This window comes from Cryptomeria japonica, chromosome 3 (assembly GCF_030272615.1).
Source record: "Cryptomeria japonica chromosome 3, Sugi_1.0, whole genome shotgun sequence".
Classification (NCBI taxonomy): domain Eukaryota; kingdom Viridiplantae; phylum Streptophyta; class Pinopsida; order Cupressales; family Cupressaceae; genus Cryptomeria; species Cryptomeria japonica.
This window is the reverse complement of record NC_081407.1, coordinates 348505388-348577476: the sequence shown is the minus strand read 5'-3', so window position 1 is coordinate 348577476 and position 72089 is coordinate 348505388. Positions and strand designations below refer to the sequence as shown.

Genomic DNA, 72089 nt, shown 5'->3' with positions numbered 1-72089 from the left:
CTAGGATGGAAATCTGTGCAATAGTGTTTCCGAGGTGATCTAGGAGGTCATATTGATGCGTGGATGAAGTGGGGGGGAGGATTGGGTGGGGGAGGATCTCCTTGGATAGTTACTCTTCCACGACGAGTGGTTACATTACAGTCATTCTGAGAATGGTAAGTGGAAGAGGCGGCGCCTTGAATGACTATTTTGGCAAGGTTAGGCCTGCTTTCCGGTTGTGAAAGGGGAGGACCACCTTGAATAGTGATCCTAGGTCCGTTTTGCGAAGGGGGAGGGTTAGCTCCCTGGATAGTGATGACATTGACGTAATTATCTAGAGGCTCTATACAACCCATCGAGGAGTCAAATATATGATTAGTATAATCATAATTGATAGCGTTTGATGATGAGGCCTTGCCTTTATCGTGCTTCGGGAAGGGTTCCTGGAACATCTTGAGTTTGTCATTATTATTACCAGGTTTTACCGTTGCTACCTCAATGTCACCCTTATCAATGAGATCTTGGATATAGTTCTTTAGTTTCATATACTTTCGTGTATCATGCCCATTGATGCGGTGATAGTCACAATACTCATTTTCATTATACCACCTAGGTTTGGGTTGATTAGGATCAAACAGGCGGGTTATCGAGAAGACAACTGCACCGGCTTGGAATTTTTTTTGAAACACAACCTCGATGGGCTCAGCAAGAGGAGTATATGTGGGCATTTGCATGGAGATTGTATTAATGAAATGTTATGTTGTCATTGATGTCAATTAACCGATAATGATATTGTTGTAATATTGTTTTGGAACTAGTAGGAAGAGCTAGTGAAACGAACTGCAATCGGTAGGTAAGTTTGTGGAGTGAACCGGTATTGCTAAGTGTTGGAGAGTTGAATCGATAAACCCTACCTGTTTGATAAACCCTAACCAATTAAGTTAAGTGAATTGGTTATATTGGTTTATGATCTGATGATGAGCGGTAATGATTATGACACGTATGCATATTGTATGAAGAGAGTTTACAAGTGTTTTTGGCGCGTTGAGATAACAGTTTTTGTCTAGGGAATGAGTAAGTATATTGCATGTAATGCAAAGCGCGTGATGAGTTACTAAGTGTGATAAAGTGGTGATCAAGGAACAGTCGAGGCTTTCTTGAATGATGTGTAGAGATTGTTATGTAGTCCAATGGTCATACTTGACCTAACTTGTTTGTAATCTCTATGAGAGAATTAGGTTTTTGTTGTGTTACCAACCTATTAATTTGTTTATAAGGTCGATGAGTAGTTTTGTTTTAAGAGTTGACAAAGTTTAAGCTGAGCGTGTAGTTGCTAAATCAGATGATGTATCTACAGTTTGAGTAAAGGAAATAGGAGCATTAAAAGGATCTGAACAAGCAAGTGTGGTGTTATTCAAACAGATCAACAAACTCCTATTGTTTTCTAACAATTACAACAGTTAAAATCCCCTAACCGGGTAAGCTCTAACAAGCTTGGTGTTATTCAAATCCTCTAACCAGGTGGTCCATTAGCTTGGATTTGAAATCCTCTACCGAGGCTACTCCTCACAAGTATTGCATCTAACAAGGCATTATAGTCAATCTCTTAACCGAGTGGGCCCTAACATGATCTATTCTTAATAAGACTTTTTGTAAAGCTTTAACAGGCTTATCTCCTAACAAGGCGAACTTCAGAAGAGTTCAAAATTCTTGTGAGTTCCATCTCACCATGGTTTTTCCCATTTGTGTTTCCACGTCAAAATATTGTGTCAAGTGGTGAATGTTTTTGTGGTTATATTTTATTATCGTTGATTTGCTTAACTACTTAATCCACTTTGATAAGTCATGATAACCGACAACAATATGAAATGAAGTTTTACTTATGTCAGTAAAAGTATTTGGATGTTTATTAGTTTCAAGTTGTTTACTATTAATTTGTTGTAACAGACAACCGATTTAGTTTGACAGTTTAATCTTGACAGTGATATTGCATTGATAGTTCTAAGTTTACTTTGAGAAGTTGATTTTGAGATTGGCAAAGTTAATATCAGTTTTTCTATCTACTAATTCACCTCTCCCCCTCTCAGTAGTTGATTGGATCCTTATTTTTTCATCATACCATCAATTGGTATCAGAGCTTCTCAGGTCCTCTAAGGTCTAAGCCTAACAGCTTGAGGTAAAGATCTTGCAAAACATGATGAATAAGGAAGGTTTGAAGTTTAATAGAGAGAACTACAAAACATGGAGTGATAAAATAAAAATTTATATCAAGAGTCTTGGAAATCAATACTGGGAATATGTTGGTACTCAATATGTTGCACCTAGTGGGATTATGACTGTTGATCAGAAGAAAGAGCAACAAGAAAACAATCAAGCATTGGAGGCTATTATCAGTTCTTTGTCTGATGCAAAATATGTAGATGTTCATGGTCTGGAGACTGCATATGAGGTATGGAAAAAAATTGAAGAGATTTATAACAGTGATGAACATGTGAAGATTGCCAAGGAAGAGAGTCTAAGAGGAAAGTTTGATGACATGCAGATGGCTGAAGGTGAGAATATCCAATAGTATGGTCAGAGGATAAAAGAGATAGTTGGTGAGATCAAGAGTGTCAGTGGTAAAGTGGAAGATGCCACAGTGGTTAGTCAGGTGTTGAGAACCCTACTACCGGTCTACGCTATCCGAGTTGCAACCATTCAAGAGCTAAAATCTATTGACAAAACTAAGGTAACCCTTGACTCCATCATTGGTAAGCTTACTGTTTTTGAATTAAATGGTTATGATGGTAGTTTTTAGAAAGCTAAGTCTGCGTTTAGAGCTTCAGTTTCTAACCCATCTATGAGAAAAAGTAGAGATGTCAGTCACAGTTATGAATCTAGATCCAACAGAAAAGTTGATGATGAAGACAGTTTAGTTGAGCTTGAAGCATTGTTGGCCAAGTGGTTGCCTAGAGGTACCGATAAATATAGAGGTAAATTACCTTTGAAATGTTTTGCATGCAACAAGATTGGACACATTGCAACTAACTGTCCTAATGGTGATAATAAGCAAAAGCAAGACAAATTAAAGAAGTACAAGGGAAAAGGCAAGAGAGATTGTCTTATTGTAGTTGATGGTGGTATCACTGATGAGGAATCTGATGGTGATGCTAATGAAGATATTGTGTTTGTAGCCATTAAAGAGGAAACATCTAATTAGAAAGCTTTAGTTTCACGCATGGATAATTTTGATGATTGGATCATTGATAGTGGTTGTTCACATCACATGACCAGTGACCAGAGCAAATTTCTTTCTTTGAAGGAATTTGATGGCGGAGTTGTAAGATTTGGTAATGACTCACCCTGCATGGTTAAAGGTAAAGGAACTATTTCTCTTAATGGAAAGAGCAGTGCAAATGATGTCTATTGGGTTGAAGGTCTAAAGCACAATCTTTTAAGTGTTGCACAACTCAATGATAGAGGATATCCATTGGATTTTAAGAATGGTATGTGCAAAATCTATGGGAGAAAAGGTGAACTGATTGCAACCAGAAAGCAAACTAAAGGTAACCTGTTTCACCTAAATCCTAAAGTCAACAATTGTTTAATTATTAAAGTAGATGATAGTTGGTTTTGGCATAGGAGATTTTGTCATATAAATTTTGATAACATTGTTAAAGTGAGTAAGCCCAAGACAGTGAGAGGTTTGCCTCAGTTGGACAAACCGATTAATGCTCTATGTAAGGAATTTCAATTGGGAAAGATGAAATCCTCAACTTTCAAGAGCAAATCTTTTTCAGTGGAACATTTGTTAGATTTGGTTCATGCAGACCTTTGTGGACCAATAAGGACTAAAAGTATTCAAGGTGATAGATATTTCATGATCTTCACTAATGATTGCTCAAGAATGATGTGGGTCACATTCTCGAAGGATAAAACAAAAGCTTTTAGTAAGTTCAAGGTATTTAGGGCCTTAACTAAAAATGAGAGTGGTAAGAAGATAAAGTGTCTGAGGACTGATCAAGGCGGTGAATTTACTTCTGAGGAATTCACTAGATATTGTGAAGAAAATGGTATCAAACAACAACTTTCTGCACCAAGGACACCATAGCAGAATGGTATTGCAGAGAGGAACAATCAGTCAGTTGTTGAAGCTGCTAGGACGATGTTGATACAAGGAGGTGTAGCGAAGACTTTCTAGAGAGAAGCTGTCAGCACAACTATCTACACTATGAACCAGATTTTGGTAAAAAGAGGTGAGGACAAGACTCCTTATGAATACTAGTATGGTAGATCACCTAATGTTAGTTATTTTAAGATATTTGACAACAAATATTTTATTAAGAGAGGTTACTATGTTAGCAAGTTTGAGGCTAAAAGTGATGAAGGTATATTTCTTGGTTATTCCACCAAGAGTAAGGCCTACACGTGTTATAATGACATAGAGAATCATTGAGATCATTGATGTTCGAGTGGATGAGTATCCTGAAGTCTCAGGGGAAACCAGTGTGGAGAAAAAGGATGAAGATCCTTGCATTTTGTTTTTGGAACCAGAACCCATGAAACCTGAAACCGGTAAAGAGAATGTTGTTGTACTAGTTCAATCAGAACAGGTAGATTCAGAAGAAGATGATGATAATGAAGAATATGAACCTGAAGATAATGATCATGTTATTCTGAGGTATGTGAGACTCAATCACAATCTTGAACAGATTATTGGAGATAAGGATGCTGGAGTGTTAACCAGAAGAAGAATTAGAGAGAATTCTTGCATGATCTCCACTATTGAGCCTAGAACTGCTAAGGAAGCATTTGGAGATGATCAGTGGGTCAAATCTATGGAGGAGGAGCTTGAACAAATTGAGAAGAACAATACATGGACCCTAACACCCCGACCGGTAAATAAAAATGCGATTGGTACTAAGTGGGTATTCAGGAACAAGTTGAATGAAGATGGTGGTGTAGTTCTCAACAAAGCTAGATTGGTTTGCAAAGGTTATGCACAAGAAGGAGAAGATTACGGTGAGACTTTTGCACCAATGGCCAGATTGGAAGGTGTCAGAACTTTACTTGCATTTGCAACACATAAGGGATTCAAAGTATATCAGATGGATGTGAAGTCAACATTTTTGAATGAAATACTAGAAGTAGTATACATTGAGCAGTCAAATGGTTATGCTCTGACTGATGAGAAAGACATGGTATGTAAGTTGTAGAAAGCATTATATGGATTAAAGCAAGCACTAAGAACATGGTATGAAAGACTTCATTCACACCTGATGAAGATAGTTTTTCAGAGAACCAGTGAAGATAGCAACATATATCTCAAATCTGAAGAATATAAGATACTGGTTAGTGAAGTGTTTGTAGATGATATCATATTTGGAGGTAATGATGACATGAGCAATGACTTCACAAATGAAATGAAAAGTGAGTTTGAAATGTCTCTAGCGGGAGAGATAAAAAAATTCACAGGCTTGCAAATTCAGCAAATGAAGAGTGGTATTTTCATCACACAGTCTAAGTATATGAAAGAGGTATTAAAGACATTTGGTATGAGTGATTGTAAACCAGTTGGGACACCAATGGTTACATGTCGTAAGTTGTCTAAGGAAGATGAGGCCACATCTATTGATGAGAAGGAGTATAGGTCAATGATTGGAAAATTGCAATATGTTGTTCACAGTAGACCGGATATAGCTCATGCAGTTGGTCTAGTTGCTAGATTTCAAAAGAATCCAAAGGAAACACATTTGATAGAAACCAAGAGGATTTTCAGATATTTGGAAGTTACTGTTGAGTATGGATTATGGTATCCATATGAAGGAAACTTTGACTTGAAGGTGTACACATATGTAGATTGGGGAGGTAATGTTGATGATAGGAAAAGCACAACTGATGGAGCATTCTTTCTTGGAGGAAGACTTGTTTCATGGAGTAGCAAGAAGTAGAGTTGTATATCACAATCTACTGCTGAAGCTGAGTATTTTCCAGCTTATATGAATTGTACCCAGGCTATCTGGATGAGGTAGAGCATGTTTCTACCAAGAAGCATCTTGCAGATATCTTTACTAAACCTCTACCTAAGACTACTTTTGAGTATCTTAGAAGTCATCTAGGGGTTGTACCCCTTCATGAGGTGAATTGAGCATGATGTAGAGTACATCAGTCCCGAAGCTACTTGCAAAATTTTATAGCAGGATTGGTGTAGAAGTGGAGTTATTCCATAGGGGGAGCATCAAGTTGCAGGTTGTTGATGTTGAACAATGAAGTTTTATATTGCATGTTTTACTTTCACTTTGGCATTGTTGTCAAAGGGGGAGAAGAACTATGTGATTTTGGGGAGAAGAATTGTATGATTGACAGAGAGAAGATCTATAGCCAGCTGGTAATTGAAGACAAGCTGAAGACAAGGAGAGAACATGGTAAAATGTAAACCAAGATTCCTATTCACAATCACAACAATCAATGGTATTGATATTTGTATTGCCATCAATTCCAAAGGGGGAGATTGTTGGCATTTGCATGAAGATTGCATTAATGAAATGTTATATTGTCATTGATGTCAATTAACTGGTAATGATATTGTTGTAATGTTGTTTTGGAACCGGTAGGAAGAGCTAGTGAAAGGAACTGCAACCGATAGGTAAGTTTGTGGAGTGAACTGGTATTGCTAAGTGAACTGATTGAGTTTGGTGAATTGGTTATATTGGTTTATGATCTAATGATGAGCGGTAATGATTATGACACATATGCATATTGTATGAAGAGAGTTTCAAAGTGTTTTTGGCGCATTGAGATAACGATTTTTGTCTACGGAATGAGCAAGTATATTGCATGTAATGCAAAGCGCGTGATGAGTTTCTAAGTTCGATGAAGCGGCGATCAAGGAGCGGTCGAGGCTTTCTTGAATGATGTGTAGAGATTGTTATGTAATCCGATGGTCATACTTGACCTGAATTGTTTGTAATCTCTATGAGAGAATTACATTTTTGTTGTGTTATCGACCTATTGATTTGTTTATAAGGTCGATGATTTGTTTTGTTTTAAAAGTTGGCAAAGTTTTAGTTGAGTGTGTGGTTGCCGAACCAGATGATGTATCTATAGTTTGAGTAAAGGCAGATAGGAGCATGAAAAGGATCTGAACAAGCAAGTGTAGTGCTATTCAAACAGATCATCAAACTCTTGCTGTTTTCTAACAATTACAGCAGTTAAAATCCCCTAACCGGGTAAGCTCTAACAAGATTGGTGTTATTCAAATCCTCTAACCAGGTGGTCCATTATCTTGGATTTCAAATCCTCTGCCGAGGTTACTCCTCACAGGGTATTGCTTCTAACAAGGCATTATAGTCAATCCCTTAACCAAGTGGTCCCTAATTGGACCTGTTCTTAACAAGACTTTTTGTAAAGCTTTAACAGGCTTGGCTCCTAACAGGGCTAACTTCAGAAAAGTTCAGAATTCTTGTGAGTTCCATCTCGTCGTGGTTTTTCCCATTTGGGTTTCCACGTCAAAATATTGTATCAAGTGGTGAATGTTTTATTATGGTTGATTTGCTTAACTACTTAATCCACTTTGATAATTCATGATAACCGACAACAATATGAAATGAAGTTTTAATTATGTCAGTAAAAGTATTTGGATGTTTACGAGTTTCAAGTTGTTTACTATTAATCTGTTGTAACAGATAACTGGCTTAGCTTGATAGTTTAATCTTGACAGTGATATTGTATTGATAGTTCTAAGTTTACTTTGAGAAGTTGATTTTGAGATTGGTGAAGTTAATATCATTTTTTCTATCTATTGATTCACCCCCCCCTCTCAGTAGTTGACCAGATCCTTGTTCTTTCATCATACCAACAGTATACTCCCTTGGAGTCTGACTATTAGATCGAGGCAATCGCCCCTGGATTGAGACGTTGTTGGGGGGTCTTTGAGATTAACTTTGATTATTTTTTCGATTGTTGAATTGATTTCTAGTAGTGGTGGGTTTAGGAGGAGCAACCACAGTTTGAACCCGCTTTGCGTTAGTGCCACCATTGTCTATTACGTTCTTGTTTTTAGACCAAAATTTTGGTTTATCATTGTTATAAGAGGAAGTGTTCTGATTTGATTTCTGATAATGTTTTAGAGTGCCTTCCTCTAACAAGACACGTTCAAGGGCCAAGCCCTTGTCAGTCAACTTTTGGAAAGACTTTATACACTGAGCCGTAAGGGGTTTTGATAGTTCGGGCACCAGGTTCTTTTGGAATAATTCAATCTAGTGTGCCTCTGGCATATCACACTGAAACTTTTTGATGAGATGTCACCACCTTTGCAAGAAGTTGGCGAAGGTTTCTTCGGGCCTCTATTTTGTGTTACATAGGTCCATCATGAAAACATCATTAACGATATTGTAAGCATAGTGGGCCACAAAAATTTATGCTAAGTCTGGGAAGGAAGTAATAGAACCTCGAGGGAGGGACGAGAACACACGAGGACGTCTCCTATAAGAATTTTAGGGAAAAGTCTTTGAAGGTACAAATCACTATAAGATGCCTCTTGACATAAGATGTGAAACTCATGGGCGTGGTCTCGGGAGTCACCCTTACCTTCGTATTTCGTGAACTTAGGCATTTCAAACCTTGGCGAGTAAGGTGCGACTAACATTGATGGATCGTAAGAGCGGGGACAAAATTCCTCGAATGAATAAGGTTTTCTCTTGTTAGTCCCTTCCTCCATATTTTTAATGATATCCTTAATGTCTTGAATTTCCTTGATTAAATCGTGTTGTGGATCTTGGACATGAGGAATGTAGTGAACTATGTTTGCCCCGAGAATCTAGTGTGTCATGGATGACATACCACCACCACTAATATATTGGTAAGATGAAGAAACGAGGATTTGAGATGTGATGATTGATGTGACATGGACTTGAGAGGTGATGATTGGACGTGACCCACAGATTGTTGTGGAGTGAGAAAGAGAAGCGTTGATGAAGTTAGAAGTATCGTTGAAGGGGACAAATGATTGTAGGATAGAGACGTTTGGACGGGTAGAAGATGATGACATAGAAGCATGTTGAAGAATAAATGTGATTGGGTTAGATAACAACATAGATGCTATAAAAGAAGATGAAGGTTGTACATAAATTGTGGGTATGGATACCACGGGTGCTACAGATTGAGGATGAAGGATGGGGTCGATGATGAGATTATAAGAAAATTCTCCCTGTGGTTGTTGATCAAGAATGGATTTATCAAAATCAAGGGGAAGGAGAGCCTCATTTTCAATGAGGGACCTCAAAAGACCACTAGGATTATGTTGAATGAATTTATCCATCATTTCTTGATTGTATGAATCCTCTAGGAATGTTCGCATTTATGGGGGAGGTCGTCTTGATCAACCATGTTAGGGTCCACTTGTGGTTGTGGATTTTGAATGTCTGGTTGTGAATTTTGACCTTGTGTAGGATCTTGATATAGGATACTAGTATCTGACATACCGTATTGTTATTCAACCATCTTCTTCTTTTGAGATCAAGTTGTGACCACACAAGAATAACCTTAGAAAAGATTTTGGAGGAAAAGCTTGATGAAAGGACTTAGCAAAAAATTTTGGATTTTGATTTGATTTGGATTTCATGAAGATCGCTCCTTAGTCCTTGGATGAGGATTTTAGGTGGAGGAGATTGATGATGAAAACCAGAAGCGAGGTGATAACCAAGTTGGGCGAAATTTAGACCTTAAAATGATGATCACAAAGTCTTTTTCTACTAAGGATTGACTAATGATCCTAAGAAAAATAAAGACGTAGGATTGGGGTCTTGATCGACACAAAAGATGAGGCAAAAGCACTTCGGAGAGATTCTTTCCCAAGCACAAAAGCCAAATGATTAATTGATTGAAAAGGAGGTCTAAATAAAACTTCACAAGGTACAAACCTTAGAGTGAGGTTGATTTGATTTGGATGATTGATTGAGGGATTGGATGATTGATTAAAGATTGATTTGATTGTTGGATTGATTGATGTGCTAATTCGTTAAAAAAGGTTGATGATGAAAGATCAAACAAGGGTGGTAGTGATGATTAGAATAAAGTGGTGACTAGATTATTCTTGACAAGGAAATGACTTAATAAGTGATAGGTTCAGATGGAAAATTGTATGGAGGGATGTGACCACCCTGATTTTGACGATAGTTGGTATTAAAAGACAAGCCTGATACTTGGTGTAGGGCACAAACTCTTAGTTCATCACTAGCATCGAAATCATTTCTATAACCATGGATGTAATCATGGTAATGGTGCAAAAAGGTCCTATGTTTGAGCAAGAGTTTGCGATTGGTGTACCAAAACTTTTGGCGTCTAATGAGTTGTGCTTGGGTGAGTTTCTTTTTCTTGATTCGACGATGAATAGACTTCTTGGGATGCTTATACAACTTAGGCTTATGGAACATGAGTTGGAAATGAGGTGGACTAGATTTGGACTTTGTTTGTGCAAGTGTGAAAATTTGGAATGTTTGTCAAATGTGGAAGATGAGGAAGTTGTTTGTCAATCTACTCTCGGCAAGAAAATACCAAGCACAGTAAACACATTGGCCGAGTGTACCATTCAACAATGAGTGTGCAAGTGATGGGGGGGGACTACATTAGCCCAAACAAATTTTATGGATCCAACACAATTGAAGACACTTGAAGACAACACAACTTAGGCTGGAAAGTGGAAACCACTGGATAGGCCCCTCACATAAGCAATACCTCACTCAGGCAGACAAATAGAGATTCTGGTAGCACTGGCTCCACTCTACGACACTCAATTCTCGAGCATACCAGATTCTCTTACCCCAAAGATCCAAGGATCTATTACATGGGGAATTTGTGTCTCGTGTTGAGAGGATACATGAGGAGTAACTTCGGGGTACGATTTGCATCCCTTGCACTATCAAATGTAGGATTTTGGCTACTAAAACTGGTGTCTAGTATAATTTTTGAGGGATCACCAATCCAACGATGGATTCTTGAAGCAAGCCACTTAAGGCTCTAACTGAACTTATCGGTGCAGGCCCCCCCACATACGTCAAATTCACTCAGCACTCTTGCCACCTGACCAACTTATTTATTTAGCGGCTCGAAAAACCCGCTCGAGATTGCACTGGGAGAATAGATATCCCTGACGTGTCTCAATTTGAGATACTCTTGTGGGCTGATGAATCCCCAATCAAGAAATACCCCTCAACTACTAAAATGAAAAAGAGGGTTTTGTTGATGACTTGTTCTCTTACACCCAAGATCCATGAAGGCGAGGGGAGAGGATACTGGAGTGCAATGGTGGGTCCACCCAACACTAAGCGTGCAAACACACCATGGACAAAAAACACTTGTTCATTTTAATCCCACATGAATAAGGTTATCTATCTAGGATGCAAAAACAAAACTAAACTAGTGGAAAAAATGTGTCTTGGACAAGTGTGCTACAGGAAAACAGTTAGTAGTTCAGAATTATGCCTTGGAAAACCGAGATAATCCTGCAAAACTCAAAATTTGATCAGTAACCCAAAAATTCTAAGGATATAACGTAGGCGTTGATCCACAGGCACGAACGCTCCAGTGTTTGTGCAGACGTTGAAGGAGCTTGCGCCCAACTACCAGACATAAAAAGTGAGAAATGTAGATTTTTAAATTTTCAAAAACATTAAATTTGAATTTACCTACTGCACAAACGTTGATGCCTGACACAGACGTTGATGCATATGCGCAAGCGCCAAAATACATAATTAAATTCTAACAGAGTTAGTTGAAAATTTGAAATTTGGGTCGGATGTTTGGCTCAGCGCAAGTGCCGAACGAGAGCGCAGACATTGATACATCTGTGCAGGCGTTGATCTGCTTAAAACCCCAAAAACTAGCCTATATTGCCTAAAAATGACTAAAAGACATGAATAAATGCTAAACTAACTTTGTTTTTGTTCTTTTTAAGACCTTTTGAATGTTTTTGTGATTTTTAACGTTTAAAATCAAAATAAATGCTAAACTAAAGTTGTAAATTAAAGCATCTAAAGACACTACACAAGCGTCGAATGACAACGAAAACATTGAAGGACATAATCTGTTAAAAAAAAAGGCAGGCAAAAATTTGGAATTCAAAACGCAGATGTTGTTCCTTGGCGGAGACGTCGAAATAGCCAGGCGAAAATGTTGAAGTACAAGCAAAGACGTTAAAGCATCAACCTGTGAGCTAAAATCACAAAAAATCAAGAAAGTGATTAGTTTCAAGGGATGTGGGTTCCACCGGGCATGCCAAAATGAACCGAGGGAAAATCTTTGCAAGGTTAGGAGGTTAGTTCAAATCCAAATAAACAACATGAAAACAATATTTTATACCTTTGCAAGAGAGCTCTCTTGTTCCTTCGATTGGACCTTTGGTGAAGCCAAGGATGTGCCCCTCAACTTGATTGGATTGGTCCTAGATGGATATGTGGGTTGCTCTCCAAATTGCACAACAAATGATAGTGGAGATGGATGGAGGATGAATGCTCAAATGGAGGATATGGATGCCATGGATGCTAAGTGATAATTTGCCCATAGTGGAGATGCTTGGAGTATGATTTCTAAAGCTAAAAGGCCAACATGAGATTGCACAAATTGGAGATGACCAAATGAAGGGGAGAAGACCCCAATTTAAAGATATGAAGGGGGATGAATGGACGAGCAAGATTGAATATAGATCAAGGGTGGAGATTGAGGGAGAGGGAGCACATGGATTGAGAGGACATGAGAGGACAAGATGTGGAGACCAAGAGATTTGCCATAAAGACATTTCTTGTCTCCACACTCCACAATGTACCTGGGGAAGATATCCCAAGTACACTAGGAAGACAAGAAGGAATTAAAAATTCCTTGGGGGATGAACAAGAGAAGTAAAAATTCTCAAATAATGAAGTGCATGGGAAAAGGAGATGGAAAAGGGAATTTAAAATTCCTTGGGAAGGTGAGAAGCATGGGAGAGTGTGAGATTTTGAATTCCTTGAAATGACTCAATTAGGTGCATTTATGGTTGGAAGGTGAGGAGGGGACAAGTGGACTTAGCCATTTATGGCTATTGGTTGACTTGGTGGCTAATCATGGGGATTAGCCATTAGCAAATGATTAAGTAGGTGATTAGGTAGGATTAATGAGGGATTAGGAGACAAGTGAGATTTGTAGGAGGATTTGACAAGAGGAGAGAGAATGAGTGGAGGTATTAAAAATTAAGAAATAATGTTAATTGAGCCTCTAGAAGAATTAATTAGGCTAATGAAGAGTTAGGGAAAGTGATTTGTAGGATTCACATGACTTAGTTAATTAATTGTCATTAGTTAACTAAAAGGAGATTTATAAGAATTAATTAATTTGAGAACTTTTAGAAGAATAAAGAATAATTAATTTATTGAATAAATTAATTTAATGGACTATAGTGACAAGATTAATTTAATTTAAATTAATTAATTCTGAGAAGAATAAGGGGTAACATAATTAAATCAATTAATTACGTAGAAAGGATAAAAAATTAATTAAAACTTTGATATAATTAGTTTTGGACATCTACAACAGTCTAAGGGATTAAGAATCACATCTCTAAGTGATCTTCAAACTTTTTTTAAAATTAGATCTCTTACTATGGATCTTGATCAAGAAGTTGATCGTCTTGTTGACCTTTGCTTCCTCAAATAGCTCGTGAAGGGTGCCAACTTTCAAGTTGTTTTTGTACTAGGTACAAATATCCTAGAATGTGCAACTTGTGAGGATATTTATAGCAAGCTTTCTTTCATTTAATCTACTTTGTCCACATGACAATCCTGGATTTTTTTGCCACAATTTTTTCATTTCTTCATTGGTGTTATAACGCTCATACAAATTGATGTCCCACTTACTCAACCATCTATTGTTCTACTTCATCCATGTTTTTTTTCTTCCTTTGGCCTAATTCCTCCTCCACAACTTTTTTGGACCAACAATGATTATTCATATTTTCAACCTTCTTTAGATAGTTTAGAAACTGGGTTATCACTGTCCTTCTTCAACCAAAAGAATCTCATAAGGTACCGTGGTTTTTGTTACAAGTGTTGTTGCCATTGCACCAAAAGATCGACCTGTTAATGCCCAATACAACCATTAGACTTATAGAATCCACAAGAGGCGGTTAAGCCATGTCACAAACTCGAGTGTTGTGTTGCACAATACAAGGAGACCAAGGGCGCACACCTTGCAACCCCCCAACCCCCCAGTGCAAGCGAGGGGTTTGAACCTGTGACCAAGCTCTGATACCACTTGTTACAAGTATGGTTGTCGTTGCACCAAAAGATCAACCTGTTAATGCCCGATACAACCAATAGACTTATAGAATCCACAAGAGGAGGTTAAGCCATGTCACAAACCCGAGCACTGCGCTACACAACACAAGGAGACCAAGAGCACACACCTTGCAACAGTTTTGTCTTAAGACTACTTGTGATTAGATATTTTTGGATGCTTTCTAATCGTCTCCATCTGTGATTTGACACATTACCTCCCCATATTTTGCAGCCAGAAAGGACAAGCAAACCAAAAGAGTTTTCTTGATTTCCAATCTTGAAGTTCAACCATAGTGGCCCTTCCAAGCGAAAAATACTCATAAATCAAAAGAATAAAGAAATCTTTAGTGCTGATCTTAAGCAACATTTACACGATCTAAAGAATAACAAAAAGGATAAGGCAACCAATAAGATGGGGGCACACATTCATAGCAGTTAGTTGATCCCATTAATCCACGAGGCTCTAAGGACATGCAAAAGATCTCAGCCCAATGTGCGGGCTACAAACAATTTTCTGACAAATCCATGGTATGTTGAAGATTGTAAGGCAGCCAAGAGATCACTAAAAGAGGGAGGAATGTGATGGTATGATGAAAGAATAAGAATCCGGTCAACTACTAAGAGGGGGGGGGGGGGGCGGGTGAATTAATAGATAGAAAAACTGACACTAACCTCACCAATCTCAAAATCGATCTCTCAAAGTAAACATATAACTATCAATGCAATATCACTATCAAGATAAAAACCCTCAAGATAAACCGGATGACTGTTACAACAAACTAACAGTAAACAACTTCAAACTCATAAACATCCAAATGCTTTTACTGACATAAGTAAAATTTCATTTCACAATGCTTCCGGTTATCACGATTTATCAAAGTGGATTAAGTAGTTAAGCAAATCAACCATGAGAACATAACCACAAAAACATTCACCACTTGACACAATATTTTTGACGTGGAAACCTAAATGGGAAAAACCACGGTGAGATGAGACTCACAAGATAACTATCTGAACTCTTTTGAAGTTCGCCCTGTTAGGAGCCTAGTCTGTTAAAGCTTTACAAAAGTCCTGTTAAGAACAAATCCTGTTAGGAACCACTCAGTTAAGGGATTTACTATAATGCCTTGCTAGAAGAAATACCCTATAAGGAGTAACCTTGGTAGAGGATTTGAAATCCAAGCTAATGGATCACCTAGTTAGAGGATTTGAATAGCACCAAGCTTGTTAGATCTTACCCGGTTAGGGGATTTCAATCTGCTGTAATTGTTAGAAAACAACAAGAGTTTGCTGATATGTTTGAATAGCACTACACTTGCTTGTTTAGATCCTTTTCATGCTCCTATCTGCATTTACTCAAACTGTAGATACATCATCCGGTTCGACAACCACACACTCAACTAAAACTTTGCCAACTCTGAAACTAAACAAATCAATTAGGTCGGTAACACAACAAAAACCTAATTCTCTCATAGAGATTACAAACAAGTTGGTTCAAGTATGACAGTTGGATTACATGTCAATCTCTGAACATCAATCAAGAAAACCTCGACCGCTCCTTGATCACCGCTTCATCGAACTCAGTAACTCATCACGTGCTTTGCATTACATGCAATATACTTGCTCATTCCCTAGACAAAAATCGTTTCATCAACACACCAAAATCACTTTGAAACTCTCTTCATACAATAATCATACGTGTCATAATCATTACCGCTCATCATCAGATCATAAACCAATATAACCAATTCACCAAACTTAATCGGTTAGGGTTTATCAAATCATCAGGTAGGGTTTACCGGTTCAACTCTCCAATACATAGCAATATCGGTTCACTCCACAAATTCTTCCTATCGGTTACAAAACATCATTACAACAATATCAACAATATCATTACCGATTAATTGACATCAATGACAACATAACATATCATTAATGCAATCTTCATGCAAATGCTAACAAAATGGACAAAGAGTACAAGAACAAAAATGAAAAATTGGTGCAATCAAAAAAAGAACAATATGTAAATGAAAGAAGGAAGGAACTAATTTATCTTGGAAGGCATAATCCCAAAGGTTTTTGGAAGGGACTGCAACAAAAGAAAAAGAAGACTAAAAATAGCATTACAGATGCACAATGGTTGGAATATGCCAAGCTCCTTTATGAACACATTCACGAGAAAAACTATCCACCTGATGTTAACACTTCAATGAAACTTTTCACAACAGATGATATAAAACGAGGCATAAAGAATTTAGCAAGTGGTTAAGCACCGAACATAGATGGGTGACAAGCTGAATTCGTAAAATGGGGGAGCGAGGTTCTTGCCTCTCATATAAAGAGAGTTTTCAATAATGTCAATAAAAAAGGTTAGGTTTCCCGGTGGAGTGGACAACTAGTGTGGTCATCCCTCTCTTAAAAAATGGGGATATCAATAACCCATCCAACTACTGCACCATTATGGTCAATCCTCTCTTTGGCAAGCTCTTTGGGGCATGTTAGAAAGTAGGATCAACAATTAGGCAGAAAATGAGGGTAAAAGGGTAGGCAAACTTTAGGGCAAGACACTCTACCATTGATCACCTCATCACTCTTAGACACTTGATAGAAAAAAATTGGAACACTCAAGGTGAGGAAGCTTATTGCTATTTTGTGGACTTTAAGAAAGCTTTCGATACGGTACCTAAAAATAGACTATGGCACAAAATGGAAGAGCTAGGCATACCGGATGTGTATAGACCTGCAGTACACAGACTACATGAGAAGGTTAGAGCTAAAATCAGAACAAGTGAAGGCATGTCAACTTATTTTGGTAGCAACATTGGAGTTAAGAGGGCTGCCCTCTATCCCCCACACTTTTTGGTCTATACATTGACAAGTTAGAAGCATGGTTAAGCAATATAGAGGGAGATGGTGTTCAGTTGGTAGGTTATGTGGTGAAACAAATTTTATATGCTGACAATCTTATCCTAATTTAAAAAATAATTCATGGGTTAAGAGAACATTTGAAAGCTTTAGAAGACTTTTGTCAAGAGGTTGGGATGCAAGTGAACATCACCAAGACCAAAATCATGATTTTTTATTAAAAATAAAAGATAAGCAAATTACCTTTCTTTTTGAAGGCAACCGATTGGAAATAGTGAAAGAATACAAGTACCTTGGGATTGACTTTCATTATAAGCTCAGTTGGGAGACTTGTAGAACAAAGAGGTTGGAAAGCCTCATACTTCAAAATAGGTGCAGAAAGGTGGAACTTTGGGATTGGAAAACCAAGAAAACCCTTTTTGGTTTACTAGTCACATCGGTTGTCCTTTATGGTTGTGAAGCGTGGGGAAGCAACATGTCAAACTGTAGTAGGAGACAATTAGAAAGAATCCATAAACATTTATTAACAAGCAATCTCAAAGTTAAAAGCACACTCCTATATGAAATTCTGTTAGCTGAAGCAGATACTTTTCCCTTGGAAGCATTGGCATTAACCCGATTGATATGTTACTTAAAGAAATTTGAGAACATGGATAAGCATCACTGACCTAAAATGGTTGTGGAAGAGATGCTAAATCAGAGTAAAAGAACCTGGATGAAGTAGAACAACAATTGGTTGAACAAGTGGAACATCAATTTGTATGAGTGTCCTAACACCAACCGTGAAATAAAAAGTTATGTTATTGAAAAATTTCGTACTGCCATGTGGACAAAATAGATTGGGCAGAAAAAATATACTACATCAAAAAGTTTAACCCAACAAAGGACCACAGTGAAAAAACATATTTAGGGGCTATTAAAGGGAAAGCAAGGATGCTAATTGCACAATTGAGAATCGGGTCACACCACCTTAGCTGTGAGACCGGTAGGTGGAATATACCCAAGGAAGCACGGGAGGAAAGAGCTTGCATATTTTGCAATAAAGGGGTTGTGGAAACATAATGACACTTCATCACGGAGTGCATGACTTATGAGGACATCCGTACTCAGTATGAAAATGGGTCGAGGGTTGACAACATGCACCAGTTATTTGAGGAAGATAGAATTAACCAGACCGCCTAGTCAAAATCAATAGTAGAAGATTTGACATCGAAAAGAATTTGAAGATTAATTAAGGATGCTATCTTCGATCCCATAGACTGTTTAGTCTCATGGACGTCATTAAAATCTTTCAGTCATTCATTACAATTGATTTGAGTAAGAAACTTTCCATCCTCTCTATATCCTTTTTTGCTCTCCAAGTCTTCCAATTGACCTTGTAAATCAATCTCAAAATATTTATAAAATATGTGGATTCTTTCACATTTCCAATGAACTACCTTAAATAAAAATAAAAATAAAAATAACTCAACTAACATTCCTAGACGTTAGGCAGGACATTATCTCAGCTGCCAATCTAAACAACCATTTTGATGCGGACATCTATTTAAGTTCTAAATCTTTTCAAACGTTTTTCAATTTTGAATATGTTACGAATTTGGTGAAAATGTTGACGTGTTTCCCAACGAAGGAATAAGCTTCTGCTTGAATGCTGCGAATCGTGTCATTTCCAGAGAAAAACAAAAAGAGCCGCTTTTCTGCAAATTATAAACAAAATACACAGAGCTACATAGGTGTTACCTCAGAACAATAATGCGCCTGGTTTTTTCTAGTTTCTAGGTTTTATTTAGTATTTGGTTAGTTTATAAGAGGCGTCTTTTTTGAAAATTTATTCAGGAATTGAACAGAAGCATGTTAATCACTAAATTGTCTGCAGGGAACTCTAAAGTTATGGGTCGTCTTGCTCCTATCGTATTTCTTCTGCTCATGACCTTCTCAGTTAGCCCGGGTAATGGGGATTTGTTGAGGGTTGGACTGACGAAGAAGCCGGTGGATCTGAAAACAGTACAAGCTGCAAGGCAAAGGGGTCATTGCAATGCAATTAAGCAAAAACATGGGTTGGGCGAGTCTAATGGAGGCGAATATGTTCCTTTGAAGAATTATCTGGATGCCCAGTATTTTGGAGAAATTGGAATTGGTACTCCTCCTCAGAACTTCACAGTCATCTTTGACACAGGAAGTTCCAACCTTTGGGTTCCTTCAACCAAGTGTCGCCTTTCGGTATATGTTTTTAACATGATTTTATCTTTCTGTTTCTTCCCCTTCTAATCGCTTCTAATTTCTGGGTTGGTTGAGACCTCTTCGAAAGGCTTATCAATCACACAAGTTTGTAATTTTATGAAATTGAAAATAATTGTAAGTTTTTTTTTACTAGTGGAATAACTGCATATTTATGTGATTGGTACGAAGATTTCAATCTTTCTACCAGTAGCCTGTAATCTCAGTAGCATCCCAAATCGTTGCAAAATGGCACACTTCATTTGATTAGAAAAATCTGTGGATTAATACTACTTTTTGATTGCAAACGCTCTTGTTAGCTTTAAATTTTTTAAATGATGTGCCATAAATAATTTTCACGTGTTTCATAAAATTTGTTTGCATGTCTTTATCATTCTGCAGAGATGTGACTTTTTGATTAAAAATATAACATATGCATAACTCCGTAGTGTTGATTGCTAGATATGTATTTTTTTCTGAGGATATGCTTATCGGGGAATCTGGTCTTAGATATAGTTGCATATGAATTGTTCATCTCTTGCTTATGGTTATTAGTGGCGACTGGGTTGGATTGCTGGACTCCTGTGTCTTTTTGTTGTAGGGTGGGTTTAGGTAGCTTGAGAGGGATTTTGGTCATTTTACAAATAAATTAATAACTGTGGTTGGTTTCTTATTAAAGGTTTGGTTGGTGTTCTGCTTTTTCTCTGAGAGAGATTTTTAGGCTAGCATAGGAGTACATGAATTTTGAGAATTCCAAGTTATTTATGGAAGCCATCTCTTTGCTTGCTTGTATTGTGCAGCTTGCTTGCTATTTTCATTCGAAGTACAAATCAGGCCTGTCAAGTACTTTTCAAGTGAATGGTAATGTGTTTATTACCCTCTTCTTTATCTTTTCCAGGAGTAAATCTTAAACTTTAATATCATTCTCCTATTATGAGAGCTTGTCACAAAAAATTCAAAAGTTTTTAATGCAGATTTGAGATATGTCAGGAGCACAGCCAACAGGTTTGGACAATGTCAGAACTGAAAATACAATTCCATACTTTCTTTTGCTTGGAAAATTGAAATTACTAGTAATCTCCACAAAGTACTACACAAAGGATAATGGAACTGAAGATAAGGTTGAATACAAGAAGCCAAGCGAGAACACCTCTTATATCTCTAAACAAAACAAAAATAAAAATAAGTACTGTACAAGAGCTAAGTAACCAAAGCCAATTTCAGAATTCAAATCAGTTGTGAAAGAAATCTCTAAAGCTATACGTCTCCTGGGTTTTGAGATCTTATACTTCTTCTCACCACTGTTTGCAAGCCTCCTTCCTGGACCAGGTCTAGTATGTAAAGAACTATCAAAAACATAGTTCAAGCCACTCAGAGAATGGCTGGAATGAAGTATGCGATAGTTTAGATGTTAGCAGAAACACCTTTTTGTTTCCCTGTAAGTGATGATGTCTAAACATGCAAGCTTCTCTGATAAATAATGATGCCCAGCACTTATGATCTTGATATCAAAAGAAAGTTCCATTTGTGAAGGATAATGGTTCCATCACATATTTCTAGAAATGTAGATGTATAATGGTTAAATATGTCCAATGTAGGCCTTGTAAATTTCCCCTTGAATGTAGTTGTTAAATCTCTTTTTGTGTAATGTCCTTTCTCCATCCATTCAACATTCTTAGAAAGTTCCAATATTCTTGGAGAATGCCAACTTTGTTGGACAGGAATTTTGATAGTGGCAGTGAGTTTAGGAATTTAGGTCGAGTCCAATGATACTTTTCAGATATAGTTTTGGCATATTGGGTACTCTCCAAACTTTTTGGAGAAGTTTCTATTTTTGGAAAGCACCAATTTTCATTAAGTTCATCATCCTAAGAGCTTGAGAGTATGTTGGCACGGTCAGAATTCATATTTGATTCATTTCAATATTCTTTGTAATTTTTGGCTGGATGTGTGGAAAATAATTAAATAGTTAAATGCTAACTTGTTAAAAAGTAAAACTAAAAGACAACTTATATTTAATTATTTTAAAAGGGAGACATTAAGTGACTTAAGAGTTAAAGGATAAAATAATATAAAGTCACTTAAAAAGGAGTTTGAAGGATTATTATTTAAAAAATGATTTTTAAATATAAATTCTGGAAAGTTTTGGTTATTTAAGGAGGTTGAGGAGGCTCATTTCATTCATTCATAGTATTTTATACCCTTGAAACCTAGTGTGGTGGATGAAAAATCTATGGTGAAGATTGTTTTTTAGAGTGAAAGATTTCCCCTGGCCAATATGGTGTGATCCATTCAGAGTCACAGTTTGTGCTGAATGCAAGAAGTAAAACATGGTGGATTCACATAGAATTCACAGGTGAGCTGAAATAAAGAATTTAAGTTGAGTATTGTTATATTTTGTGGATTTATGTTGTTGTTAGGAGCTTGGAAAGAGAGAATTTATTACAAATTTGCAGGCAAGATTAATTTGTAAAAAAATCTTTTATATTTGTGCTGATCATTTGATAAGTAAACTCCTATGTTTGAATATATTAGACTCCATCTTTTATGAGGGAGTTAAAGAGGGCGTGGGAATTAAAGTTTAGTAGCAGCCATAGCAGGATTTGGGTCTACCGTACCACATATGAAAATTTGGGTTGTCTCAAAAGTTCGTAACTGCTGAAAAAGACAATTCAGTAGTTGGAAAAAGTTAAACAGCTGAGAGTCCTAGTGAACATGGGACTGTATTTATCTGGCTGCCAGCTTTTCAACAGTTTAAATCATCTAGGTTTGGTTGCCAAGTTTACAAAAGGCTATCGGGTCTTCAAAATAGTCTCCTATTTCAATTAGGACTGTCAAAAAGCTGCTGCCAACTTGTGAGAAAGGTGAGAAATATTAGGGGAGAGGACCTAGTAGTTCAACACCCTAACTTCGCACTTCTGAAAATCCTACATGGAAATTTCAAATCACTCCCAATTTTTTACAGCAGCTTACTTGGCAAGTCCCTTGCTTATAACTAACGTTTCAGGGCCACATCGCCAAATATGATGGCACATCAGTGTGCTTTTTGCCAAGGTGTCCAAAACAGCCCAAAAAAAAAGTGAGACTGATACTTGTGCACTAAGTAATGTTTAATTGGTGCACTGATGTGGTATCACATGATTCATTGCTTTTTAGATCTAAGGGACACATTTCGTTGCTTTTTAGATCTAAGGGATACATTTCATTCAAGTATGGGTAGTCATCATCAGCAATAACAACTTTAAAGACACAAGTATTGATGCAATATTGTCAAAAATATTGGGCATTAAATCAACAAGTGCTATCACATTCATTGGAATGCATTCAACTACTGGGTCCTCTTCCCTATGGGGAGGATCGCAGAAATTTTCACCTGTTTCTTAAAATTTGTTTGCATTTCTGTGAGGATACGTTGAAGTACATTTCAGACAATCTACAAAGTTAAACAACAAACGATCCTGAAAATAGTGTCCAACTTGAGCAGTTGGGCATCAATTTCAGCTTCGACAATACATTGATGAACTATAGTTTTAAATTGAATAGTTCTCTAAAGGAACAGAGTTTTAATCTTTCTAGGTGGGCCCACTTAATCTTATTTAGAGAAGGTCCCCAAACCTCAGAGCCATAAAGATCAGTTGTCCAAACAAGAGTGTCAAAAAAGTCTTTCATACATGTACCTTATAACTGAAGCTGAAAACAACCTTTCTCTAACTGATTCCAAGCACAAATGATGAAATGGAGCCACTTGCACATCCAAGCAATGTACTGCATTCATAGTTGCAAGGCCTTGGGGAGAGTAAATAGTCTTTCTCCAAGAGATGTGTAAAACAGAAAGATATGTATAATAGTTTGATTATTTGGGGAAGATAGCCCCTGTTTATAACAAATGTGTAACTTCATAGACAAAACACTTCATAATTACATTGAGTGGATTGGTAGCTTCTCACACAAAGCACCTACTAAAGGGCAAGCCCCAAACACAATATTCTATGTATTATAACTTAAAAAAATGAACTTGTGGACATTATTGCTCAATATACCAAAATTGTTGTGTTTAGGCACATGACAAAGCTTCATGCCAAAATTTAGGGCATTCTTTAGTAAAATCAAGTTAATTCCAGGGTTTTTGATTATAATTGATTATCTCATTCTTGCCAAGTTGGTTATCATGCCGGGCTTCGCAAGGATAAGCACTAGTTTTATAACAAATATAACAATTTGAAACCCATCTAATATGGACCCTACACTATTTTTCAAACAGTTGGGCCTAAAGATTTTGGATAAGTTCTTCTAACTAAGGGCATCAATGACGTTGTGAATGTGAACCAACTTAAGTTGTATGAGCCATCTCACTCAAGGGAGGAGGCATCCATCATGCATCTTGAGGTGACCACTTCATATTATTAACAACCTATTGGTTGGTCATACTTTGATCAATGTTTGGACTCACACTAATAAAAGAAGCAAAACACTCCTTAGTTGGTCACAAAGGTTTTATACTAACACAGACCAAGTAGTTCTCTTCAAGTGACTTTCCAAGAGTGCTTTGTAGGAAAGTTTTCTCATCTATTGTAAAAGTTGGAGGAAACTTACTCTAAACAGGGAGGAAATAATAAGATCATCCTGGAGATTTATCTTTTAGTATTTTGCATGCACTGGGCCTTATCCAGCTAGCATATAATCCATGTATTATCCTTTCCTTTTTCTGCTTTGAGCTTATAAGGCCATAACCTTGTGTATTTTTAACCATTTTGGCGTGGGAATTTCAAAATTTCAAAGTATGTACATTGTTGGTACAAAATTCTGTATACTTGGTAGTACTTGTTAGGATAAATGTAGTCATATGATTCAGCTTTGAAAATTAATTTCTTTGAATATCATCTGTGCCTAGCATTGCATTACCAAAATTATACTTAGTAGAAGGATCAAAAGGGCATTAAAGTGACCATGCATGTAAGGCAGTAATATCAATACATTGCTTTAAAGTGAAATATGTCATCCTTGTGTTACGATAACACATATGGAACCCTGTTTACTAAATTTTTCGTTTTTATGCAAAAGTTGGAGGGCCACCTAAACAATTTATTAATAAAAAAGAAAGTACAGAGGAAGTACTAGGCAGAAGCAATTGGCATCAAAGCACAAAGATGCCATGAAGCCTACATGTTGATGTGTTTTTTAGCACAATGATGCTAAATGATGTGATCAACCAAGACAACTCCAAGGTTTCTATATTTAGGTCATGACGTGTGAAGAGCTCAATTGGTCGATGTGATTGCTGGTAATCCAAGGGGACTTACATTGATTACTTGAATGTTGAACATTTGGATGTTGCTGGAACTTAGATTCTAACTACTTGCTTGGAAAATAAAAGAGCAAAAGAGATAAGTTTAGGAAGATTACGCTACTCATAAGAATGCAAGAGACAATGAGCGATTGGATGAAATTCAACCAAGTTTTGCTTCGCCATCAACGAACAACTCCACAAAACTAGTGTGATCTTGTAAGGTAGGCATGTGATGTTCAAATCACTATCAACAACAAAGACACCATTAAGGCAATGCATATCAAAGTGTGAATAGCAATTGAAGTTAAGCTCATTTAAGGATTCCAGACTCCAGTTGACCACACAAGGCAAACTTACAATCAACAAATCGCTAGTGGTATGGATATATGAATTTCATCATTAATCATTCACAATTCCTTTCATTCATCTAATCAACATGAAAGCAAATGAGAAGTAGAAACCATGTAACTTGTTAGAACAATGCATTTCACCATATCTTCAATGAAAAGAGTATATCCATTTACAAGTCTTAGCAACGATTACTTTTTCTCCTACTCTATTCTAACTGCTTGCTATCTAACATCTATCAACTATTCACTATTGTTGAACTATTAACTATTTCTAAACTATTAGCCCTTACAAATGAGAGAGAGAAGCCTTTTATAGTGCTCCCTTTACAAATGAATGGCCTGGATTGAATCCATATCAATGGTCGAGATTACTAGATGAAACTCTAATTAGGGTTAGTTAGAACAAACTCTTCTTAGCCAATGAAATAATTACAATATCTGGACACATGTCTTCTCTTGAATATTTGACCAATAGATAGTGAGGATAGGTACATTGGAGTTTGTACCCCCATGGGTGAGTCAAGTGCATCGCATCTGGACATGCTGATGTGGAACCTTCTGATTGATGGAGTGGTGACTAGGATGCCACCTCAATTTGCTTGTATTTGATACGTCATCATGAATGAATATTGATGCCTTGGGTAATATCTCTTGATACTCAACATCTCAAGCTTCAACAGTGATGATGATAGGGATGAGATGAAGGTAGAGGGTATTCCCAAATTGTACCCTTCTTGGGGATCAAGCCTTCTAAAGTAGAGGATATTCATCTTGAAGCTTTTATCACGGATCACTTCCTTGCTATACTGGCAATGACTTCTTGGATTTCCAGAGGAAATTCAAGATACTGTAAAAAATTACTCCTTAAGTGCTTGATCTTCCTTTTACAATGTTATCCTCCTTTGCCGTATAGTGCCTTTATTACTATCTTTTATTATCTTCCCTGTTATCTTGAACTGTTGATCATCTTGTTATTATTGCTTCGTTGAAATGTCACTCTTGATGTTGATCTTTTGACATCGCACCCATGGGATCTTGATGCTAACTAAATTGATATCCCTTGATGAAGTCCATTTGCTTTCGAATTTTGACCTCACATCCTTATGCTTCTTTGTATTCACTTGCAATCATACCTGCGAGAGAAGAAAACAAAAATTAATCTCTAAAGATTGTGGAATGAAAGGCATTGGAAATTACATCATTTAAATCATGTGTTAACTTCTTAAGATCCTCCTAAAATCTGGAAATGATCACTTAAGGACTAAAAATTCATGACGCTGGTTACGCTTGCTGCAATTCACATCCCCAGGCCTGAGTTTACTGTCTCTTTTAGGTCTGATTGTAATATCCCCCTTATTTTTTTTGATTTTTAACACAATAAGATTCACCTGTTAAGGTTAGAATAATCAAACTTGCGCAGAAAGGAAATGCTGAAAGTAACCCTTTCACTTTCTGATCACCGAGAGCCCAGTATGAGAGGGTGAGAGCATATAGTGTCAAGGGGATCGTTAGCTCAAATATCTGCTGGAAATGAAATCTCAAATACAATACTGGGCAGCAAGCCAGCCCCTTCCGCTTATCCAGCGGGTGTAAGAACTCATACAATAGTATGACGGTGCAACCAACCAATTAGAAGATTACAACTGAAAGAACAACAATCACTCGACCACTTATGCAGCGGGAGGACTAGAAATGGAATTACAATCAACTCTACCGCTTATTCAGTGGGAGGACAGTGTTACAATAGATAAGAAGGCGGCAAGCCAGCCTCTTCCACTTATGCAGTGGGACAAGAGCAACAATCCAAGAAGATAGCTGATAGTACTACTAATCAGCTTTACAATGCAACATGGATTATCTGAATTACTAGAAATCACTGTCCAATGCTAGGTGGCGAAGCCAACCTCTTCCACTTATGTAGTGGGACTAGAGAAAACAATAGAAATTGCTGTTAGTACTACTAACCAGCATTACAAATGATTCATCATAGTTATTCCAATGCTAAATACCAAACCAACAGCTGCAACTTATTACCAAGATCCTACTCACCACACCAATGAACTCACACACCTGAAAACCAACTTCAAACTCGAAATACTGAATCTGATATGAATGAACAATAGGCTAGAAATGCAAGCCAGCAACATAAAAACCCCACAAAACACTTCTATCTCACTCCCAACACATCCAAATTATCTCTAAACAAACCCCCAAAGACTCTAGACATACATCAACTAGTGCAGAATTGAGAAAAGGGCACTAACAATTCAGAAACAGCATAACACGCAACCCAAACACCTCCTATCAAGGGCGTCTACAGTGGAAAAGTACGACTTGCAATATAAAATCCCATACTCCGAAATATTCAACAAGAACTTACAGGATGAATTGCTCATGGCATAGGAATTGATCTAGCGAACACCCAGAACAAGCTGAGACACACACAAGGAGCTACGAGCGAAAACACACTTCAGCTACACTAGAAAACAACAACCTGGAAACACACTTCAACACTCCCAAAAATCAGAAATCTAATACATAAATCTGCAACATTAACTTCAATCCACTCCTCTGAATGAAGAGCAGTCTCTGGCTCGACTAGTTGCTATATTGCAAGCAAATTGCAAGCAAGAAATCAAGCTATGGCTAGGAGGTAAGCATTCCCCGAAGCTTTCACTCTCCATTTTGGCAGCATTTTGTTATAAAATTGTTCTTGGATAACCAAAACAAGAGCCCAACACTCTTATTTATAACTTTTTCCCCAAGTCGACCTTCTCCTCCCTCCAATATGAGATTAAACAATGGCATTCAAATTTCTTTTAATTTATGTTTCATTTCACTTCATTTCCTTCCTTCACCAAATCGCCCAAGTAATAAAATATTTCATTTAGCAACAAATGTATTTCTCCCGTAAGTGGCTTCCCAAATAATCAATCACTAAATATATAATGTAAAGTCATAATCTTTTTTTTTTAATGAAAAATACCTCCATGGGCGTCCAGACTTAGGTTATAAGTTGATAATTTTAAATATCAAATCGCCCCCCCCCCCTTTATGTCATACACAAGTTACGCCTAGGCCAAGGGAAAAATAATAAAGTATTATAAAATACTTTTGCTTCCAAATATTGAATACTGCCAAAATGAGCCGAGGCCAAGGCATTGAACTGCATTGCCGAAAATAATCATCTGAGTTCGAACACAAGAGCCTATCAAAAATAACTAGGCTGAGTTGCAGAACCTTGCCAAAAATAGCATTGCTAAAATTAGTACTTACTAAAAATAACATACTACTAAAAATAGTAAGTGTTTCCAAAGTGATTTCAACCACGTTCTTAGTAGTTGCTGAACTTACTAAATTTACTAAGTCCTGAAAAGGTGTTCAGATTGATTAGCATGTTATACCATCGCGAAGCTCTCAGAAAACCCAGAAAAACCCAGAGAAATTAGCTGCTTCTGCCACCACTTACTAAAAATAGTAAGTCGGTCAAACTCTATTGCTTGCTATGCTTGTACCCCCATTGCGAAGCTTTCTAAAAACCAGAAGGAATCCAGAATTAGAATTGTAAAATTCCAACATGCAAGCCACCAAAACTGCCAAAGCATCCTCTTAGAAAATAGCAAACTCTAATTTCTGCCTCTGATTGACCAACGGGTCTCGGAATTGGCCAACAGTCCCCAAAAAAAACTAGAGCAGAAAAGGGGACATTACACTGATCACTTACACTCCACCTTTGATTTTATTGTGCTATCGTCCTCCAAGACTTGATTGCTGATCTCCCTTGATTCTTGATGAATGTTGATGAAATTTGCTTCTAAACTCTGATTTTAGTTCATTGCAAATCTGTTTTGAACATTGGTGAATAGTCAACCTGATTCACATCAAATTAGTCTTTTTTCCATTCTATTTAATGTTTGATCCATAGATTTGATCTCCACTCCCGAGAAAGTCCAGATGTCTGCTCTGTCTAATTCAAATCAGTACACAGAAGAAATAATTCACTTTATGTTTTGATCAAATGAAATGATCAAAACATTCTCTTTATAAGCGCTCAAAGGATGGGGTGTGTCCCTTTACTCAAAACCCGACAATCACATTTATTAAATGTTTTGTAATTGCTTTAAAAAAAGGCCAACTTTGCCTTGGAATGAATTTGTTTTAATTTTTAAGTTTCAACGGTTTTTGAACTTTTCAAAATACAATGCTACACGTTGGCCTTCATCTCCTTTTAGCTGGCATCAAATGTGATTAATCTTATTTTTAAATAAAACATTTCCTTTTGGTGTGTGGGCCCCTTTCATCCTAGGTGGCATTAAGACTTCTTTATTCCTTGTGTTTCGGTCTCTTGAGGTCAAAGTGGGTTGGTCTTATCTTGGAGTGGGCCCCAATTTCTTTTTTCTTTTTGTTGGCTGGCTATACCTTACATGCCCGTAGGATGTTTACGAAGACTGGGCACATGCTGCGTGGGAGAAGGTGTGGGGGATATAAGGAGAGGAAGGTGGGAGGATGAGGGAGGCATAAGGGATGTAAGAAAAGCATGTGCCATGGGAGAGAGGAAGCAAGGAAGGTCGGTAGGGAAGACATGTCGTGAGGGAGAGGAAGGGAAGGATGTGGGGAGTAAACATGCTGTGGTAAGAAGGAAGGGAGGGATGTGGGGAGTAAACATGCCGTGGTAAGAAGGAAGGGAGGAAGGTGGGGTAAGGAGAAGATGCCGCGGTGAAGAGGAAGGGAGGAAGGTGAAGGAAGGTAGTGAGGGGTTAGGAAGGAAGGAAGGAAGGAAGGTGCCGAGAGTGGAGGGTGGTAAGGGATGGGATAGGATAGTGAAGGGAGATTAGGAGTTGGCGGTGGGTAAAGGGAGTTAGGAAATGTAGAGGCCAGAAGGTGGCTTAGGATGTAGGTTAGGAAAAAGATAATTAGGAAATTGTTGATGTGTTTTTTATGCACAAAACATTTCAGAATAAAATACCAAGGTAATTTACCCTCTCTTGAACAAAATCACCTCAGATGCTAAGAATGAGATCAACTAAAATGATTCCAAGGTTTCTACATGTCAGGTCTTGACGAGTGGGTAAGTTCAGTGGTTGATGTGAATTGCTGTGTTTCAGTTGGGGGCTTACGCAAATGTTTGGATTATCATGAATGATGCGGAATAGGTGTGCTGACAACTTAAGATTTATCAATATGGCTGTGGATTTACTTCTTACTAAAAAAGGGGGAAAAAGAATAGGGTTCAGGAAATCTATTCTAACCCTAAGAATGTAGGAAATGATGAATGGATTTAGTGGAATCAAACTAGGCAAGGTCTCACAATCAGGTATTGACACAAGCTTAGTGCAATCATCTAAGGTATACTTAAAGATTTTCAGGCTATCACCATCAAACGTAGACACCATCCAAGTTGATGCTTGTCAACGGATGCGTAATAGTTGAAGTTATGCTTACTCAAATTCCAGTTGACCACACAAGGCACACTTACCAGCGACAAGAGGCTAGTGGTATGGATTAAGGATTCCACACAAATATACTCAACAAATCTTCCACTCAATCTAACATACATGAAAATAAATTCTAATCTAACTTGGAGGGATTGAGAGCCATGAATGCAAATACAACATTTGAAGAGCAAAATCACCAACAATTGAACAATGATTAGGATTCAAATAGCTGTAGCATATACCAACAATTCTACAAAAACTCTCTCTTACAAATGAGAGACAAGGAGGCATATATAAAGTCTCTTACAAAATGGATGGCCCAGATTGATCTAAGATCAACGGTCGAGATCATGCCAACAAAACCCTAGAATTGCCCTAATTAGGGTTACATCAAAATGGCGCCACCAACATATGGCCCAATGAAAAGATACCTAGTCATCATATAGGGAATCTTCTAGAAGATTCCTCCCTGCATCTCTCTCTCCCCTTGCATACTCCAAGAATCTAGCCAATATTGAATGTAACTCCTCCATGGAAATGCTAGGCAAGGTATCCTGCTGTAAATCAATCACGTCCAGTGAATCCGAGCAAGCATTCAAAGTGTTCTCCCATTCTGGCATGAGCTTCTGCGAACTATGAACATGAATCAACAAAGAGACCAAGTCATCTATCTGACTCTTCTTCAAAGAGTCCAACTTGTTGCTGATTTATAGCTTCAGTCGGATAAAATTAAATGTTAAATTGGCCTTAAGGCCTTCAACATTTAATAATATATATCATTATGTTATTTATTACTATTATTGTTAAATTGACTATATAATAATAATTATTACTATATTTAATTAATAACATTATTATGTAACTAAGTAAATATAACATAAATAACATTAATATTAATATAAATTTATTAAGTAAATTCATGAAGCAAGTCTTATTAAATCCGTGTTATTAAAGGTAATGTGGAGGGGCACAAATGGCCCCGTGCTCCCACATAGGGTCGTGACCCTATGTGGTCCCACAAAGTCATTCAAATACCTGTGGGTATCCACATGGATGAGTACAAGCAGAAAGGGAACAAAAGCGGAGAATAGTGAGGACAGCGCAGGACAATGCAGGGTACAAAGTACTGCGACTGTGACAACAACACTAAACTTGCAGACCAATAAGACATTATCACAGGAGTAAAAATCAACACAACTGGCAAAAATACATAAATTTCATCTTGTCTCTTAATTCAGCTAAGTGTAAACCACTAGCATCACTAACATCAACACCCAATAATTCCTCAATCGAGGCAAGGTTCTTCATCTGAATGTCCTGAATTAATCCTTCTATCTCCATGCAACTCGACTGGGCGTTCTCATAAGTTGATTTCTTCACGGCTAGTGAACAATACTAGCCATGGAAATCGTATCTGTCTCCACTGTGCACAATGTTCTCGCTGACCAAGGTGGAACTAGGAATCTTCTTCAATGCCTGGAGGCGTGGAATAGTCTTGTCTTGAATAGGCCGGAATTCTTCCCAAACTCCCTCAAAATACTGGATTTTGAATATAAGCCCTGTTGTCCTATCATATGCATGAACAAACCGAGTAAGGAAATCATTTGCCTGCTTTCTTGTGCTTTCAATCCACTTTTCCACCTCTGAGTGTGTACCTCTCGCTACCTCGCAGTGTGAATGTATTCCATGGTCAACCGCAATAGGGGGAAAAAGGGTGGGATCTCCACACCTTGTCCCTGCAATATACTCTTTGAGTCTAATATTTTCTTCTCTGTACCTTTCATTTTCCGCAACCGCTCTGTCTAACCTTGCATTGATTGCTTGGAGGTTGTCACCAATCTCCTGGAATTCTTGCTCTGTGGATGTACGACCAAGGGCGACTGAAGTGATTTGGAAATCCATAGGAGTAGCAATGTCCGCTATCACGCCTGCAATAGGAACAACAATCTGCGCAATCCACATTCCTGTCTCATCTCTAGCTATGTGCGACAAAATCTCCGCTCTCTTGGGCTCCTTCTTAGCACTCCTAGCTAGGTAGTCATCAATATCATCAATAGGCTGTACCTCTATCATTTGTTTACTTTTCTCCATACTTCTCCTTAGCCATTCAGGAATAGCGGCCATCTCTATACCATCATCGAGACATACTTCTCGATCAAGTCCTTTCAATGCCGAAATAACATCATCATTGTCATTAGGATTATCCCTGGTTCAATCATATACCTCATTTCCCAAACTACCTTCCAAAAGGACAATAGGGGATTCCGGCTGATCATTATTCTCATCAGGAGGTGCAGATGTCGCCGTGGCATGGAATTCCTAAACATTCTCTGGTAGTATCATTGTGTTGGAACACTGCTGAGTCTCCTTATTCTGTTCTGTTACTTCAATCACTTCGATTGATGAGACACTGGGAGGGGGTGAAGGAATGATGAATGGAGGAATGATAGTCTTCTGTTTCTTCTTCACATCCTCAATCTTCTTCCCTCTGGCCTTAGCTTCTCCTGGCGTGTTCTTCCTTCTCTTGGGAGCTTGACTCTCCTCGTCTGCATGAATCCTGACATCACTGACAGTCCTCTGATCATCCTCGGAAGTAGACTCTTTCGGCTTCATCCTTTCATTAGTGAAGGGAACACCCATGTCAACTAACTTATTCATCTGTATATCCACCCATAGGCGGGAGAAATTCAAGACCTCTCTCATCAATATATTCAGGTCGATCTCTTCTGGCTCTGACCAATTAGGCAATAGGATTGCCTTCTTCATTTCACTCTCATACTGTGGGTGTGTATGATCTCTATCATCTAATACTTGATCAGGAATGAGGAAAAGTCCACACTTCCTCATGAAATCTACTGACATTCTGGACCACATTCTTCTCTTCACTGCCTGCTCGTCCATCAGGTTAGCCTAATAATCTTCTATGTCAATCTTATGAGTGAACTTCTCTCCTCTGATCCTTACGACCTTCTTGTCTGGATCGAATCTTTCTCTCTTCTTATATGTAACAAATCGATAGAATGCAAGCTCCTCACCTGCAGTGCTGGCGACTATGGCGGACTGGCAAACCTCTGACGTCTTCCCAACTGAAATAGGGAACGTCATTCCTGTCCTGTGCTTCTCTCTCTGGATAACATCGAACTCTAGAAGCTGTCTTACCACTTCCAACAATATCATTCTGTCGGTTGGATACCTAGGAAGTCTGTAGGGTTCAGATTGAAACCCATGAATCTTGATGTATGTGAAAGTGGGAAACTGTATATACCACGATCCATATTTTTCTATTAACTCTGTTGCCTCCTTGGACAATCTTCTGTGGATTCCGCCTTGCAGCATCCGTGTGATGTACATAGTGAATGCATCGTTCACTCTCTTATAGTCTTCAATTCTATGCATGCTCAATTGGGGGTAGCATTCATAACTCTTAAACTGTCCTTGCCCATTCCCGACTTCACCTTTGCATATTAATCCTTTGTATGAAACAAATCGTGCAAGCAGGTACACCAGGTAAGAAGTCATGGCGAATGACTTGGACCACTCTACATTTCTCATCTGAAATTCCAGATTGTCGCTTATAATCTTGGACCAATTCACTAGTGTTCCTCTAAGACAATCTTAGATGAGGTAGAACATCCATCCATCAAATATTGCTCCCTGCGGCATCCCCATCACTCTGTTGAGTAGGAATATCAAATCACTACATTCCTCCTTAAAATCTATGCACATGAGTGTCTTGGGAGCCTTGGAATGATGAGACCTAGGCTCAATCATCCACTCTTTGTTAATTAAATTCTTACATACACCCATCTTCTTTGTGTATTTGTCTGCATAATCCTCCTTGGTCACATCCGTCATGTCTGTTCCGCGTGGAATTCCGAACACCTCAGCAATGGCATCCTTAGCATGGTAGGCGATGACAACGCCTTTAGGACTCTTGATCATTCTCGTGAGCGGATCATAACATCCTGCACATTCTAGGATAAGCTCACTGCACTGTATGGACTGTGGAAACCCAACGGCATGGAAAATGCCACTCTTCATAATATTCGCATATGCTGGGGAAGGAACCTGATCTCTGACTCCGAACATCCGACGCTGCATCTGGTCGAAGTCCAAGAATTGCATGTTTGTATCAGCGATCTCCTTCCATCTGGATAAAATCTTAAACTTTGGATAAAATCCAGTCTCCAGCGTCTTCAATAGTTCTTTTCTTTCCTTATATTTTGACTTTGACATCGCACCTGTACGAAGCTCGAAGTTAGACTTAGGAAAATATTCGTAATAAAATTCCTGAATTTCTAAAGATTTAGCTAATTTAGAGCATGGAGTCAGAAAAATAATCCATACACTTGGTAAATTTTAGCAATCAGGTTCAAAGTGTGACAACACTAAGACATGGAAGTCTTCCATAAAATTCATTTATACCTCCTTATGTTTAGAAAATATGCAAGCTAGAATGCAAAGGAGTATACCGGATAAATGATGACTAAGGAAAGGTGTGAAAGATTGTGTTTTCACACAATGAATGTCTGAAGACACCTTCCGTAGTCAACAATGAAGGTCAAAATTCTGAAGACAACCTGAAAATCAAACTTTTAAAACATGTTGTAATCTTAAAAAATGTGCATAAAATTGATAAAAATCAGTTCTAATGATCAAAACAATCATTTTTTGGAATGTAAGTATGGCTGGTAAAATTTAGTTTTCTGAGGACAAGTCTGAAAATTGGATACTTCAGACTTACCAGCACCTGGCAAAGTGGTTTAAATCCCTGAAAATGATGAAAAATTGCTAAGGAAACAACCCCAAGCAAATTCGCCAAAATTGGTTAAGTGGCTGGAAATGAAAATTTCTGAGGACAACTGCCTAACAATGGAGTTTCAAACCTGCAACAGCGATAAAATGGTCTAAAAAATGCATAGAAAACTCCATAAAACACCTCCAAATGCTAAATGTTTAAGTTGGAATTGGCTGGACAATAAAAACTTAAGTCTGAAAATTAATGGAGGTCAAAATCTGAAGCAAACCTTAGATATGAAGCGAATCAGTAGGCTGGAAATGATGGCAGCCAACAAGCATGCATGAAAATCACCAAAATATGGCACCAAATCACCTCCTTAGCAAAATCGAATTTTCCCAACTATGGCGCCAAACTGAAATCTGAAGATTGATGTCAATGGTAGCCTTGATCTGCAGTAGCAAGGATGGCAGCAATTTGAAAAATCGCCCAAGTTGGGATTGGATACCCCAAACACAAAAAATCGCCTTCCTTGGCAAAAAATCAAAATTTTTAGAATTCTGAAAAATGTTGTTAATGGCAGCAATCTGCAATAATGAAGGTCTGAACAACAAGCAAAATGGTGGAGGAAAAATCGCCCAAGTCTCCAAACATGAAATTGCCAATTTTCACCAAAAAATGCTAAAGTTTGAAAAAATCGCCGAACTTAGCAAAATCAAAATTCTGAAACTGGTCTTTAATGGCAGCCAAGAGGAATAGATCAGCAAGCTGGAAAAAATGGAGGAAAATAAATCCTCAATCCCACACTTCACAAAAACGCTTTGCTAAAAAAATTCGCCCAACTTGGAGAAAAACTGCTTTCATGGAGACACCTAGCAGATTTAATAATAAAATAATGCTAAGTCTCTTCACATATACTTGCTTTCACCTCTCACTTCCACCACACAAGCAATGTGGGATAAAACACTTGTATAAATACTTGCTTGGTGAAAACCTAACTTGCTTCTAGAAGGTTCAAATATTAAATGATTATTGCAAGTTATTAAATTTTGCTTTTAAATTTTAAATAATCATTAATAATTATTTAAAAGCAATTAAAAATGGGGCTTACTTATTAAAATATTGCAAATTAAATCCAAAATAAGCCTCTAGGGGAAAATCGATATAGGTGGGGATCGAAAAATCCCTTCAAAAATCATTAAAATGTCAAAATTTACCCCATAAGGGAAATTCGACCCCTGCTTGGACAAAAATCCATGCATAACTTCATCAAAATGCACACAAAAAACCTCCCAGGGGAAAATCGATAGGAGTTTGGACAAAAATCCACTCTATTTGCAAAAAATCACCCCCAGGGGGAATTCGATATTAATCTGGACAAAAATCCACACTCAAAACTCACTTAACTTGGAAAAAACCTCCTTGGTGGAATTTCGACCTCAGTCTGGATGAAAATCCGGACTCAAAACTCTTCAAAAATATTCCTAGTGGAAAATCGATCCTTGTCTGGATGAAAATCCGGACAAAAATCCTTACAAATGCTCTCAGGAGAAAATCGATCCTTGTCTGGATGAAAATCCGGAAAAAATCCTCACTTAGTTGTCACAAAAATCCTGGTGGAAAATCGACCCAGGCATGGAATCATCCTCGCACTTCAGTCCGCACTCCTGGTGGAAAATCAATGGCAGTCTGGATAAATCCTGACACTTAGCTAAATTTTAACACTTCCAGGGGAAATTCGACTTGGGTATGGATAAACAGTGGGGGAAAAAAGTAGCTAGTATGGATTTCAGGGGAAACCCATGTGTAGTATGGATTCTGAGTGGGGGAATGGGTTGGGTAGTCTGGAATGTGAGGGGAAAAGCACCTCTAGCATGAAATTTGACCCTTTAGCCCTTGGAATAAGGATTTCCCTTAGGATTTTATCATTTTGACCACTCAAAATCACTTAGAAACATTAAATTTAAATTGGACTTGGGCTAATTTTCCAAAAATATGAGCAAAACGCTAGGAAAATATTGGAATAAAGTGCGAAACCAACTTAAATAATACCTTAGGAGCGAGAAAACAACTCGAAAAGGTCTGTGAATATCTTGGCACTTTAAAATTGCTGATGCGTGTGTTTAAAAAACACGTTAACGCTCAAAAGGTCTACACTTAGCAAAAAACTTAGGATCATTAAAATATCAACTTTTGCAACTTGATCCTATAACTTCAAAAACCCTAGACGACGCTAGGCATGATCAAAATTCCGAGACTCGGACACGGGAAACGCAAAATTGCCCACTAAACAGCCAAAACCCTAACCTAACAATGCAGAAAGCCGGCAAAGAGGGGGTCCCCGTTAGCAATGGGGCGATGTGTGAAAAGGTCACAACAGAAATGAAGGTAGGACATGTGGATAGGTGGGGGGATGGAAAATAGTGGTAGGGGTAGTAAATTAAATTTAGGATATGTTTGGGGAGATAGAAGGATAGGAAGGGTAGTTAGGTAGGGGATAGGAAAATAAGGTTAATGATGAAGGATGTAGGGGGTGAAAGGGATAGTTAGGATGGGATATAGGTAGTGGTAGGGGTAGGTTAGGGCGAAGGATGGGAGTTGGGAAGTATAAGGTAGTGAGGGATGGTAGGTAAGAATGTTAAGGGATGGGATGGAAGTTATGTAGGTGAAGTGGGTTAGGATATGGGGATAGGTGGAAGGAAGGGTAGTGGTTAGGATAGGATAGGAAAATAAGTGGGTTAGGAGGTAGAATGGTAAGTAAGTGTGGGATATAGGTTAACAAAATGTAGGGAATAGAAAGAAGGTAGGTAGGTGGGAATTAGAAGTATAGGCTAGGATGGGATGGAGGGCTAGGTAGGTGAGGTGGAAAGGTATGTTTAGGGGTGAGGTGATGAAGGGTATGGGAGGTATAAGGGATAGGTTAAGGTGAAGGTAGGTGAAGGTGAAGGGTATATGGAGGTGAATGGAATAGTTAAGGGGTGATAAAGGAAGAAAGTTGGAGGATGGAAGGAGGAGGATGAGTGGAAGGTAAAGGATGTGTGGTAGAATTGAAGGAAGGATAAGTGGAGGGGAGGCATAAGGGATATGAAGGATGGAAGTGAGGGATGTAAGGATGGAAGGAGGAAGGATAGGAATGGAGTGTAAGATGAAGGCTGGAGAAGGATGGAAGGAGGAAGGAGGGGAGTATGGATGATGGAAAGGAAGGGTGGATGCTGCAGCTAGGGAAGGATGGATGCAAAGGATATGGATGTGAAATGGAGGATATGGGGTGGAGGGAAGGATGGAAGTGGATGGACGGAAGGATGGGGAGGCAGACTCCCTCTCATGAAGCAACTGATATACCAAGTTTCGCTCTTTCACACATCCCTTATTGGTTATCATTATACATTAAAATACAGATTTGCTGGAGGATTATTCAATCACCCTGAACCTTCATCATGGAGTTCATGCTTGGACACAACCTAGAAACTACATTGCATCCTCTCTCAAGTAAGAGGCTAAAAGCTCTAAAACTACTGCTAAGCTAGGCAACTAAACTAAGACAACTACTCCAAAAAGTGAAAAAGAAAAAAGAAAGTAGGGGTCCCCATTTGCAATGGGGTGATGTGTGAAAACATCACAACTCTACAAAGCTAAACCCCCCCCCCCCCCCCTACAATAGAAGCAAAGGGTACTTGAATCGATTTAAGAGGAAGTCTCTTGCGTTTCTGCACAACAAACCATCTATCATCATTTTCTAATTCCTCAAAAATCTTTTGATCTATTGGTTTCTCAAGCATTGTGGGATGTGACAAAGGGGACCGCAAAGGAATATTGACGGGTTTCTCTTTGAATACTTGGGAATGAAAAACTTCTTTTTTAATAGAGCCTGCTGAAAATGAAGAAGCAACTGTTGAAGCTGAAGAAACATTCTCTTTTTGATCTTGAAGAGAATTCTTTGACCGACTTGAAATCGGATCTTTTCACCATGAAGCTTGTTTAACAGTTTTGCATTTGACTTGAGAAGATGTCACAACATGTCCAATTTCATAACATTTCTTGCAACAGAAGGTAAGGTCTTCATAATCCATACTTGGGTTCAAGGCCGACTTGCAACAGAAAGGGTTATGTCTGCAAAAAACTCCTTGGTGAGATCCATATCCACTAAAATTCGAGCAAAGGTAGTATGAGTAAAATCAAAAGTGTTCTTGTCTACAGCCAGGAAAACACCCAATGAATCACCAATAGATTTGAAGGAAGAGCTGTTCCAAAACTTAAGGGGAAGATTAGGAACTGGAAGATGTACCCAAATTGGCATAATACTGAAGGATTCAGTAGAAAGATTAAAATTCAAATGCCAAGGTTTGAGCAAAAGGGAGTGTTGACCCCAGGTTTAACAATGATCAGGAAGAATTGAATCCTTTTCCTTGATGGAGTCAAAAAAAGCAAAGAAGGAACCCTGTGCGCTCGGTTAAATTTCAATCCTATCCTCAACAAGAGGATGCCAATTTTCTTCAACCCAGAAGTTTCAATCTGAAATACTAGGCCATAAACGATTGAAATGACAGATTAAGGCATGTGCATTGAAACTTTTTTCTTTCTCCAACACCTCTTCCCCAAATTCTAGAACAGGGGAAATCTTTGCACATGTCATTGATTGGAATGATCCCTTTACCAAAAAATGCAGGGGGCATAGATTTTTCAGCACATACCTTTGAGATAAAGGAATCTTCTTTGGCTCTGTTAAGTAGGCTTGAAATCTGAGGTAAAGCAGAGAATTGACCATCATCCAAAGATTTAGGCATGAAACCCTTACCACAGCCTCCAGCGCAATCATTTCCAGTCGACTCAATCTGCTTCTTGGATTCAGTGGAAACTGTAAAGCGGGCTTTTGTAGGCATTGTGGGAGCATTCATTGGCGAAGTGGGAGCTTTCATAGGGAGAAGTTGAGGAGAGTCAGAGACTAACATTGCTACTCCAAACACATCATTTACAGCAGCATCCATAGAAGTATTTGCTAAACCCTTGAGAATGCCTTCAACTCAACCCTTTACCTTCAACTGGCCTAGGGTTTCTTTGGGAACAGAGAAAGCTGTTTTGAGGCCTTTTGCAGGCTCCATGGATGCATTCATGGAGGGTTTAGAAGCCTTAAGTGAGGGCCAGGATCTCAAGCCAGGCACAAAAGGGAGCCATTGAGGAGAAGTAGAAGCAGACGATGCCCTACCAACTGCTGGGAATGCTGAAACCTTGTGCAAATCCTCAAGCAAGGGCTAAGATTGACAATTGGAGACTGATTTGGATGCACATTCAACAGCATGCAAACTTGATTTCTCCATGAATGCAATGGAGGCTTGCAAATGACATTGTAGATCACTGTTGGGAGCTGCAGCCATTGTGCTGAAGCCATCACAGTCCTCCTTTACTAAAATGTTCAGACATACGTCAGCTTATATATTATATAGTATAATGATAAATTGTTACATTTTTTGTAAATTTCAATTTTGGGTTTATTTCAAGTTCAACAGTTTATTCAACAAGAGACGAGTGTTTTATCATAAGACCATACAAATTTGACCTTTTTTAATTGCATTATGACTTGTGGATTTGAAACTTGACTGCAAACATTCTAAGGATGGTCATTTCCTGTTTTCTGCATAGGTACAACATTTCAGATCCAGTATGGAAGTGGCGCGGTGGCTGGATATTTGAGCCAAGATCATGTGACCGCTGGGAACCTCGTGGTTAGAGACCAGGTTGTGAGCATGTTTATTTGTGTGCCCATATTGAGTAGTAAGACTAATCACATTGCCTTTTTGACAACACTTTCATATGCACAATTTACTGACTAATTTTGGTGTAGGTTTTTGCTGAAGTCACACGAGAACCAGGTCTCACATTCTTATCTGCAAAGTTTGATGGTATTTTAGGGCTTGGCTTCCAGAAAATCTCAGTAGGCAATGTTGTACCAGTCTGGTAAGTATTTTTGTGTTTAATATTTTTCATCTGGTCTGTCTTATTTACAAATTAAGACAATGACATGACCAAATGGGTTATCTATCATTCTCATTCTCTCTTTTCCCCTTAAAGAAAACATAGAATATAACAGTTTGAAATGTTTTTATTGATAAGTAAGGAGATATTGAAATTTGTATGTAACTTGGAACTGTTCTTATCAATAACTTAAAAGTTACTGAATTTCGATATGTAACTTGAAAATGTTATCATTAATAAACAAAGAGTTACTGAATTTGGATATGTAAGTTTGCAACAGGTTTGGGCCATTTATATTGAAGAATAGTCACAATAATAGATGAATTGAAAACTTCCAATTTAGTTTTGTTGATTTGGGCAAATAAACAAATGGGCATTTTTTCACATGCCCATCTTTTTAACTTTCACCTGTGTCTAATTTGGTTATAGTTTCAACGTACATTGGTTTCTGCCCTCCTAAATTTGTTATTTTGTTTTTACGGGTCGTATTGTGTACACCTATTTGTTGTTAGGGACATCACAATATAGTAATTTGGTTTCTTCTTCCCATGAGCTCACCACCTCAGAACAATACATTAAAACCTTCAGAAACTGCAATGTAGCAGCCGTTCTAGCCTCCATGGATTACAACTAAGTCACCTTTTTTCTATTCTAATACACAAATATGACTTTTTATCACCTGGGGTTGGTCTGAATAGAATGTCACATAAAACTTTGAGAAAAATATTTTGTTAAGTATACCAACTTGCAGGATATCAACATAAGCAGGTGTTTGTGGAGTTTAAAGTTGTTGAAATTATAAAAGAATTTTGTAGGTGGTATGTTTTTATGTAGTTTATGCAAATGGGACATCTCATCCTCTTTAAATTGTGCTTCCAAACAGGTATAATATGGTTAACCAGGGCCTTGTAAAAGAGCAGGTCTTTTCATTCTGGATGAATAGGAAAGCAGATGATAAAGAGGGAGGTGAGATAGTCTTTGGAGGTGTTGATCCAAATCACTTCAAGGGTGAACATGCATATGTTTCTGTCACACGTGAGGGTTATTGGCAGGTAGATCACGGTGACCATGAGCCTGGGCCCTAAATAATCCAATGGAGATACTATATCTTGCATTTTTCTGACTTCATCTTGTTTTTCTTCTAATTGCAGTTTAACATGGGAGACTTCCTCATAGGTGGGGAATCAACAGGTGAGACTACAGATCTGAGATATTTGACTTGTGACTTGGTGAGCTTCATAGAGATACCAAACTGTACTTTAGTTTTTTGGGGTCTCAGCATGGAGGACATTTTCATTTTGTTTTCAGGTTTCTGTGCTGGAGGTTGTGCTGCTATTGTAGATTCTGGGACCTCTCTATTGGCTGGTCCATCGGTATGGTTCTATTTTGTATTGTAATTTATTGGATAGAAGCATATCTTACCAAAGCTATGTGGTGAATGAATTTGGGAGGTAAAATAAAAACTAGACGTTTCAAATATGTAATGCTCCAACTTTTACATCAGAACATTAGTACACAACAAATGGCCTAACCAAATTTTTTGTTACACTTACAACAATATGTTACAATGCTAATTGACACAGTATGATATCACCGAGTCGGATAACATTGTAACCAATGCACAAGGTGACACTGCCTCATAGATTAAGCTCTTAAGATCTTCCTTCTAGTGATTAAGCTATACTTTGAAGGAAAAAACTCCGATACCAATTGATGAGCACACGCTTATATTGAGGAGGGGAGGGGGAGAGGTGAATTAGTATAAAGTAGTCTTTTACTTTTAAAACTTAATATCCACAATAAGATCAATCACACAACATCAACAATTAAGAACACGAGACTTACGTGAAAACCCTTTCGAGAGAAAACCATGACAAAAGATTGCTTATATAAAATCCTCTTACAATTTTTATGGGCATCAACCCATTGGAGACACCAATCCCCACTACCAAGCACCAACCCAGCAAGAGACACCAATCTCTTCTATTGAGAGGCACCAACCTCTAATAACAACAAATTCTTAGTCTTCTTGAAAATAAATCTCCCAAAATTTGCTTTGAATGATCTTCTATAATTTTCTGCTACTCAAATTTGCTATAAACTTCCTTGAAGATGCAATAAATCTACTAGTAAGTCTGTCTCAAATCTTCTTGTAGATCTGCTTTAAATCTGCTTTAAATCTGCTAGTAAGTCTGCCTCAAATCTGCTTTAAATTTGCTAGTAAGTCTGCTTCAAATTTTCTTTGAATCTGATGGTAAGTCTGCCTCAAATCTGTTTATAGATGCTGCATTATTCTTCACACAAATGCTCTCCTTCTCAAATCTGATTGCAAATCATTCAGATATATTTCTGCTCTAAACCTGTTCTGGATCTGCTCTAGTTCAAATGATTTTACCTTTTGTTGCTTACTTATATTACCACACTTGAACTTTTATTTATATACCAATCTTGCCTTTTCACCTAATAAAGTTGGCCTTCTCAAGGAGCTCGGCCTCATCAAAAAGTATTTAATTTATTTCTTAATTCCAAAGGAGGCACCAAACATGCATAATGTTGGCCAGATTTATTATCTCTTTTATTTAATTCCAAAGGAGACGCCAAACATACATGGGTCGGCCAGCTTCAAATATTTAACTTTGAAACTCAATATCTATTTTCTCTTTCATTTAAATCTTCTTAGCTTTTGGTCTCCTCCTTTGATATCAATAGATCGTCTTGATATTAATCTTCTTTTGACATCAATGACAACAATATTTCCAACAGTTGGCTATGGAAGTTTCCTCTTTCCTCTTCCCCCTGATCCCTTCCTTCCAGTGGGATTTCCTCGAGTTGAATGATTTCAGGCATAAAGAATTCAGAGAAAAGGTTCACCACTCCCATCTGAATCACTAGCATCAGGATTTGGGTAGAGAACAGCTTGAAATTGTTTTATTTTTTTTTTCCACAATCCCATGTCAGAGAAAGGAGGTTTCCAGAGGTTTTCAGCTTCCAAATCTGGTTAGCTCTTCATGCTACTTTCTTCAGCCTTTTGGAGACTTGTGTGTAGCTAGTTCAGACTTGTCCTTAGAGGTCTAATGCCATTAATTTATAACAGTTACATTCCAGATGGCCCATCTCATGGCATGACATACATATAAACAGAAGGATTTGATCTCAAGCTTCTAATTCCATTTAAATTTCTCTCAACCAACAACTCTTCCTTATAATGCTATTTTCATGGTTTTTGAGCAATTTTCTGAACTGTTAAGAACTTTTTTTTGTAGCATCACATTTTCTGTTTAATAATTTTATTCCAAAAATCCAGGTTATTGTAGCACAGATCAACCAGGCTATTGGTGCTTCAGGGATTCTTAACGAGGAATGTAAAAGTGTGGTGTCCCAGTATGGAGATATGATAATAGAGCTTTTGATGGCACAGGTGTGCTTTGCTTCCAAAGGATAAAATTAGTAGTTTCCACCATTTATGACATCATTGTATTAGCCTTTTGTAGCATATGTTAAAGTGAATAAATATGACTCTAAAGATAAAGAATTGTCAAATTTGTCGAATAGAAAAGAAGCACTTCTCTAGAAAACCAGTATCCGGAGGCTATAATAATCAGATATCCATGATCTCAATTTAATTTTGTACATATTTTGCAGACAAACCCTCACAAGATCTGCTCCAAAATTGAGTTATGCTCATTTGATGGTACCAGGGATGTTAGGTGAGATATTTCTTATTCCAAAGTTATTAATAGACCTAAGTGAATGACTATATTTCTTTGAGTTACGGTTTCTAACATGAACCGAAATTTAAAATCAACTATGGGATGTGTGCAGTATGGGAATTGCTAGTGTTCTTGCAAAGGATCAAGATAAGGCAGAATCAGCTAGTAGTGGCATGTGTGTTGCGTGTGAGATGGCAGTTGTGTGGATACAGAATAAACTAGCCAAGAATATCTCCAAGGAGCAAATCATGAACTATATTGATCAGGTGACAACAAGCTCTTATTGCACGTTTTAGTTTTTTTGGAAGAGATGTGTATGAAGTGATAACCGGCTTTTATCTGATGTTTACGATTCTCTTAATTTGCAATGTTCAGCTTTGTGACCAAATGCCAAATCCTAATGGAGAGTCAGCTGTGGATTGTAGTAAAATATCAACAATGCCAACTGTATCATTTACAATTGGTGATACAAATTTCGATCTCACTCCTGAACAGGTTTGTATTTGTTCTATACTATCATTCCTTTGTACAGTAATAATCTTTTGTCTAACTTTATCTGAGTTTAATTTACCTTCCCAGGTTCATATTTATGTTCATACACTCGTTTATGAAATAAAATCCAAAGATTTCAGAAAGTTACAAAAAAGTAACTATAGATTAGGCACAGGTTCTGTCTAGACTTTAGTTTTATCATTGCATGAACAAACAAGGAAAGCACTCTCTTCTTCCCTGGGATAGTATGTTAGGAAGCTTTGTACTCATACTGCAACACACAGCTTAATGAAATTCAATAACCTTGTAGGTAAAATGATTCTGGATGATTGGGTTGAAAACTTGAAAGCCCTTCATAAATTGGGGAACAAATGCCCTTTGGAACTTGTGATACCAATTATAAAATCACGATCTTCCTGATCAGGGTTGTTTTCAGGTGCCCTAAGAATCAACCATGGTTATGTCAATATTTTGTACTATGCTTCAACATACTTTTTAATGACATATCTTCTTGCAACAGTTACAAAGCAATTAATTCTCTTTTCCATTTTGCACTATTCTTGAAATCCCGAGAATTTATCATTATCATCTCAAAATTCAATACTACCAGTGGGGTAGATACATTATTTAGTAGGGCATATACTTTATAGGCAGACTGCCCTCTTGCCTTTCTGGTTACACTCATTTGGAGGACTTAACCTTAGTATCTTCTTGGTGCTCGGGTCAACCTTTTTTTATAGTTCTGTAACAGCTATCTGTCTTCTGCCTTTATCGGATCACATCCTTTAACTGCATCAGTAGAGTACAATCTTATTGGCTGGCTTAGATAGGTCAAATATAGTGGGGTACTCCGTCCCTTGTTTTCCAATTTAGTAAGTGGTGTTTTAAAGCCTGACCAATGTGATTGTAGTTGCCTGATGTTTAGGACTGTATGGTGCTTTTGGAAGCATTTCCTTGGAATGCCTGCAAAGTCCTTCGGCTGTTATGACCTTTAAAATATTTGTGTTGACATGATGTATGTGTTACCTGAGAAAATTGGCTGCCTCGGTGTACTTACGCCTTAAGGTGATGGCCACTTTGTGTGAGCCTTGGTCCACTGTGGTTTGTTGCGTTAGTGTATCTAGCCAATAACTGCTGTCATATCCTCTGCCTACCCAGAAGTACCGATCAACAAAATACTATTTAAGCAGCTACTCAAACTGCAAGTTTTGTCTACGCTTACAGATTGCGTATCATGTCACAAGGAGATGCGTGGCTTTTAAATCTATGGTGCAAGCCGATCTTTATATGAAGATTTCATTTTATGAAGCTAAGCCATAATATCTGGGAAATGCCTAGCCATTGGATCAGTCCAAAGGATGTATCTATATTTATTTAATATAACTTTTGCCCTGCAAAAAGGGTTTTCGACAAAAGTATGAAAAAGGCAGAAAACCTAAATGAATGCTTTTCAAGGGGAATGTTCTTAATCTTTGTGGTGTTTGGCCACTGTTAAATGCTCTGGATTGCAATCTACCTTAAGTGCGTTGCTACAAGGCACTGAAACTAAGTATGCCTGAGCAAGGTGAATTGCTGTGTTAAAAATTGATACATTCTCTGTTATGTACGATCTGTTGCTAAAACAGAACCATTTTTTTGTATTGCTGTTGACAGTATATTCTCCAAGTTGGTGAGGGTTCTGCAGCTCAATGCATTAGTGGTTTCATGGGACTAGATGTCCCTCCTCCAATGGGGCCAATATGGTATGTTTCACAAATTTGACGCCTATTTTATGTTAATGTTATTTTGTTGTTTTTATTGTATAACATTTTTTGTTAGCATGCTATAGTGGTGGTTAATATTTTGTGGCCAAAATTATGCAGGATTCTAGGAGATATTTTCATGGGTGTTTATCATACAGTCTTTGACTTTGGAAACAAGAGAGTGGGCTTTGCAGAAGCAACTTGAATCACCGAATTCAAGAATCCTCACAATGCTTTGTTACGCCAATTTAAATTATTAACAGACTGTTAATCTTGATTCTTGAAAGAGAGCCAAGAGGGCACCTATGCATGACTTTTGATATAAGTGATTTGCAAATATACAGAGTACATAAAGTAGTATATATTATTTTATAATCGTAACCTGTGTGCACGGTAATTGGTTTTGCATCTTATTACAGTCTCAAATTATTTTGATCATTAAACTATATACCTCTCTTGATTGATTGCAGTTCGTTATTCTGCTAGTTTAATAAGGGTTTTTTTTGAAACAATTTGCCCCTGGGAATATTAATAATTGACATACTATTCAGGTATAAAATTCTTTTTTTCGAAAGGACATATTCGTATTAGTGGAATATATCTATTAAAAAGTTGTTAATAGAGTGGATATGGACCATTTGCCATGGAGAGTTACCAACAAAACAATGGGATTGAATAGCTGAGCTGAAGAACATAATGGCTGCTCAAAAGAAGCGTTAGAAAAAGCTCAGTGAACTTGCCTTCCTCTTCTTGCTTATGGAGACTCGAATAGATACTTGAGGTCTCTTCTTCCCTGCATATTTGTAGATCTCGGAGAAAATAGACACTTAATGAATGGAACAAAAAGAGATCCGACATTAATTACATGGTAAAAACAAGAGCGCTAACAAGATTTTCAGTCAATGAATGCTATCTGTAAGGTATGAAGTAGAAATCGCGATTTGAACGCGCTCAATCGCCAATTAGCAGTGCTCCCGATTCTTTCCACATAAAAGAGTTGCGATTTTATAGATATCGACTCGACGAGTCTTTGATCGATTTCATCATGATTAAATCAGGAAAAACAACACTCGCCCGTCGGATTAAATCGCGATTTTTTGGTTTTAGAAACTTATCCATGAGGATTCTGAATAGACTAGGAACTAAAGAAATTTTGAAGATTTTACATATTTATTAATCTAAATATTATAATATATATTAATATTATTATATTATATTAAAAATATATATTAATATTTTATTAATTATGTAACATTTTAATATATCATATATTAATATTCAAATTTTATAGGTTGACTTAATTATATATATAACTTATAATAATAATAGTAATTATTTAATTCGCCGAAGGCGTGTCTTATTTGAAATGGACAAGCTCTTTTTCAAAATCAATTTGAAATGGACAAGCTCTTTTTCAAAATCAATGGTTCAGATTTCAGCAAAACCAATGTTCGTTGATTTTCAGGCGTCGTTTGCCCTTTTTTGTCATTGCTTTTATCTCACACAATTATCGTCCAAAATAGAAACTGAAAATGATGGTAAAGTGTAACTACCAACATATCATATGGGATAGGGTAAGGTATGAGTTTTTGTGTGATAAAAAACTCATCATTTGATTTAAAATTATTTAATAAATACATCCACTATGTAACTACCAACATGATGTACCCCCACAATCAAATTGACAAATATTCAATAAAAAATCTTCAAATCAAATTCAAATAACCAAAACAACATTTAAGGTGCACATTTACATTGAGAGTTATTTGAGCCACTTTGTGACAATTGACTTCCCTCTTTCCAGTTGAGTATAGAAATGGTTCGATAGAGGGTAAAGTTTGTGTCAAATATTCTAAGTCTTCATATTTCAATGGTAGATAATGTTTGGTACTAATTAAAGGTGATGCTCACTCTCTTCCTTTCTTAAAGTTCCTCGGATATTCCATAGGTATTTTTTTAATATAATTATTTAGATTCAAGTTTAAATATAACATGAGTGTGTTGGCAATGAAGCTCAATTTTCTTAATTTAGAGGTTTTGTTTCAGTTTCTTTTGGATCCCTATATGTGGATGCATAGTTGATTTGAAGCTACCACTTCTCTTTTGAGACATTTTGTACAAAAAATAACATTTTCTGAATGACCAACAAATTGACTTCATCTACTATTAAATTATGTATGCGGAAAATAGACTAGAATTTTTCCTAATTGACTTCATGGAAGTACACATAAATGTATGTAAAACATAGACCAAAAATTTTCCCAATAGACCTTCCACACATCTTTGGCGTACCCATTGCATACCAAGGTGTAATTGCTAGTTAAGTATATATTGATTAATATAATTAAATTATAAATATATATATTTTTTATTAAGGTTGCTTAAACTTAATTAAAATATTTAATTCCAACCTTAATGCTATAAATAGTGGGATTAATGCTATAAATAGTGGGATGAAAAGTGAAATTTAAATTAATAAAGTGACTATTAAATTAAAGTACATTTATTTATAAAATCACTTTATTTTAAAAGGTAAGCTTTATTCACTTAAGAGAGAAGTGATATTTTTAAAAGAAGTTATTTATCCCACGTTCGCGGTGTCTTGGGAAATGAGTCCAATGAGAATTATAAATGAAAGTATTAAATGCAGACTGGGACATCTTGGGAAATCGTATCTTGAAAAATTGGGTTTTTTTGGTATTGGTGATTTTAAGAGGAAATCTGGAGTCTTGGGAAATGAGTCCAATGAGAGTTATAAATGAAAGCATTAAATGCAGATTGGGACATCTTGGAAAATCGTATCTTGGAAAATTGGGTTTTTGGTATTGGTGATTTCAAATGGAAATTCTTGAGTCTTTCTGACATTTGGGGACGAAATCCCTGAAGTGACATTTCTTATGCCTGTGAAAGACCAAGTCTGAGAAATATTTTGAAAAGACAAATTGGTGTTGGATGATGCAATGTGCAAAGTTGTAAAAATCTGATGGTGAAGTCTCAGCTGGGTAGGAATTCGCAGTTCTAAGTCAGGTATTCATACAGTTCCCAGCACTAAAGAATGATGTGACAGATCGATTAGTGACTTAGAAGGAGAATTTGATAAAAAATTCAATAGGCATAGCTATTTCAGTCATCGACATGGCAGCCACAGGAAATAACGAAGTCCCAAGTTTCTTCTAAGCAACTATTTTACACAGCGCTCAAGTTGGAAGTTCCAGTCAGCTCGTTTGGATAACAAGGACCCCTCTCCGCATTCATTGTAGTCACAGCTAGACTGTCCTGTAGATGGCGTAAGTCTGAAACTGAAGCTAGCAATAGAGATACTCAGTGAAGACAGTTCGCAGTCATTGCTTGAGCTGAAAGGACCGTTGGAAGTTCTTCAAGTTGGTCGCCATGGATGTGTATAGAGCTCATTCATCGTTGCTGGGCACAATCCTTGATCTGGTCGCCAAAATTTAATGCAGGGCGTAAGCAATGTGCAGCGTGTGACACATCTTCTTGGGTCTTCAAACTGGATATGGGGCGTATATTATTGCTGGGTGCGATTTACAAACTTGGACGCAACTCTTATTGCGAAGCGTATGCATTCTACTGGGTGTGGTTCTTACTGTCCTTCAAACTGTATGTTAGCCGCTTTATATTGCTGAACGTGATTTTTGGGTGTGACTTATTAATGCTGCTGGTAGTCAACTACTGGAGACGTATGTGGGTTGTGAGCAGCATTCTGGCCTCATCTCAATCTGCCAGTTGGTGTGGAAAACACAAGCATACTGTTGCTGAAGATTGTTCTACAGATTGGACCAAACACAGAGGTGCCACCAGGTTATGTTGTTGCTCATTACTTCGTGTTATTTAAATCTCAAAGCATTTGTTGGAGCTGAGTGTATGAAAGTATTCTAAGATTGAACTGAAATTTTGTGGAGTTTAAAGCATTAGTAAGGTCTAGTTTGGTTGCTTGCTACAACACTTAACTGAACTAAACTTGTTGGCATTATTTGGATAAAATAGAAAAGAAATTGAAAGCTTGCAAAGATATTATGCCCAAACGCACCAGGTATTAATGAGTCCTCAAACCACTACAATAAAAAGCTAAAATAGTACATGGGTTGGATGTATGACATTTTGACGATATTCCTCATTGACTATTTGGAAGAGTTGTGGTGAATAGGGCAGCCTATTACAACAAAGCCTTCTCATGTCCACACAACACCTCACGGCTTCCTACACAAGTCGACTCCTAAGTTTTTTCTTTTCCTATGAAATCAAACTAGTGAATCCTACATCAATTATTCTTTGGCTTCCATGGTTTCTGCAACTCACACGCCATTGTGAAAGGGGTCCCTGAAATCTCCAACCCTAGAACGACTTATATAGTTGAGGGGAATCGAAGCAAACAATACTAAGCATTGAACAATCATCAACAAGCAGCGATACCTTGACATTCCTAACACCACCTTTAACATGTAACATAGGTGGCATTGAACCTTGAGAAATTTGTGCACAATCTTTAATATACTTGTGCCCTTATCATAGCGCCACGACTACGTATGGGGGTCAAAATCATGCCTTTCATCCCAATACTCATGCCTCCTACAGACCCAAATCAATTCCCTTCACTTAGTCGATGACACAAGATCATTCTCTTTTCTTTTATTTCCACATGGCTAGAATAAACTGAGGTTTCACACTATGATTATTATTTCCTTTTCCAAAGCTTGTGTCCCAATTAATAAATTGGATATTTTTAATTTTTTTCACTTTTTTTTTGCACTTTCTTGTCTAAAATAAAACTCCTGCAATGTACTACCCCTTGCTAAATCTGATCTCTAATTGCTAATTTGGACTTCAAGGAATATTGTGAAACAAATGTCATGAAACCTCTATCTTGTTGTCTTTTGTTTTCAAATTGGTTTTGCTTACTTGGAATGGTTTCAAATGAAGTTTAAATGCTTGCAATTGATTACTAAAACTTCTAGGCCAAGAGCTAAAATGCAAATACAATCCTTTTTGTCTTTTGAATGCACAAATATGACTTCTACATGTAAAATGTGCACCTACAACCAATGGACATTTTAACAAACACTTCTCATGCATCTTAAGATAACCAATATGCAACAATTAAGCATTTTGATAAACAAATGGCATGCAACATTGTACTACCTTCATTTTATGTTAAACAAAATACAAGTTGAATGCACAACGCATATGATGATTTCAACTATCCAATATTCAATGCCAAGACTCTTGGCTCATAATCTAAATACCCTCACAAGTACAACAATAACTAGTAGATCGATATGACAATGCAAATAAACAATAAAGAACTTGATGTGCAAATCGATATGCTCTGTAACAATGCTGCAACCCTTGATGCTGATGAAACTTCAGAATAATTGATGAAATTGCACCCTCTATGTATGTCACCCTTGCTGTAGTATATCAGTCCTCAAAAATTAATTAATTGCGGCCTTGAGACATCTCCAATTTATTCCAAAAATGACTTCCAATATTCACAAATTCGACTACTGATTACAACTAACTTAAAAGCAACCCTCAGTAGATCTTTCACCACCTCAGGTAGCTGTCACAATGATAGCTGTCACAATGAAGATACTATGTTCTCAAATACCCTAATTTGTAGAAATGCAGAAACCCTTGGGTTTGCCTTCTCCAAATGCCAAGAAATCATAAATGTCAAGTTATCAAATGCTCATAGAATGAATGAAATCCCTTTTCAAATGCTTTTATATAATATTTAATTTACATTTGGCTTCATCTCATTTAATTTCACTTTAATTCATTTACTTTTCCCTCCATTTGGTGCACAATATAAAGTATATTTTATTAACACTTATATCTCCCTTTAAATAGCACTTTATCACTTATAATAAAGTATGCTTTTAAAGCATTTAATATATCATCTCTTAAAGTGGGCCCCCAATATAACTTAAAATGCACTTTAAATAAATATTGACTTCATAATTCATTAAATAACCCCCTCATAATAAAGTCAATTAGACATTTAAATGATGTGCATTTTTAAATTAATTAATTAATTATTATAATAAAAATAAAAATAAAATAATTCAATTATGTTTGCTCTAGGAGGTAACCCACAACTTCCACAATAATGCCATAACTTCCACAATAATGCATATAATTCAATTATGCATATAACTTTAATAATAATGCCATAACTTTAATAATAATAAAATGCCATAACTTCCACATTAATGCATATAATTCAATTAGGTCTACTCTAGGAGGTAACCCACTGCATCCACTATGCATCCAACCGGCTTACTAAAAATAGTAATGGTCCCTCTCTAACATCCATCAACTTACTATAAATAGTAAGTATATGAAACTAAGCCCAAACAAAGTCCAATCTGATCCAAACGAAGACCAAACTGGAACAAACCAAATTCTAGAGAAGACAAGAACCTCCATTAACCAAGCCTCTACCTTAGAAGACCCTCTATCCACAATTATTAGCCTACGAGGGTCAGAATGATAGGCTAATCGAGCTAAAATGGGGACATTACATGCAACTCAAACTCGTCCATTTATTCATAAACTAAGGTCTCACGCTATGATTATTATTTCCTTTTCCAAAGCTTGTGTTCGAATTAAAAAAATTGGGGTTTTAAAATTTTTTCGCTTTCTTTTTGCACTTTATTTTCCAAAATATAACTACCATGCAGCTCAAACTCATCCATTTCTTCATATTTTGGCTCAGACTCGTCCATTTGCTATCATCCAAATATAAATTTTGGGGGCTTAGAGCCCCCAAACCCCCACTTATGACCCACACACCTTCTATCATTGGGTTTTTCTCATATAAACGCCTTGTGCAAGTTATTGCTTCCCCTCAAACCTAGTAAGGTCTCCACTCCCAAAACCCCACTAATTATTGAGTATGAATTATGAAATTTCAAATATTAAGTATTTAAAGAACATATGAGACGTGTAATATATGAGATGTGTAATGTTTGAGTTATGACAAATTGATAGTCAAATTAGCGTTTTATGTTCTACAAATGCATAATTTCTTTTTCATTTTTTGTTAAACTATGGTTTTTTCCTAGCCAAGTTTTTTTGCCAAGCCCACACCAAGTCCCAAGTCCCAAGTCCGACTCCTATTTTGGGTTGTTGAGTCCACACTGAGTCAGAGTCCTAAAAATATGCTTTAAATATATTATCATCATGGAATGGATTATAATTTTAATCGGATCAACTCAGATTCTTGTCTAATCATCAGTCCTAAAAATATGCTTGCAAGCAGTAAAGGGATATTATAACTCTATTTTTGTTCTCTTTTTGCATTTTTGCTGGCAGTTTTCCTTTTGTAACTTTTTTGCCTATTTAATAAATAAAAAAAATATAAATTATTTAAGGGAGATTATGGAATGTCATGGATACAAAAAAAATAAAATAAAATCTTAGCAATCTTATAGCTGAATATAGAAATGGTTCGATAGAGGGTAAAGTTTATGTCAAATATTCTAAGTCTTCATATTTCAATGGTAGATAATATTTGGTACTAATTAAAGGTGATGCTCAGTCTCTTCCATTCTTAAAACTCCTCGGATATTCCATAGGTATTTTTTTAATATAATTATTTAGATGCAAGTTTAAATATAACATGAGTGTGTTGGTAATGAAGCTTGATTTTCTTAATTTACAGGTTTTGTTTCAGTTTCTTTTGGATACCTATATGTGGATGCATAGTTGATTTGAAGCTACCACTTCTCCATTGAGACATTTTGTAGAAAAAGTAACATTTTCTGAATGACCAACAAATTGACCTCATCTACTACTAAATTATGTATGCGAAAAATAGACTAGAATTTTCCCTAATTGACCTCATGGAAGTACACATAAATGTATGTAAAACATAGACCAAAAATTTCCCCAATAGACCTTCCACACATCTTTGGCGTACCCATTGCACACCAAGGTGCAATTGCTAGTTAAGTATATATTGATTAATATAATTGAATTTTTATTATATTTTTTTATTGTTAAATAGAAATATGAGGCTGCACCCTTGTATTATATAAAAAAATAAATACATTTGCATTCTCAGACCAAAAAATTGCCATCCAAAATGTCTCACACAAACTACCATCTATCAGCTATATTCTTGAAACACCATACAACAAACCCTACTCCAATAAGTCATATACACCCAAAATATGGAGCACCACAAGATAAATATCAACTATAATCTAGTCATATAAAAAATATACTACTAACTTAGATGATAGGAAAAGCCAACAATATAAGATCCACATACACCTATCCATGAGCTTCTATAGTCACTTGAGTTGACCTAGTGGTGGAGAACTTGTCCTCTTGAAGGAGAGGTCACAAGTTCAAATCCCACAAGGGGGTAAGGTATGTATTCTTTGTTTGTAATGTAGTTAGGTACCTCCCGCAAGGAGACCATGTGCGGCCACCTCTACTTCCTTCAACAGGTCCATCCCAGAGATAAATGCCCCATCCTTATCATTGTAGTGCAGTTAGGTACCTCCCGCAAAGAGACCATGTGCGACCAGCTCTACTTCCTTCAACAGGTCCATCCCAAAGATAAATGCCCCATCCTTATCATCCACCTCAAGCACCCCCTTCATCCTCAACATTACCAACCAACCAATTTGTCACCAAATAGCTCTGCAACCATCCAACACGACCTTCCTTGGACAAATCCAACATTTTCTTGAGGAACAGAGCATTCCTCGCCACCACCTCACATTGTTGAGAGTGCACCACCTCACCCTTAGAGAAGGGGAAATTTCACCACCTCCAACCGATAACATATAAATCTTTTGGCAAAGGAATCATTATCCTTTTGTCCACATTCTCTAACACATCCTCCAGTTCTCCAAGGTAGCTCTTCTTTATTAGTTTCCTACAAATAACACTCACCATCTCCTTAGTGTCTCTAGAGTTCAACAACTTTGCCACAAACATAGCATATATACCTATATTAACCTTATACTAGTGCTCTGTCTTAAAAACTTTGTCCCCTGTAATTGTTGAAACAAATGTATAACCATTCCATGGCTAGTGTTGAAAACCTGCTTCAGTCTTTTCTCTGAAATGTCATCAAGGACATTTGTCTCTTCCTGCATTGTAGCCTTATAGGTGTGTCCATGGTTGATAGCTAAATTACATGAAAACGTTAAGGATTAAATAATTCCCTCACCTCATCACCTAATAATTCGTCTCTTTCCAGAAAGCTTAACTCATAATCACATTTGTACCTCCCACCTCTGACCCCTAGATAACCTGAATTTTCTCAAAAATAGCACGTAAAAACCCTAAGTGCACCATTTCACATGGGCATTTACAACAAATCGACTAGCTTAGTGTGTTGGCCAGTGCAACAGCTAACAATCATTGTCCTTTGCATCTTTACTATTGCCACCCAATCTTTGTTGGATTCAACACTCTCCTGTAATGAATGTCGCACTAAATTCACATTAACTCAACATGCCCAATGGGTACTTGTACATCACAATACATACATCCCACAATCTCATCACTCGACATCTCATCTACCTCAACTACCACCCATGTCAAACCCTAGTCTATCATTCCCGTTCACCTCATCAAACTTTCGTTTTCCCTCTCAATAAATGTGGATGACCACAGCTATTCTGGCTCCAAAATGTTATATTCGTACATCGTGTTATATGACATTCCGAAAAATCACAACCGTTAATTGCGTTATCGACGGTCAATAACACACGAATGTCATATAACACGACGTACAAATATAACATTTTGGAGCTCGAATAGCTATAGCCAAACATGTGTATGGTCTCTTGTATTGGCCTTAGCCATTACCTAGTCTCCAATTAGGGATTGAAATTTGTCTGATTGTGTTGGCTATAATTAGGGAGTCCCCTTCGAGGTGTACTCTAATTGCTCTAACCTCTTGCTCACACTTCAAACCAAGCAGTCTGGCTTTGAATTCTGCTGTACTATTTGTTGCCACCCCCAAATGTTTTTCCTTCTCGCAAATAATTTTTTCCATATGATCTCTAAACACACAATCCGCTCCGCTTGGCTTGGGGTGGCCTCTTGAAGCCCCATCCAAATTTACCTTAATCTAGCCTTCCTTAGGTGCATCCCATTTCACATTCTCCCAGGGATTGAGAGGAAGATTAACCTTCCTAACCCCATTAATGGGATTGAATTTTATCATATTATAATATATATTTAGTTTAAATATAATCATAATCTAGATATGATATATAATTTAAATTATGCATATTAATCAAAATATACGTTTAATTTAAGATTATTGATATAATTTAACAAATATATAAATTAAATAAAATTGAATAGTAAAATATTATAATTAAATAAATTATATTATATAATAATTAATATTAATATATTAAATTATAATGTTATTAATTCATTCCATCAAGCTCATCTTCAAAGTTGATCCTCTCAAATATCTACTATCGAGAATATCTTGATAGTTCGCATGGGTAAATGGGTTATGCTCCTTAGTTTGATATAGAGTACATGGATTACAAAGATGTCAAAGATTAGGTCACTACAAATGAATTAGCTTAGGGTCCTCTTGTGGATACTTATTCACTAACTGCAAATTTTCCAAATGAATCCATCTTCACCATCAATGAGAAAACATGATTGAAGATATTTTGATGGTTCATACACACATCATGCATTAGGCTCAAGGATACTTTTCATCACCCCTTAAGGCAATTTCATCCCTGAATAATTCAACTAGCTTTTACATGCACCAATAACATAGTAGAATATGAGGATTTGATTAATAGGTTAAAAACAATCGTGCAATGGAAGACCTCCAGTTAATAAAAAATTAGTAAACAATGAATTCCAAATCAAGAATGATATGTTGCTCCCCTACAAACACATGATTGGTGATTTTAAGAGATACTTTGTGAGAATTTAGTTCGATGATTTTTCTTGTCTTCAAAACAAGGTTGTTGACGCAATAGCTACTATTGGATCCTTGTTGGATATGCCTTTTGATAGCCATAATTATGAATTTTGGGTGGAATATCTTCTCATCCTTGCTTATGAAATTCTAGAAATTGAAATAGTGTATGAGATCGTTGCTCTTGAGTCCCATAGGTACCATGATATCTACACTTATCTTCATGATAACACCCTACCACCTAACCTCTCTCATAACCAACACAAACCCTTTATCCAATGCTCTTCCCATTACACCATCTTAGGTGACACCCTATATCGCCAAATCTACGATGACTCTATTGCAATGTTTAAATGCGATGGAAGCTAATCTGACATTACAAGAGGTTCATGATGGTGTATTTGGTGTTCATATAAGTGGCATGGTCCTTGACAAAAATCTTCTCATAATAGGATACTATTGGCCTCTATGGAACATGATTCTTGTGAATACTCAAGAAGTGTCTCCCCTATTAGCAACATGAAGATTCGATACATGTAGTAGCCAAGGATTTGTAACTCATTATTACACCTTGGCCTTTTTCTCAATGGGGCCTAGACCTTGTCGACAAGGTACACCCTTTCTCCTCTAATGGACACAAGTTCATTATTATTGCCACCAAGTTCTTTACTAAATGTGTGAAATCCATCTTCCTCACCCTCATCACAAGAATCCAAATCTCCAAATTCATTCTATACCATATTCTCTATACATATGGTATCCCCTCTATTGTTATCACACACAACAATAATCCTAAAAAATAACTATGTTTGTGATCTTTGTAAAATATTTCATATCCAACATTGTTGGTCCACTCCATACTACCCCCAAGACAATGATCAAGTTGAGGCAATCAACAACAAAACCCTAATTAAAATCCTAAAAAAGGTTGTCAACGAAATTAGCCATGATTGGCACCTCCATCTCAATCCTGTCCTTTGGGCCTACCACATAAGCATTCATATCCTACTAGCACCACCCCATACTCCTTAGTCTATGACACTAAAGATATCTTGCCCATAGAGGTAAAACTCCCATCCTTATGCATCTCATCAAAAAATCTTATCGGAGATGAGGGGTATTGAGTTGCACATTTGAGTCAGCTAAAACTTCTTGATGAGTGGTGGCTTACCTATAATCATCTCTAAGCATACCATAAAAGGATTAGAAGAAGTTACAACAAGATGATTTGACCCAATCTATTTCAAGTTGTGATCTAGTGCTTAAAGAAAATCAAAGGAATTAATAGGACCATGAGAAGAAGGGAAAACTTGAGCTTAATTGTCTAGGTCCTTAAGTCATCACTGGTAAATATGATTTAGAAGTATCCATTATCTACTTTAGAAGGAGGTCCTTTGGATGAACCCCTCAATACCATCCATCTCAAAACATTTTATGTGTGATCACTTGAGTATATCCTACTTTTCAAAATAAAAATATAAAATAAATGAAAAAATCTAAAAATAAAATAGTAAAGAGAAATAAATCATCATATGGTGAAAATCACCCTTAGTGGTGCCTTGGATAAGTAGACGTGGCGGAAATGTAGTGGGAATTCCATTATCCTACTCATCCCCATGTCATTCTTTTATATCTTAGTCCATCCATTTACCATAAACCTGTTGGAATCAAGGAACACTGAGAGGGTGGGGGGGGAGTGGGGTGAATCAATGTCCTGCAATCTTTAACATTATCAATCTAATTCTTCAACCATCTAATACAAATCAACAAAAGAAAGATGCAAACACTGTTGGCATTTTGCATAGAGATTGCATTAATGATATGTTGTCATTGATGTCAATTGAACCGGTAATGGTATTCATGTTATTGCTGATATTGTTGTTTTTGATATTGGCTAGTAACTGGTAAGAAGAGATTTGTGGAAGATGTTGTAAACCGGTATGTTAAGTTTGTGAGTTGAACCGGTAAATCGATGTAAAGGGTTAAACCTTTCTATGCAATGTAACCAGTAAACCCTATCAGTTGTTAAACCCTAACCAATCAAGTTTGTTGGTTTATTATCTGATGAGCGGTAATGATGGAGACACGTGTGATCATTGTATGAGGATAAGTTCAAATTGTTCTGGCGCATTTGTTTATTGTCTAGGGAAAGAGCAAAGTGGATTGCATCTAATGCACAACACGTGATGAGTTACAAAGTCTGATGGAGCGGTGATCATGGAGCGGTTGGAATTTTCTTGAAGAATGTGAAGAGATTGTCATGATTTCTAACGGTCAAGATTGTACTGACTTGTTTGTAATCTCGATGATGAGAATTAGGTTTTTGTTGTGTTACCGACCTAATTGATTTGTATTTAAGGTCGATGAAGTTGCTTGTAAAATTTGTTCACAAGATTGGTAGAAACCTGTTGAGTGTGTAGTTGCCTAACCAGTGAATGGATCTACACTTTGCGTGAAGGTAGATTGAAGCTTAAAAGGATCTGATCAAGCAAATGTAGTGCTATTCAGATAGATCAAGAAAACTTGTTGTTTTCTAACAATTACAACAGAAGTGAAATCCCTTAACCGGGTACGCTCTAACAAGCTTGGTTACTCATTAAATCCTCTAACAAGGTGGTCCATTAGCTTGGATTCTTAAATCCTCCACTGAGGTTACTCCTAACAGGGTATTGTTCTTCTCATCAAGGCATATTTGTAAATCCCTTAACCAAGTGATTCCTAACTGAAATTAGTTGTTAACAAGACTTATTGTAAAGCTTTAATAGGCTTGGCTCCTAACAAGGCGAACTTCAGAAGAGTTCAGATAACTATCCTTGTGAGTCTCATCTCACCGTGGTTTTAACCTATTTGGGTTTTCCACATATAAACATTTGTGTCAAGTGGTGAATGTTTTTGTGGTTATGATCTTATTTGTTGATTTTATTAACTTCTGATAAGGCTTGATAACTAGAAGCATTGAGAGATGAATATGTTAAGTTATGATTAAGCATTGTTGATGTTTACAAGATTGAAGTTGTTTACTGTTAAGTTGTCATAATAGTAAAACCGGTTGATGTTAAATATTCTTATGAATATTGATCTTGACTGATATATGTTTACTTTGTGTGATTGGATTTGAGTTTGGGAACTTTGTATCGGTTTTTCAGTACACTGATTCACCCCCCACTTTCAGTATTCTACTGGATACTTATTCTTTCATCATACTATCAAACACATAAAACAAATATCCACAACACCATAACACCAAGATTTTTACGTGGGAACTCGGTTAAGGGAAAAACCACGGTGGGATTGAAACCCAAAATATCAATATACTCTGTTAGAAGTATAGAAATATTACATAAGGAGAATTCACATGCATCCATGCACACTTCCTAGAGCTCACTGCTCAAATTACAAAAGGGCTACAAACCGGGAAGGCTCACTTCCTTACAATCATTTACAATTATTACAATAAGTAATGAACTAATGAATAACATCTACAAATGCCTGTAAATAGTTTTGGTTAAGCTCAAAATACTCAATCTTACTCTGCTCTGCTACACTGCTCTGTTCTGCTGTATTTCAGAGCACAAATCCTTTACTTGCACACATGAAACTTCCCACAATCACTCACAAATACTTTCCACACAAACACTAATATCTAAAATGGTCACATCCATTGAGCTTTTATATCTGTAACATTAAATTAGGTCTTCTACATGTCGGCTTCAAGAACACCGTATAAATGATGAGACGTGTATACCAAGTCGGCTCAATCTGAACTCAAATGCATATGCAGACCAAAAAGAATTGTCCACACGCTTCCCATATGTTGGCTAATTATCCTTAATCACAAAATCAACCACCAAAACCAATCCACATAATCCACACAATGATTAACCACACGGGATTGCGAATGAACCAGGGATAACTTTAAGAAACCCCCCTCGGGCAATTGTGTAAAATCCTGGCGAATCAGACATTATTTTCGAGGGGAAATTTTCATATTGATGGCAAATTTTTTTTTTTAAATGACAAAAAAATTATTTTGTATTAGCGAATTTTTTTCTAGTGTGCGAAAATGCCACAAATTTCTGGCGAATAATACCTTGTTCTATGGGGAAAATATTTATTGTGGGAGGCAAATAATTATTGTTAAAAGGAACAAATATATAATCGTATGAGCGAAAATTTTTACTCCGAAGGAAAAATTATTTAAATGTATTGGCGATTTTTATCCACCGCTTAAAAATTATTTAAATGTATTGGCGATTTTTATCCACCGCTTGAAAATTATTTAAATGTTTTGGCGAATATTTTGTTATTTATGGTATAATATATAATTCATTGGCGATTTCATAAATTCATTGCCATTAATAGACAAGGCACATCACATCACATCAGTACATCACATCACATTAGTACATCACATCACATAATACATTGAGTCGGGACTCTGCACGATGTATCAATAAGCGCGGCCTCTTTGACATGTAAAGGGTGACACATACCTAAAATCTATCAATGATTTTAAACCGTTCGATGATCGTATATCAATGGCTGAAGTTTTATTTTGGCCCAATTTTCTGAAGAGAACATAGCTCACCAGAAAGTGCCCAGAATGGAATTGGATTCAATAGACACGTATCAAATGTCACGAATCACGATTGATAATTTCTTTCATTTAATATATATCTTTTCACTTACGACAATCCACTCTGTCCCCACGACTTCCAATGTGATACTTGCCAATTTGGTACTGGTTCATAGCTGTTTCCAATTTCGCACACTCGTGCATTTATGGGAAAGATTTGCAGAGATACGAAAGATTTAAAAAAAATTATAGCAGTTAATACTGTTAAAGAAGTAATTATTACAATCAAGAGCTTCAACAATTTATATACGATCTCTACTTCTTTCATCTTCAATTAGCCTTTGCCATTTAGGAGATAAATCGTCAAAGCTCACGGTATTTTAGGTTTATAGGCTCACTGCTCAGGTTGTTTAATTTGTTAATCTATTTTCTCAAGATGGACACTCCCATCCGCTTGAGAAACATTTCTGCAGAGGACCAGAGGGCCTTTCTAGGCTCCGCTAGAGACCCAAACCTCCAATCAGTCTGCAAGGAGGTTGGGTCGTTCACCAATGAAGCTGTGTGGATGGTGCTGGGTAGAGAATTTCTGCGAAACGAAAATAGGTACCATATTAACACAAACCTTACATCTCGCTTCTTAGCGTCTTTTCTGGACTTGGGAGGAGACAAGGTGGATATGCTGATGCTGTTGAGGAAGGTTTTTAAGGAAGACTTCCTCAGAGATGACATTACTCTTGTTGTTCTTGCAGAAGTAGGGGTGGGGATCCCTTGGGCGAGTGATTTATCCAAGCTTCTCCTCCCTGACCAAACACTGCCAGTGGCCAGGCAACCATTTCTCCTAAACTTGAATGCAGAGCAGCTGATGCGTCATAGAAAATGGGCGTGGATTGGCAGGGACTTCCTCCGGAAATTGTTCCTCCTGGATGACTTTCCAAACTACATGTGGCTTGAAGAATTCTCTCAGCTTATGCTGTCTGAAGAATTCTACATGGAAGGAGGGCCAGATTCATAGGGAAAAATTGTAAACAATTCCACTACCTGTAGTTTTTTTTTCCTATGTCCTTGAACCCTAACAGGCTAAGTGCCAAAGGCTCACTCATTTTGGCTTTTAAGTTTTTGGGGGACTCAAGTCTCTAACGAAAAAATTGTAAATTTCAAAAGCATAAATAATTTAATGATAATTTTTCAAATTCTAGTTTGTTTCACTTTGCCTCTTACATTCTTATGGATATAAAAATGCTTTCTATAATTCTATTTCATTTTTATTAATTAATTTTTTTCAAATGCTTTTTGTATATGAGCTACGTTATTTCAATTATTTGTTAAACAATGGAAATAAATTTAATACCGTGATCTTGTTATGTAATGCTATAATAAAAATAAAATTCAATTCGTTCCATTAATTATTTGTACATTGATTATGGTTGATTATAATTTTATAAATATATACTATTACTATATAGTCATTCAAAATACAAAATTTCAAAAGTTGCAAGATACAAAAGTTTATCGGTCAAGGTTTTTTCATTCAATTAATTGAAACGTTTCAAGATACAAAATTTGTCCACAACTTATAGCAAGCAGACAAAAAAACTAGTTCATTGCCGATAGGCCACTCACTCAGTCTCACTATCCCCCTGGTCCTCCCAGTCCCTTCCGTCCTCAGAGGTCGATGCTTTGGCTTTCCCTTTTGCCGCTTCAGCTTTCATTTTTGGAATGCAGTTTAGGAACCCAAAGTCGGGGTCGCCCTCCAAGCTTGCCAGTAGCTGTATGGCCCTTCCTTCTTTAGCGCTATCTCTCAATGTCCTACCAACCTCCATCCTTGCCACCACATGCAAAACATTCAGGACTTCATCCACCCTCGTTAATTTAACAAATAGTTTCATCGCTTCCCACCACACTCGGGCTCGTTCATGGCACTGGTATTTGATTTCATCCTCTAGGCCACGAATAAAAGGAAGCAATTCCTCCTGGTCGTCCCCTTCCATAATTCGAATGCCAACTCCTGACACCACCCACTCCAAGATTGAATCTAGGTTAATCAAAAACTCCCCATCAATCAATTTGACCAATGTGAGTTTTACCTTTTCCAGCTCCGGTTTGAATTCATAGGCCCACACCATAATTAGAGAGTAAACCTCCATGTTAGTTCGATACCAGTGACTGATATGTGCCACCTCCTCTGCAAGCATCAGTCGAGCTGCCGCTCACAACTTCTCCTCCTTAAACCTGAATAGTCCTTGCATTCGTTTATTAGATACTTTGCCCAAAAAGGGCACCAACTTCTTGTCTGTTTGAAGTGTGAAATTGGCCTCCATTGTCTTACAGAAGGTATGATTCTACGAACTACGAACTACAGATTTGTTCTGCACTTGCAGCTGCTTCAAAGCAAAAAGTGGTACACAGATGAAAAGGTAAAAAAATCTGCCTCCATCTTAACTCTTATAGGCCGGGTAATGAATGTGCACAATAAGACATTAATGACATGAGATCAGGAAAAAGATTTCCTACCATCCTCCCCTTCCTCCTTTCGTGCAGCATGCCGCAGACAACTCCTTGTGCAACAATAAATCACCACCTTGGCATTTATACTTTCCAAATTTTCTCGCCTTAACAGGTTGAGGACTGCATTGCACATTTTTTTAAATTAATAGACTAAATTTATGTTGAAATTTTATATATATTTTTAAACTATTTTTGAAAATGATATATCGTAAGCATATTTTAAAAGAATTTTGTTAAACGTTAAATTAATATTTTAGATTTAATATTAAATGTTTTCTTTTTAATATTAAACTTTTACCTTTCAAATTGCATATCAAAATTTATATTTTTATTTAGTTATTTGTTTTATTCTAGAAACTAAGTTTCATGTTTAATACTATTTTTGAATTTAAAATTTTTACAAATAATATTAACATTATTTTTAATAGTTATCTCAAACTATTGCCCAATGCCCGGAATTGAACATTTTAAATTTAATTAAATAGAATTGAGTGACAGTCTATACTTAATAAAAAAATAGGTACCATCGACCGTTGGATGAACAAAGATCAACGGCTAGGGTGGATTTCGACCCGAATGTGGGAAGCGAACACCTTTCTGAGAACTTCGCCTGGAATTGGACATTTTAAATTTAATTAAATATAATTAAGTTTAAAAATCTCTTTTTCGGGCGGAATTTTAAAATGATTAAATAGACTAAAAATCAAACCGGAAAAGTGACATGAGTATGGTGACGTGCTAGAAAAATGGCAGAAGTCGTGGGACCCACTACATCTTAAAACAGGTAACATCGACCTGCGACCGTTGGATGAACAAAGATCAATGGCTAGGGTGGATTTTGGCCCGAATGTGGGAAGTGAACACATTTGGGAGAACTTCACCCGGAATTGGACATTTTAAATGTAATTAAATACAATTAAGTCTGTAAAGCTTTTTTTTTGGGCGGAGGTTTAAAATGATTAAATAGACTAAAAATGAAACTAGAAAAGTGACACGAGTATGGTGATGTGCCTGAAAACTGGCAGAAGTGATGGGACCCATGACAACTGACAATAGGTACCCATGACAACTGACAATAGGTACCATCGTCCGTTGGATGAGCAAAGATCAATGGCTCAGGGTGGATTTTGGCCCGAATGTGGGAAGTGAACACATTTGGGAGAACGTCGCCCGGAATTGAAACGTTTTAAATTTAATTAAATATAAGTAAGTCTGTAAAGCACTTTTTTGGATGGAAGTTTAAAATTATTAAACAGACTTAAAAAACACACCCGTAAAGTCACAACAAGTACCTTGGTCCCTCGTCCGTTGGATGAGCAAAGATCAACGACTTAGGGTGGATTTCGGCCTGAATGTGGGAAGTGAACACATTTGGGAGAACTTCACCCGAAATTGAACGTATTACATTTAATGTCCCAGAAATTCAGAATTTATACTGAAGTATTGAATGTTTTGTCCTTCGGCATCAAATAATTAATAATAATTAATAAAATTACAACATGATTCTTAATGTCCTCGGAATTTATATTGAAGTAATGAATGTTTTGCCCTTCGGCATCGAATAGTTATTAATAGTAATTAATAAAATTACAACATGATTCTTGATATTTTGCCCTTTAGGTTTTACTTTTCTACTTTTTAGAGTTTTCAAAATAAGAGACTCGTAAATCATAATCGTCTTTCATTTCTTGGATAAACCTGTAAATCGAGGGAGATTCAGAAACAACTACTAGATTGAGGAATGCAAGTTGCAATAGAGACTGTCTATGCCAATCTAGTGAAATAGAAATTCCAATTTCTGTGTAAAATCTAGAACACCTACATCCTACCTTTTTTGCTTTTGGTAATCTCGTGGTCCAATTTGAGGGTTAGCATTTTCAGGTTTTTATCTAGCTGCCTAGCATTATTTTGAATTATTAACAATAATAGTAATGGGGAAAACGAGAAGCAGTAGTTCAACAAGAAGCCAAGTGAAAAACAAAATGTACCTAACCGAACTGGTTAAAACACCAGGTTTCACTGATGAATATCATGATATTTATGACCCTGCTATCCATGGTGAAAAGCGTATCATAGATATTAGATATACATTGTCTAGTAAGGCGGCAGATGCATCCAGGGCAAAATTTACTATTTTCAACCCAATGTTACAAAAAATAACAAATAAAATCACATTGTGGGATGTTGGATTGGGAAGCATGGTGTTACCTGAAGTATTCCCTTGCCCTGATTTTGTCATGGTCTGCACCGAAAATTATGATGAAGATAAAAAAGCAATTGTCAATAAAAATACAAAAGAGGAAATTCTATCCATAAACGCGGGAGAATTTGCTCGTTTGTTGAACCTAGAATTTGAAGCCCAAAATTCAAACATCCAAATTGACCTTGAAAAGCTGGTAGGGAATTATGAGAGTCTCGATCCAAGTCGCAAAGATTCATTTATCAAAGGTCTAATAAAGATTGGTACTAGTATTGTGTTGGATCAGAATCATAACCCTCCTTATGATTCTAAAATTTTTGTTCCATGGGTTGAGGACACTATTTCCTTGCTGTCGTTTTGCCTGGGATTGGAAAATGATAGGGAAGTGGGTGCAAGCCTTCTTGTAATGATTTATAATATCCATTGTGCAAGTCAGCCAGTAAGATATAATTTTATTGATCACATTGTAAAATCCATGCAAAAACAATTACTTATGATCAAAAAAGGTTCCTGTAAGACATTTAGGTTCTCATCCTACTTGTGCTATCTCCTTCTATCCAAGTATCGTGCAATATTTGAGACCAACAAGCTTCAAATTGTGAGCTATAAGATTGATGAGAAGACTGGGAAGAGAACAGACTGTCCAATATATGATTGGAGCCCAAAGATAAGGATGCATGATAACAAAAAGAACTACAACCATTTTGTAGACTTCTTTTTGGCACCAATGTATAATGAAATTACAAGCACTCCAATGCCTAGGTTGCCTATGTCTTGTAGAGATTGCATTCAACTCGGAAGTCAAATAGAATTGGCTGACTTGTTCTTCATGGAAGAATTCACTGTGTTAAGGTTTTATGGATCGACAATAAAACCATACAGACTTCCAATACATGTGACAGAGAGGGTATTTGCATTAGAGTATGTACGACAATTGGAGAGCATAGATAGGCACTTCCATGGTCAGCAAAAGAAGAGCATATTTCCTTCCTTGCCTTTCTCATGTGGAGGGATCACATTTGAGAGAAAAGCATTCATTGTGGCACATGATTTCTTGACAATTTTTAACTTTGGTGACGAGGGTCTCTGGCAGTATGATCCAATCGGTGTAGTTCAAGCAAGGCTTAAGAAAAATGGGAACTCTTCAGCGTTATGTCAACATGAAAGTAAACCATTGCTAGAAAAGCTTAGAAACAAGGACTCCTGGGATGAGGTTAAAAAAGAGATGGAGAAAATTGCAGCTGACAATAACATTTCAATAGAAGAAATTTCATCACAAATTATGGAGGGCCAGGGCAATGAGGGCATCCAAAATAGGAGGTCCTACAATTTCTACATAAAATCTACTAATCCATCTAAGAAAACTATTCCCAAATCAATTCTACACGAATGTAAAGAGAATTGCTGGACTCAAACCAAAATAAATGATTTTTGGACTATGAGGAGGAATCTAGGTGAACCAAAGACAAGTGTAGAATTTGAGAGCATCGACGAGGATGCAGAGTTTAGCAAATTGTGGGATATGGAGCATGGTGGGACTGAAGGTGATAATGATGAGCATGAGGTTGTCATTGAGCCCCCTCCAACAACTACTACAGTGCCTAAAATATTAGGTGGAGTCAGTGAGTCCATGAAAGACAAATATAGCAAAGGGGCAAACCTTGTGGAAAAAATGGGTTTTGAAGGTGGTGGTCTAGGTCCCAGAGGAGAGGGCATTTGGTATCCACTTCAGGTACAACTTCCATCACAGTCAAAATCAAAAGGTCCTTATAAACCAGTCATTGGACTTGATTCTTCAGATTCATCAGGGATAGGTACTACTCATTACCCTCAGGGTCCACCTACATTTGTTTCTGGTTCAAATCCACAACCACCACCACATCATGGTATTCCCAGTGGTGGTGAACTAAGTGCCACTGCCACTAGTGGGGAATCTAGGGATAGTATTCCTATTATTGTTCAGTCAAGTGTCGCTGTGATTGGTGGGTCAAAATCAAAAGGTCCTTATAAACCAGTCATTGGACTTGATTTTTCAGATTCATCACCGATAGGTACTACTCATTACCCTCAGAATCCACCTACATTTGTTTCAGGTTCAAATCCACAACCACCACCACATCATGGTATTCCCATTGGTGGTGAATCAAGTGCCACTGCCACTGGTGGGGAATCTAGGGATAGTATTCCTATTATTGTTCAATCAAGTGCCACTATGATTGGTGATGTTGGCATGGGTACTACTACTGATACTAATTGTCTTGGTGTTGGACAAGGGCAAAAACAAAATATCTCTTGCAAGAGGCCACTAGAGGTAGATACTCAATCTCATACTATTGAGAATCCTATATCAAGTGCCACTGACACTACAAATCAATCATTTGTAGCTTCAGATCACACACCTCAAAAGACTATGAAAACTACACATGAAAGTGTCAGTGGGAGTGGGACAACATCAAGAACTGTTGTTGGTAATCCTAATCCTGGTCAAGCATTAGTTAAAACCACAGGAATAAGTGGAACTGGAGCCTATGGTATTCCTATGTCACCTTTCAAACATTCAATTGCTTCAGCAACCCCAAATTTTCAATTTCGTGATTACTATGAAAAATTTGAACACACGACAAAAGCAAATAAAGAAAAAAAGAAAGCATTTCATAGGAATTCCGTGTCTGAAGTTGTAAACGAACAACCTGCAAGGAATAGGGTATTTCCAACATATGACCCAGAGAAAGATATGATGGAGTTCATGGTTGTTATGCCCCCGGGCCCATCTAAAGATAAAAATCCACCACACAGTCAGATAGATCCCTCTCAATTTCAAGTTAGCACCCTCCAAATGGATTTCTCCAAAGTACATAATGTGGACAAAATTAGTGTGTCAAAAAGGACTAATGAAGTGGTCTACACTTCACTGCTAAAGGTGGAGAGAGAAAAAAATAAACTGGAGAAACAAAAAGAAAAGTTACAGGCAGACCTGGAAAATGAGAAATCAAGGAGGAAAGCAGCAGATAGCAAGTGCAATGAATTACAGAAAAGGATAAAAAATTCGGGCTCTACAGTAGAAATTGCAGAGCAGGACAAGAAGGATGCAGAATTGAAAGACCTAACAGAAAAATTGGCTAAAAGCAGTAAAAAAATTATTGAGGAAAAAGCCAGTTTTCAAAAATTATACAGAAGTTATGAGTCTGCTGCCGCCGAAATGAAAAAATTACAGGACCTATTGGATCATGGGAAGGAAAAAGAAAAACATTTGCAAGAGGAAGAAAGAAAAAAATGTGCACAAATGAAAGAAGACTTGAACAATGCAAATGATAAAATAAAAACTTTGGATGATAGATTCAAATAATATGAAAAATACAACGAAGTATATACAAGAAAACATTTGGTGGGAAATAATGCAGAGGAGTGAGAAGTTGTGTGAATGGTTTCAATTAACTGAAAGTATGAGACAATTTTTTTTTAAAATCAAACGACACGATGAGAAGAGCACACATGTTTATTCAAAAGAGGAAATGGCAAAAAAGATTCTGAAAGTAGTCTACAGTTCCAGTGACAACTACTTGGCATCTAAGGGAATTAAGAGCCGCATTGATGCCACAATTAAGACATCATCTATCATTCAAAAATGCCAAAAGCTAAGGGAAACATCAGAAGTTATGGACAGTTGTGGAAAAAAGATAATGAAGCTGCAAGAAAAGAAAAATAATTTGATTAAACTTGGTTTGCTTGAGCCCGTTGACACAAAAAATAAATTCATTGGAGAAGAAGCTTACAAAGAAATCATGGAGAAAAAAATGAAGTCTGATTTAGACTTGCTTCCAAAGGACACAACTCCCAAAAGCTTTCTGGAATTCATCCAACCATTTACAACTCTAAATTCGCTATTGGATGAAACAGTGATGTCAAGTAAATCTTCTAAATATGAAATGTTGACGAAGTTGGAGTTGACTTTCCATAGTTTACAAAATATTGACCTTCCATCAGATGAAGAGTGGAGCACCCTACAAAAACTGGCACAGAATTCTTAAGAACCATAGTATGTATTGCACAATTTTCTTCTTTTATTCTTGATTTCAAGGTTTTTTTTTTTTCCTGTTTGCTATTTTGCTAATCTAGCCTATGAATCTAATTTATGAATAGGAAAAAAATAGCACTCGCTATTGCTATTTTGCTAATTCAACCTATGAATCTATGATGCACACTGCAAAACTTCAGTCAATAAATTTGTATTCTCAAATTCTCCCTTGCTTTAACATTTATGCATTTCTCTATTTCTGATTAGTAGGTTTTAGGCACTCCTATAGCTATTATCTATTTTTAATTTGTCATGACTCATGGCATGAATTAATATTTAATTTTGAACTCTGTTTTTTGAACAGGAGACATCAAACATGTAGCAGATGTTAAATTGCTAATATGGCCTGTGATGGCCATATAAATATGTGCTGAGTTTGTGATTTTGATGTTCAATGTTCACATGTTGCAAACTTGCAATTCGACCTGAAGCTGTTGTTGCTCCCTTATTTCTATAAAAGGGAATTCAGGGTCATTTGCAATTTTGCAAAGGGTTCTAAAACTTTGTATTCACTTTTGCATGGACATTGGAGAATCACACAGGAGTTGTTGTTGCTCTCTTGTTTCTATAAAAGGGAATTCAGGGTCATTTGCAAAGGGTTCTGAAACTTTGTATTCACTTTTGCAATTGGCATGTAGAATCACACAGATTGGTGTATTACTATTGAATGAAATGTATCATATGGCTATATTTTGAAAGAATTAATGAAAATCTAAGTTCT

The 72089-nt window shown here is 37.0% G+C and overlaps 1 protein-coding gene across 1 annotated transcript; it reads left to right on the top strand.

The window, feature by feature from the left end:
* Positions 1-18703: 18703 nt before the first annotated feature.
* Positions 18704-47483, top strand: LOC131076507 (cyprosin). Its single transcript, XM_058013732.2, has 14 exons — positions 18704-18862; positions 19006-19349; positions 20147-20207; positions 40794-40888; positions 40996-41108; positions 42010-42178; positions 42278-42317; positions 42435-42499; positions 44431-44544; positions 44769-44833; positions 44949-45102; positions 45212-45331; positions 46982-47070; positions 47191-47483. Exons 1-14 carry the CDS (start codon positions 18778-18780, stop codon positions 47273-47275), a joined length of 1599 nt encoding a protein of 532 aa, XP_057869715.2. The 5' UTR covers positions 18704-18777; the 3' UTR covers positions 47276-47483.
* Positions 47484-72089: the final 24606 nt, after the last annotated feature.

Bases quoted from the DNA above. Each gene is read 5' to 3' on its own strand.
- LOC131076507 (XM_058013732.2), top strand. From the start codon at position 18,778: ATGCTGCGAATCGTGTCATTTCCAGAGAAAAACAAAAAGAGCCGCTTT. The intron at 42,318-42,434 runs GTGAGACTACAG...TTTTGTTTTCAG, and splicing joins CATAGGTGGGGAATCAACAG to GTTTCTGTGCTGGAGGTTGT. The intron at 47,071-47,190 runs GTATGTTTCACA...AAAATTATGCAG, and splicing joins CCTCCAATGGGGCCAATATG to GATTCTAGGAGATATTTTCA.